This window comes from Alosa pseudoharengus, unplaced genomic scaffold (assembly GCF_046254945.1).
Source record: "Alosa pseudoharengus isolate Yale_2024_CS ecotype anadromous, Long Island Sound unplaced genomic scaffold, YU_APseudo_1.1 YU_APseudo_1.1_scf_15, whole genome shotgun sequence".
Taxonomy (NCBI): Eukaryota; Metazoa; Chordata; class Actinopteri; order Clupeiformes; family Clupeidae; genus Alosa; species Alosa pseudoharengus.
Genome location: NW_027468620.1, coordinates 3,741,111 through 3,812,010, shown reverse-complemented (window position 1 = coordinate 3,812,010; position 70,900 = coordinate 3,741,111). Strand labels below are relative to the sequence as shown.

At 41.0% G+C, this 70,900-nt stretch overlaps 6 protein-coding genes across 7 annotated transcripts in view; 2 read left to right on the top strand and 4 right to left on the bottom strand.

The window, feature by feature from the left end:
- The window catches only part of scdb (stearoyl-CoA desaturase b), a 5,487-nt gene extending 1,526 nt beyond the window's left edge, over window positions 1–3,961 (bottom strand). Inside the window, exons 1-6 of one of the 2 annotated variants that reach the window (XM_076285280.1) lie at window positions 3,861–3,961; window positions 3,324–3,546; window positions 2,025–2,155; window positions 1,659–1,864; window positions 763–995; window positions 1–134 (exon numbers count right to left, since the gene is read on the bottom strand). The exon at window positions 1–134 is cut by the window's left edge and continues 1,526 nt beyond it. In XM_076285280.1, coding sequence (XP_076141395.1) covers window positions 1–134; window positions 763–995; window positions 1,659–1,864; window positions 2,025–2,155; window positions 3,324–3,540 — 921 coding nt within the window. In that variant the 5' untranslated portion in view covers window positions 3,541–3,546; window positions 3,861–3,961. Of the gene's footprint in view, window positions 135–762; window positions 996–1,658; window positions 1,865–2,024; window positions 2,156–3,323; window positions 3,547–3,762 lie in introns of both variants that reach the window. The other variant, XM_076285279.1, reaches the window with a different exon arrangement.
- Window positions 3,962–10,703: 6,742 nt separating this feature from the next.
- trmt2b (tRNA methyltransferase 2B) lies at window positions 10,704–12,499 on the bottom strand. Its single transcript, XM_076285277.1, has one exon. The coding sequence runs from the start codon at window positions 12,406–12,408 to the stop codon at window positions 10,957–10,959; it is 1,452 nt and encodes a 483-aa protein (XP_076141392.1). The 5' UTR covers window positions 12,409–12,499; the 3' UTR covers window positions 10,704–10,956.
- Window positions 12,500–12,540: 41 nt separating this feature from the next.
- Window positions 12,541–21,726, top strand: dnajb12a (DnaJ heat shock protein family (Hsp40) member B12a). The gene is made up of 9 exons (XM_076285278.1): window positions 12,541–12,722; window positions 13,434–13,611; window positions 14,465–14,610; window positions 14,720–14,893; window positions 15,013–15,092; window positions 15,601–15,710; window positions 15,891–16,063; window positions 20,717–20,859; window positions 20,961–21,726. The coding sequence occupies exons 1-8, from the start codon at window positions 12,590–12,592 to the stop codon at window positions 20,836–20,838; spliced, it is 1,116 nt and encodes a 371-aa protein (XP_076141393.1). The 5' UTR covers window positions 12,541–12,589; the 3' UTR covers window positions 20,839–20,859; window positions 20,961–21,726.
- Window positions 21,727–24,084: 2,358 nt separating this feature from the next.
- On the top strand, window positions 24,085–44,382 carry spock2 (SPARC (osteonectin), cwcv and kazal like domains proteoglycan 2). The gene is made up of 11 exons (XM_076285276.1): window positions 24,085–24,396; window positions 32,118–32,126; window positions 32,478–32,523; window positions 35,951–36,065; window positions 36,794–36,896; window positions 38,294–38,411; window positions 39,219–39,338; window positions 39,655–39,873; window positions 41,086–41,148; window positions 42,221–42,358; window positions 42,819–44,382. Exons 1-11 carry the CDS (start codon window positions 24,208–24,210, stop codon window positions 42,971–42,973), a joined length of 1,275 nt encoding a protein of 424 aa, XP_076141391.1. The 5' UTR covers window positions 24,085–24,207; the 3' UTR covers window positions 42,974–44,382.
- A 1,044-nt stretch (window positions 44,383–45,426) lies between these two features.
- tysnd1 (trypsin like peroxisomal matrix peptidase 1) lies at window positions 45,427–48,454 on the bottom strand. The gene is made up of 4 exons (XM_076285274.1): window positions 47,176–48,454; window positions 46,896–47,026; window positions 46,586–46,771; window positions 45,427–46,272 (listed from the first exon to the last, which is right to left on the bottom strand). Exons 1-4 carry the CDS (start codon window positions 48,204–48,206, stop codon window positions 46,070–46,072), a joined length of 1,551 nt encoding a protein of 516 aa, XP_076141389.1. The 5' UTR covers window positions 48,207–48,454; the 3' UTR covers window positions 45,427–46,069.
- Window positions 48,455–50,421: 1,967 nt separating this feature from the next.
- Window positions 50,422–54,770, bottom strand: sar1ab (secretion associated, Ras related GTPase 1Ab). Its single transcript, XM_076286499.1, has 7 exons — window positions 54,640–54,770; window positions 53,475–53,547; window positions 53,221–53,340; window positions 53,067–53,132; window positions 52,053–52,156; window positions 51,747–51,878; window positions 50,422–51,614 (listed from the first exon to the last, which is right to left on the bottom strand). Exons 2-7 carry the CDS (start codon window positions 53,530–53,532, stop codon window positions 51,498–51,500), a joined length of 597 nt encoding a protein of 198 aa, XP_076142614.1. The 5' UTR covers window positions 53,533–53,547; window positions 54,640–54,770; the 3' UTR covers window positions 50,422–51,497.
- Window positions 54,771–70,900: the final 16,130 nt, after the last annotated feature.

Genomic DNA, 70,900 nt, shown 5'->3' with positions numbered 1-70,900 from the left:
CTGCTTGCAGTCACTGGCCAGGCCAAGGGAGCACATGAGGTTAATGAAAGCAGTAGTGAAGTTGAGCTTGCTACCAAACTCACTTGTTGCATAGTCATAAGGAAACGTGTGATGATAGTTGTGAAAACCCTCCCCTGAAAATGAAATGGAAGAAAACAGTTAGAAATCACTATAATTTAGTTTTTCATAAAAATCTGTATGGATATTCTAAAGACACATGACAAATGGATGGATGAAAAAGACACATTTTGACAGTTACATTTAACTGACTTATAATAAGCTGTTTTAATAACCATTCATCTTTAAGGGTGTTTTTGAGCACTCATTTCTCAACACATGGCACTATGTTATGACTTATTCAGGGAGATCATGTCCTCATGTAGTATTCCATTTTCATATTACTATAATGGCAAGAATGCATGAATAGTCAGAAGGCAGAGAAGTATTGTTGCACTCAGATGATAGTTTCTAAGTCCAGGTGTGTTAGAATCAATAATGTGAAAATGAAGCTGCAAGTGGTTCGCACTCTGAAAAAAATGACTAGACATAGTCTTACAAAAAAGGAATGTAATAGAGCAAGAGCAGACGTTTGAGCAATCCGGCTATTCTCAATGCACGCAGTCTGTTGAAACGTCTACCCTTGCTCTATTAAACCTATGCTCCATTTTTGTAAGACATTGTCTTTTTTTTTTCAGAGTGCGAACCACTTGCAGCTTCAAGGATGCATGAACAGTCAGAATACATGAAATGTTAATGTCATACCTATGGCACTGAGGGCCACAAAGCGGTTCTCCCTGGGATTGATGTGATGGTCATAGGGCCTCATCCCCCACATATGGGCTGCACTATTCACCAGCCATGTGGCATTGAGCACAGTGGCGTACCTCAGGAGTCCTGGGACAAAGTAGCCCACCCAAAGAGATTCACCCCAAAGGTACCAAGGCACAAACATGGGAATGGCAAAGCATGCCAGTGCCACTGATACCTTGTAATGCCTTGAAAGGAAGAAAGAAAAGGTCAAGAATTAGTCTGCATTATGGTACTGATTGAGACCATTCACGGTTTCTGCCACTGTGCTTACTAAATAGAGGACATTGGGGAAAACACATTCTGATAACAATCTGAGATTCTTATCAAAAACACGCATCTGTTTAAGGTGTGATGACAATATACCAGGAAGAAGTTCAGTACACAGTCAATATCTAGTAGTTACAGTGGCTAACAAGTTACCATTTGTACTTTCAAATGAATTATGTTTTGATGACTGCTGACATCAGACTTGCTAATCCTCTTCCGAGGGAGGTTTAAACCCAACTCGGGACAGGATCTGACAGCATAGGCAATATGACAATGCACTGCCCCCTGAATGCCTGTGGGCTGATCTCTGCTCTGGCACAGCTGCGATAAGCCTTATCAGTGAATCAGAATGTGAGGTGCATGTTGACCCCGACGACCATTTCCTCTTTAAAGAGATGAAAATAAGTTTTTCCCACAACAGGTTTTACTATCACTTTTCAGATAGTACTAATAATTCAAAGACTTGTACTGCTAGTGTGGACTGATTTAATGACTGGCATTTTAGTGAGGCTCATGGAAGTTCACAGATGCACTGTAACCATTTTAATTCGCATTACATTTCCTACTCACACCATACTCACTCTTTTTGAAACATGACGACTGGGTCTGCTTTGAGATCATGAAGGTCCAGCTTGCGCCCCTTCTCAATCACGTCTGGATGCTTACGGACTAAGAGCCAACCAATATGTGCAAAGAAGAAGCCCCTAACAGCATTATGAGGGTCTGCATCGGTCTCAGAGAACTTGTGGTGCACTCGGTGATCTCTAGCCCATTCAAAGATGTCATTCTGGATGGTCAAGCACATCAGAGATGTAAAAGTTACTCCCTTGTCATAGAATAATGGTGTACTACCAGACTACTTTCGTATTCATAACAGTTTTGTGCACATATTCTTGATTTGTATAGTTATATTTTGATGCTGTGCATGTTTAACTTGTTTATATTACCTGAAAGGCCATAGAATTTCCAAAAGCAAGGAAGATGCGTAAAGGCAGTGAGGCTTTGTATGACTTGTGACTCCACAGCCGATGAGCCCCAGCAGTCACTCCCAGAGCACTGATGAAGAAGCACACAACCGCTGTGGGAGGATGGGGAGAAACATCAATATCTTACACCAGCGGTTCCCAAACTTTTTTTCCCGCGTACCACCACCTACATCCTGACTCGGCTCACGTACCCCTACCACACACATAAAAACGTAACACATTCTATTGATGCATTCCAGGCATCATGTTTAATTAGCCGCCCTACATAACAAATAACAAAATCAAAATGTGCAACTCGTCTATTAGCTCTCACACAAAACAACAGTGTGGAGAACATTATGAAATACAAAGAACATAGGCTTAGGATTTATTTTTTAAATAATTTTTTAACACCTTTCCGACATTGCCATTTTCATCTCGCATACCCCCTATGGAGCTCACATACCACCAGTGGTGCACGTATCACAGTTTGGGAATCCCTGTCTTACACAAATGTTCTCAACATAGCTGTCTCTTGGGTATTTATGTCCATCTCACTGGACTGGGTGGGGGTCTCCTCTTTCACAACTGAATGTCTCTCTATGTACTGAATGTCTTTCTATGTGTGGTCAGACACTGCTTTGAGCTATTAAGGCCTCAGACCAGTGAAGAAGGCCACACTGTTGTGAGCTCGACAAGCCCACAATAGAAAGCCTATTGCAATGGGCAATTGTTCATTGTTCTCAGCCTGAAATATTATGCAGTTTGGCAATGCAAAAATGTATGAAACAGTGGGACACAGTTTTGGCAGGATGATTTCTTAGACATTCGAGTCACATTCTATCTCATGCATTCTTGTGCTCTTTTTAACAGTCTCAAACAGAAAATGTATAGCATAGGCTATGTATTTGTCCACCAAGTTGTTTTACACTCCACCTTGCAAAACATCAACATTTAAATGAATAGCAGCACACTCACAGTTAGGCTATACTACAAGGTAAGGCTAAGAACAGTGAGAAACAAATCAAAACCTGTTGCGTTTCCACAATTGTTTGAAATGTAGCCTACTGATTGATTCAGGGTGATAAACATCACTGCATGTAACAGCCAAAAATGCAGTGCTTCCTCGAACAGTGTGACGTCAGAGCAAAAACCGTTTTCATAATAGCCTATCAGGCCATCTCTTTCTGAACATTACTAGATGTAGGACTGAACACTGGACACCAACACGAGCTAAAGCGTCGAAGTTGGAAAATTGAAAACAGATTGCATGTGACTTACCCCAAAGTAAAGTTAGAATGGAAGCAGATGGTACAATCATCAGTCCATACAGAGCTCCGCTGTGCAACAATATCATTAAAATAACATTTCTCCACACGATTTGCCGTGGGGGTTTTGGACCCTCTTTCTCCCTGTAAGTATCGTCAAATACATCCTCCACTGTCCTGGTTTCAGCCATTGTTTCAGCGTTCTGACTGAACTCTGAATTTCTCGTCATGTTTCACTGTGGATTGTGGAAGCAACAAATGACCACATATTAGGTTATACACGTGAAATACAACAGCTAGACGAGTGATGTCAAGAAACGTAGCCTATGCGAAGTCCACAGAAACGGGTGGGTCTTTCCCCTTCCTGGGGACTACAACACGGATGCAGACTAAATGCTTGCGAAACAACCATTAACGGACATAGTCTGTAAACGCTAAGCAGCTAGGCCTACCTTTGGCTGATGTAGATGCTCGGTGTAACGTTACAACTCAACAACGAAAGCACAGTAACGGAGAACAATATACAGTCCTGTTGACGAATTCCGCTTACCTCCGATTCTCTTCCTCAGACGTCGATTTTAAAGATCGCAATTGGTTGAAGCGTAATGGATGCCACCTTGCCCTGCCAGTTTCATTGGTCGCCTGCTTATCTGATGTTCATGTTGGTCTTTGGCAACAACATCTGTAGGTCGATGGCATGGGCAATTCACGATTTCGTCTGTGTTTAATTTGGACCACCTCCTGTATTTGTTAAGACAAATTGTGTAACTGTACAGAGATAGGAGGTGGCCCAAATTATTTCGCTATATGTACGTTACAGAAATCGCTGATAAGAAAAAAAATAATGCTGTCATGCTGATAAACTGGTTTAACTCTGATTAACTTATAACCACAATATAACGCTTTGCATTGCACGTCTACAACATACAATTAAACTTAATTATACAATTGTAGCCCTACTACACCTATCAGTTATGGATCCATATTTTATTTGAAGCGTTTTCCTAGGCGTTAAGTTCAACCACTGTAATTTCTCGACTTATGTGTTTTTTGTGTTATGAATTATTCCTTCATCAAAACATTGCTTCAAATATCCTAGGCTACTTTATAGGTCATGACTGTCATCAGCATGTAGAATGCAATATGTGAAAATGGTGCATACAGGCAACAATTGTTGTTGTATTAGGCTACCATACATGTGTATGCAGAATTTATGTAAATATGGATATTTGTCAATATTTCATTTCACCACAGAATGTTTGTCTACTTTAAAGAAGGCAGGCTAACATACATGTTGGCCAACTCATTTGGTAAAACTGTGCATTAAATTATTTTCAGAAGGTTTTGAGTTTCAGTGAATGACATTCAAAGTGTTATGTCAGTTCATTTGAAACACTTATGAGGGGAATTTGGCAATAGTGCTGAAACTAGGGCACATGATGCCCAACAGAACCAAACCCTTCCTGCCTACTCTCCCTCTCCCTCTTGGTCTGCTGTTGTTCTATTATTAGCCAACTCTGTACTCAAACACTCCTTGGACTCATCTGTACCAATCACCCCATGGGTGTCCTCCGGTCACTATCTCATCTGATGTATCACATTGTAATACACTGCTCAGAGATATTTCATAACTGAACATGAGATACAATATTATACTACCTTGGTATAAACCAATAAACCACCATATAATTTCACAAGCTTTAGGAAAACCCCTTACAGATCAAAGCTCAGAACAGATTATAATAGGGAACCTGGGCTAAATCTTGGTAGGAATGTTAAGACAATATCTACTCCACATCTAGGCCTATCTTTTTATAGCCTGTGATTGTGAATAGGGACCAATGTAGCATCCAATACTCCACATAGGTGTATCTTTTGATAGCCTGTGATTGTGAATATATACCAATGTAGCATCCAATATCTACTCCACATCTAGGTGTATCTTTTCCCTGTGATTGTGATTGAGACCAGTGTAGTCAGCAAAGAATCTTGCTTTAGGCTTGAAGTCCAGATCCAGTTAAAGGTTATGGTTATGGTTATGGATTTAGCAGATGCCTTTGTCCAAAGCGAAGGAACACTAAAGCACTTTTCCTCTGTGCACACACGCTATTTGTTGCATGATTTTATGAAAGTATGATGTATTGCGACTTTAGAAACAAGTCAAATTTGTAGTTTCTTGGAAACATTATTTTAAGGTATACAAAAAACTCTTTGGTGTTGCTTTAATGTGAAATTCCGTGTCAAATCATATAAGTTGTTGCTGCACCATCTCAGATTTTGTTCAAACCTTGTCTAGGCTATGATCGATAGATAGATAGACAGATAGACAGACAGACAGACAGACAGCCAGAAACTTTATTGATCCCCAAGGGGAAATTCAAGGTCTCAGTAGCATACAGACATCACGCACAACATGCACTTACAGCAGAAAAAGTAATATAAAAACTCCACTGTACAATAGAGACAGTAGAAGATATACATGATACTAAAATACTAAATACTAAATATACTATATAAACTAAATCAAATATCAACATAGTGTGCTTAAGGATGATCAAGCATGACAGGGCAGGGACTGAGCCTGTAATTCAGTGTGCAGCTGAGGATGATCGCTTCCTTGTTGTCCCTGTCAAGGGTTCCATGGTCGTGGACCCCTCAACAGACACAAGCAAGATGCAAATACAGTTGAAAGGGTGGGGATAGTAATATGGACATCTGCTTTACTACTTTTCACTGAGGAAATTCGTAACTCTCTCAATAGAAGACACATTACTGGAGCAATTTTTATCAATTTTCGTAAAGCATTCGACACAGTAGACCACCTAATTTTATTATCCAAACTTCACTCTTTTAACCTATCGCCCTCAGTATTAGACATGATCTCTTCTTATTTAACTGATAGATCACAAGTTGTCAAAATTGACCAATATCTCAGCCCTTGGGATGTGGTATGGGTGTCCCACAGGGGCCTTTACTCTTTCTTCTATATATTAATGATCTCCCAGCTGTGTGTAAATACTCTAAATGCCTAATGTATGCTGATGACACTGTGCTCTTTCTATCTGACCCCAACTCTGATATGATAAACTCCAAACTGTCATCTGACCTTCAATTTTTACATAAGTGGTTGAATGACAATCAATTAACCATCAATGTTAAAAAATATGAAATATATAATAAATATGAAATGAAATGAAATAAGAGAATGATGTATAATGTAGACAAGATAATATAACAAAACTATATCAGTGCAAGAATAGGTTGAGGTAAAAGGGTAACAGCAAGGGCGTAGGTTTGGTCTCAGCTTTGGTGGGGACACATCCCCAACTCCTGCTGTCACGATACCAACATTATTGTTTCAATACCAATATGAAGAATATCGATTGTTTCAATACCAATATGAAGAATATAGCCGCAAGCGGCAATGGCGGGCCCGAGCACCTGCGGGCCGCAACCCGTGACATGTCGGAATCCAACAAAGCACCGACGTGGTGCGTTTGTGAAATGTACATATTTGATGCGTGTGCTATTTGTTTTTGTATTTTATTTTCTGCCACATGTACTTGCTTGGCCAGGTGGGGGCGCAATGCAAGGCAGGCCCATTGGTTGTCATCATAATCATAATATATATTAACCTGAGAAATTTCAGACCATTCATTTTAAGCAAAGAACATTTCTGATACACTTTTTGGATGGCCAGATGGTGGCGCTATGTTAGGCATGGAAATTACACATGTGAATATCATCACAATAATGATATCCAAATTTTTTGTAAACTTTCAGATTAATCACTTAAGGCATTGTCCATTTCTGGCACATTTCCTGCTTGACCAGGTGGTGGCGCTATGCCAGGCAGGCCCATTGGGTGTCTGGATATCATCATAATCATAATATCTATTAACATGAGAAGTTTCAGACCATTTATTCAAGGCATAGAGCATTTCTGGCACATTTCCTGCTTGGCCAGATGGTGGCGGTATGCTAGGCCTGTGAATTACGAATGTGAATATCATCACAATAATGATATCTGATATGTTATAAAGTTTCAGATCAATCACTTAAGGCATTGTCCATTTCTGGCACATTTCCTGCTTGGCCAGGTGGTGGCGCTATGCCAGGCAGGCCCATTTGGTGTCTGGATATCATCATAATCATGATATCTATTAACCTGAAAAGTTTCAGACCATTCATTCAATGCACTGTGATTTATGACATATTTCCTGTTTATGTGGTGAGATATTAAAATCATATCAAATATATTACAACATTCAAAAATCCCTTCACAATTTAACATCAGCGACATCTTGGCATAATGTTTGCCAAATTTCAAATGAATCTGACAAACCGTCTAGGAGGAGTATGTTCAAATTGATCATATGAAATCAGTATAATTGTCATTCTTTCTGTTGCCAGGTGGTGGCGCTATGCCAAACATGCATTATGGGCATGTGAATATTATCATTAACATGGTCTTTAATGACCTGTGAAGTTTAAAACATTTCAAGCCATGCATGGTGAATTATGACACATTTATTGTTCATGTGGAAGGGTATTAAAATTAATAATTTCGCCATTTCGTCAAATTACAGCATATCAAAAAAAGGCTTCACAATTTATAATCAGGAACATCTCGGCGTCATGTATACCAACTTTGACATGAATCGGTTCAACCGTCTAGGAGGAGTATGTTAAAATTGATCATGTGCACAACGCACAAAATCTCAATTACCTCACTTCCTGTGGGCGTGGCTAATGGCATGTTAATGCAAAAGTTGTTTGTTTTTGGGAGTTACATACACCCACCAAATTTGGTGTGTGTATCTAAAATTATATGCCAACCACAAGTCACAGTGACATAAGGGGGCGCTAGCGAGTCTCTGGGCCATACCCGGGGCCAAGCTTTTTTACCTAGCTGCTTTGTGTGACAGCTGATGTGTGTGTCAAATTTCAAGACTTTTCAACCATGTTAACCACCTCAAAATTTATGTCAACCACGAGATCAGTCACCTAAGGGGGCGCTAGCGAGTCCCTGGGCCACGCCCGGGGTCAAGCTCTTGTACGTAACTGCGTTGCATGACACCTGACGTGTGTGCCAAATTTCAAGAGTTTTCGACCATGTTAACCACCTCAAAAACAGGAAAGCAAAAAAGTAGAATAACAATAATAATATAGAAAAATAATAATAATAATAATAATAATAATAATAATAATAAATAATAATCCTTACAAAAACAATAGGGCCTTGCGCCCTTCGGTGCTCGGGCCCTAAATATCGATTTCGAAATCGAAGCGATTTTTTTAATTTTGATTTGGTTTGGGGGCCCCCACCACCTTGACGGCATCAGAAATATTGAATATTGTGTGATCATTCACATCAGTGGCAATCATAGAATTTGATTGACCCACACACAACCCCCCCCCCCACACCACACCACACAGAAAGTGATCGTTGTCATAGGTTTCTATTATTACCATATTTTGGTATTCATATAAACTTTATATACTGTATATTGTTAATTATTTATAGCATTTTATGATCTGCATAATTACTAATAGCTGAACATATTTGGTCATTTGAATACATCATAATGATGAAAATTATTAGTCTACACTTGTCTTCAATATCATCAAACTCTGTGTGTGTCAGATAAACCCCCTTCGGTTTCAGCCAATCAAATGACAGTGCTTCTTTTACTGTCGTCCTTGCCGTTGGAATAGTCCAAATAGCACAAAGGAGTTCGCTAAAATATTGGGACAATTTTGTCATCTCAAAATTTTGATTGGGACTAGTCACTACCGTCCCACCTACGCCCATGGGTAACAGCCATTGGTCAAGTATTGAGTATAAGGTGTTAAGCATCAAGTACGGCCACAGTCCAGGAGGGGAGGGTGGGGTTGTGCAAATGTGCTAATATAGCATGTAAACAGACTATGCAGATAATTCTATCTCCTTGACCCTTAAGTGAAGCGTTGAACAGTTTAATGGCCCTGAGGACAAAACCAAGTCCTGTAAAATAAATCCTATGTCTTTTGTTTTGTAAAAAGTAAATAGTTTTGTAAAAAGAGTTTTACAGCATGAAAAATCACATTATCTGGGAAACTATGTTTGGCCATTATTATTATTCTAAGGCATCCCAAACGTTGTGGAAGACAAACATGTTCTCAGTAGTATGACTGAACCATTCAAATATTGTACAGTTTTAATTTATTTTCTACAAGGTCCTAGATTTGGGGGGGAAGTGCAAAAAGAGTTTTTGCATGCATTTGGTATCAATCATTGTTTTTGTTTTTACATATTTTATTAATATTTGATATTTTGAGCTCTACATATAATGGGCTTGACGATTTTAAGGATTAAAGAAGGGGGAGTAGTGTTTTTCAGTCCTTTTCATAGGATTAAAATGTCATATGGGGTAGCTAGTAGGCATTTATGTGAAAGTAGCTCACTGTGGGCATTTAGTGTGCAAGGTGCCAATGTTGTACCATAGAGAAATAAATGGAGTCATAATCATTGTTTTGCCTCAGGGACAAGAATGAAAACATATTGGTATACAATGTAACCATGTAAGTGTATTTGAATGAAACATGGTACATCATTGGCAATTTATACACAACATTACTATAAACTGAGCTATTTCCACAATGTTTTTTGTGTTCAGTCTGCATTTTGTTCCATATCTAGGGGCTTATATAAAATGAATGGACATGCAGTACAAACGTTTAACAGTCCAACCATACCGAGAACATGTCTGTCTTTCACCTTACAAAATTTGGGCAGGCAATGCCGCGCTGTTTTCGGAAGCTTTGGCCCAGAGTGCCAGCAATCTTGATCATTGTTGACGATTTTTGGAGTTACGATTTTTCTAAGTGATAAACCCACGAAAATGGCCTGGTTTTGACCTGACGTGCATGTGTCATTGATTCAACCCAAAGCGGCAACCATCAAATGCAGAGTTTTAAGATTAATGGTCCAGATAAAATGTCCAGATTGTGCGTTTTCATGAGTTTTCGATTGTCATATATTTCATTTCCATTCATCACAGAGTTCCCAAAATCACATATAAGGTGTGTTAGAGTGTCTAGTGTCTTCATTTTAAAAAAAGCTAAAAACGTAATATTATTATTACGCATTTTGGCACTCAATGAGTTAATGCCCAAACATGGCCTGCAAGATAAAGCATTTATGAGGGTGTAAACATGTAAAAAAAAAATATTTGAAACCATTGGAATTCAACAAAGATATTTTATAGGTCTTAGTTTTGGAACCTAAATATTAGGTAGACAAACTTTGAGCAAAGTCTGAGGGTTCAGCAACCATTTTCCTGGATTCTGTCTGATTTGACACGGAATGACCCAAATACTTAGTTAATAAAGAAATCTTTGTGTTTTTACTTTATTCAAAAACAGTGATTCACAGTTTTAAGATATACACTTTATTATCCACAGCTTATGTAAAAGTAAATCCTGCAATGTGGATGCAGGGTTTTAAATAGTAATTTCTCTACCCTGTTAAAGTGTGATCATTAATATTTTCTGTGAATAAATAAGTATACAGCACAGTTTTACTGTATGTTTAAAAGTGTTACAGTTGCCATGCTAGACTGGAGGTTTCATCCAAGCTAATTCTCAGTGTTGTACGTCCAGTCTTATCTTTCAAAGACAAGAATCAGTTCACAGTGCAGCGTCTGTGGAAACATGTCCACAGGGATGGCTACCTTGGGTACAAATGGCTTTCCAGTGAGTTTCCTCTGTTGCTCAGAGCTGCAGCACAAGTCTCGGAAGTTTCTCATCGCCTCTCCACCCGGTTTGCAAGATATGTATACAAGTCTGTGAATGGTGGGGTGGTTACGGAGGGCTCTGATCACTCGATAATGAAGTCCCGCCCTGGATGGATTAACCACTGCAGTGAGTCCATCCTCAGACCCAAGAGAAGGTAAGAGTTTGGGTACAACTACTTCAGCTTTTCCAACTAAAAACTCACAGTTAGACACTGCATTGAGCAAAGCATTATATTTTGCATCCTCCACTGCCTGTTCGATAATCTCAATGCCAATAACTTTTTGCACCCTGGAGGACATGGATATCCCAATGGCACCTGTTCCACAACAGACATCCAGTAGAGTGTCACTTCTAGTGGTGTGGCTGAGATCCCCTACAGTCTGATAGAGACACTCTGCTGCTGCCCTGTTTACTTGAAAGAATGCATCTGCAGAAATACGAAACGTATAGCCCAACACTTCCTCATGGATATGTGGCTGCCCATGAAGGAGCTGGTATGGAGACTCCTGGTGGCTGCAATGGGTCATAGAGCTCTCCTGAAAGTAAAAGGAGTCCAGATCACAAACAGACCCTGGACCCTTTGTGAAGTACTCCACAAGAGCATCTTTGTGAATACAAATCTCTTCTGTGGTTAGGCATTGAGGGTGAAAATAAACAATGGCCATGGTGTTACCTGCTGCATTAGTCCTCACTGTAATCTCTCGCCAGTACCCTCCATCATGGAATACAATACAAGGCTGCAGAGGTGACTGCCGAATAAAGTCCTCATAGCATCTAGCAACCAACTTGTGTTTTTCGGGCACGTTCAACAGGTGATCTCCATTAACACAGACAATGTTGCCTCTTTTCCCACTGCCAATGTAGAATCTAACAGTCTTTGGGTTTCCATCAACTCCTTTATTAACAGAGAAGGTTGATTTGTTGCGGTAATAATATTTCACTGGAGATGGTATTATAGGTAACAGAGGTATGCTAGGGAGATTAAAGGATACACCTGACATCTCAGATAGCTGCTTTGAAAGTTCAAGCAAGATTGTCTGCTGCTGGTCCTGCTTCACTCGTAGCTGTTCCTCATAACTCAACCTCCACAGAGGGGTCACAGTATCAGCCAGCCGTTCCTCCCATGACAGGCTTTGTGATCCTAAGTGTTCTCTGGACTTGGCACTTTTCTTATTCTTTTGTGAAGACGGTGTGGAACGACTTGCAACCCAACGTACATATCCATGAGACAAATGCTTTCGAAGACACTTAAGGAAAGAACATGTCGCTCGTTTGGGAAAATGACCACATCTGACAGACATCTGAGATATATTTTGCATCTTACCTCGAACAAAAACACTACACTGGTCACTGATTAATTTGAAGTTTCAATGTCATTAAACATTCCTCATAACATGCCTCATCCACATAAAAGTTGTCGCTTATTGATGACGTGCATCGCCGCTAGTGTAACGTCATTCCATGGTGCCCCCCTAACCAGTAAACAGTTTCGCTGTCGCGATGGATTCAAACAAGGACGAAGCTGAACGCTGCATACAAATTTCAATCGAAGCACTGAAGAATGATGATCCAGATAAGGCTCGGAGGTTTCTTGAAAAGGCACAGAGACTGTTTCCTACCAACAAAGCTCAATGTATGTAATGACACCACGGAAATAGAGCTTTAGAAGGGTCATTACTGTTAAATGCGCAGGCGCAGTTGAGATAAAACGTTATCCGACCTTAAGATTTATTTTAAGTTAAGATGACCAAAGTTATAGCTTTTTAACTAAGTCATATATTGGAGGTTGACGATGTTTTATGGCTCTAAATGTTATGTTTAGAAAATGAACGTGTTTGTGTATGTCTTGTGTGTTTGTTGATCATGAATGCTGTGTGGGCATGTGTGATTAACGTTACCAGTCCAGCTATGCTAGCTACAATGTTACAAAATCTACCCAAAGTTAATGTGTTTGGAAACGATAGAAAGATAACGATAAGTAACTCACATTGTGAGTCTCATATTCAATTACAGATAACCAAAGCTACTGGTCATATGGAAAATATTTAAGCCTACGACATCCGTGACAACACGGCTTGGTAATCATGGGCAACACATAACGAGTGTCTGTCCAAAATAATCTAACTCGAAGCTATTCGTCACTTCTTTCAAAGCAAAGGTAGCAGCTAACCTTAGATGGATTCAAATCATGCTGCATATATGTTGAAATGACATGTATTTAGGAAGCTAGATGGTTGTGGTTGTCGCTGCATACTAGCTAGCATGTTAGCTAGCATGAATAGTAGCACACAGATGTAATGTAATAATCTAGGCAGCTGAATAACAGCAAGTCCGTTTGTTACAGCTTTACTTGAAACAATCGAACAGAATGGTAGACCCTCTAGTCAGGAGAACCGCTGTGGGGACAGTGGTGACACGGGTGTGAGACACAGGAGCCATGCAACAGAGGGAAACACTTCAGGGGAAAGTGCCACAGACTCTGCCAAACCATACACTTCAGAACAGCTTGATTCTGTCAAAAGGTTATGTATATCGCACATTCAGTATGCTTTATGTTTTATGTACAAGCGATGGAATGAAACTTAAAATGACAATAGGAAATGTAAAATAATGAGCAGTGGAAAGAAGGGGGGGGGGGGGGGGCGGAATGACAGCCAACTGATCACTTGAAAATAAATGAATGTTCTTTGTACAGTTGGTTAAGATACAGTTGAGGTGTCTGGTTCTGGAAATGAGCATCAGAATGGGTAAATGTAACGTTTGAACTCTGGGCACCACTACCTGGCCTCGACATTACAGCCACATTATTTCCTTTTGACGTAAAGAGTAGTCTATGGGCTGAACTAACCCAACTAAATGGCTGAGTATTTGGTGTAATTTTTAAATGTTGTTGTCCATGCGTTTGTTTACACTGAGTTGCCCCTTGAAACTAGAAGTGGCAATGATGTCGAGAATAGATCAAATAGCTTGTTCACAAGAGCAGTACAGTACGGTATACGCAAAAATTATTTGCGTTTCCATGGGCATACCAGTTTATACTCCGCAAACATTTATCAGACCACCTGTACACAATAAGTCTACAGGCCTAGACCACCTGTAGACAATAAGTTGTCCTGCTACTTGAGTTCAGTTATCTTATTGGGGTCCCCTGTAATGACCTGAGAATTGGGAGTATGTGCTCTCTTCTTAGTTTTTGTCGAAATTCTGGAAGCCAGCCTGAATTGTCTCACCCACAATCTTTAAATTGCAATTGTAAAACCTAAAATTTAATTAGGCTATATGTTTTTAGCATGAAGTGGTATCTCTGTGTGTTCGAATGATCATCTGTTTTCTTTATACTTAACATCTTTTTTCATTGTTATTTGCTTAATGCAGAATAAAGAATTGTAAAAACTACTATGAAATCCTTGGAGTAAGCAAAGATGCATCAGAAGATGATCTGAAGAAAGCATACAGAAAACTTGCCTTGAAATTTCATCCCGACAAAAATCATGCACCAGGTGCCACCGAAGCTTTTAAAGGTGAACACCAATTTCAAGTTCCGCTTGTCAAAGATGTAATGCCTGTTTCCTAGAAATGTTTGATGTGGTATCGGATACCATTGTTATCTATTCTTCCTGTGTGGTATAGCCATTGGGAACGCTTATGGGGTACTCAGTAATACAGAGAAAAGGAAGCAATATGACTTGTATGGAGAGGAGAAAGTACATCCGTCCAGACATGGACATTCACATCGTGGATTTGAAGCAGACATTTCTCCTGAGGACCTTTTCAATATGTTCTTTGGAGGTGGCTTTCCGTCAGGTGAATTTCCAATCAGAAATAATTCCTTTTGGATTTCCATGCCAATTTCTCATTTTAAACATTAAAGGGGTTGTAGGCATTCTTACAATTCTAACATGGCATCTCTGTTTTTATTTTAGGTAATGTTCATGTTTATAGTAATGGCAGGATGCGCTATGGCCATCATCACCGAGCAGACAGAAGGGAGCAGCACAGAGAGGTGGGTTGCAGCAGTTTTCTAAAATGGTCTTGGATTATGAGTGCACAAAGCCATTGTATGGCACTCTGCAAACGTACACCTGCAACAGCAATCCATTAGTGTTACTGCACCAAACAATAATCAGCTGCTGCGTCTTTTCGTTGCTTGGTACCGATGTTCAGAATTTATGAACAAGTCGGAGGCAAAGATCTCCACGATGCAAAGCTCCAAAAAAGTTCAGTAATTCCGTATATCTGGACACCTTCAGGGCTGTTATGCCACATCCATACTTGCGAAGCCTGCTTCCTTGTTTAGCCGTCATTTACTATGGTTGTCAAGTTACCATTTAAAAAAAGCATTGATATGGAATAGTGATCTAAACTTTCTTACCAGATCTACTTCATAGGTGTTGTGATATACAGAATTAATAGACCCCTGTCAGCCAATCAGAAAATATTATATCTTGTCTTCAGGGATAATGTTGAAGACCTACTTTGTTTGCACTAAATACCAATCTGTCACTCGATAGGGAGGCCTGGCCCTGTTTGTTCAGCTGATGCCCATCCTCATCCTCATTATCGTCTCTACTCTCAGTCAAATGATGGTGTCCGATCCACCTTACAGTCTCAATCACCGCCCGTAAGTCTTTGCCTGATGAGTTTCTGCATGTACTTTCTTTGTGTAGAGATAGCTGATGTTTTCAACTTCATTTTTTTTTCCAGTGATGAAATTAAGTAGCAGTTTTTGAGCGGTACCCATGAATATTGGATATACATTTTTGTTTTGTTTTTTCAGACACTAACATAAATCTGTTAACAGGTCCTTGGGGCATATACACAGGAGACAGACTGACACTCTGAAGGTGCCTTACTATGTGACTGACCAGTTTACAGAGGAATACACTGGAAAGGACCGTAAGAATATTGAGAAGAGTATAGAGGAGGATTACATCTCCAACTTAAGGAACAACTGCTGGAAGGAGAAACAACAGAGTAAGTCCTTTTGAGGATGTGATCGTATCAATTATATTCAGAGGAATAGCTATCAGTATCAATGCTGTTTTGGCACATCCTTGTGATATGGAAAGTTCACACTTTTGCACAGATATGATTCCATTACGGTGGTAGTGTAGTGGTTAAGGAGCTGGGCTAGCGTGCAGTAGCCTGAACGTTGTTGGTTCAATTCCCGGCTTCCACCGTTGTGCCCTTGAGCAAGGCACTTAACCCCAAGTTGCTCCAGGGACAATGTGATCCCTTGTAATATAGCTGACATATGTAAGTCACTTTGGTCAAGAAGTGTCTGCTAAATGTAATGTAATGTAATGTAATTTCTAAGATAAATGCTTTATGAGCATGTGTTATGCATAAGTAAAATGTAGCCAGTGCGTACAGAGTTGTGCAGCGAGTCAGCTTCACTCGTAGACAACTTAGAAGACATGCTAGCAATAGACAACAGATCTAGGTTTTAGAATACTTGCTATTGCACCTGCCTCAGAGTTGCAAGTTTGAGTCTTACACAGGGCTGTGCTGTCATATGCTGCAGGTGTTATCCCCCCATGCTGGTTAAACCCATAATGCCGTTGGATTTCCCTATTGGTGACCCTACCACTTCGGGTTAAAATTGTTGTGTGAGCAGTCACTAAGGTTTCAGAGACCCTTTGACAAAAACTATGCAATGTACTCCAGTCATAATGCAACCCATTCCTTCATTTTGACCACATTGTTGAAATGTTTTGTATCACATCCAGTAGCTTAGTGACGTATAGAGTGACGCTCGAGATGCATAAATGAGGACACCCCATTGTAGCGCTTCTGCCATCGTTTTGTTTGGTAAATGGCCTCTGAACTCAATTCATCTATTTGCTAGTGAAATGAGTCGCATCATATTCCCATCAGAAATACATTTGAAATTGTAGAGCAATGGCTCAACAGATAGGTAATATCCCACAAACATTTTGAAATATAATGGAGGTTAAAAAAGTGATTACATTAACTTCCATCAAATGTAAGAAATCACTGATTTTGTGGTTCTTGTGATTTGTTTGTTTGTTTTATCAGTTGTAAGAGTATGTTTGTCAAAACTCATCTAAACAAAACCCCTGGAGTTTAGGCAGCCCTTTGAATTGTATGGCATAGTTTTGAAATATAGCATATTATGTACTACTGGGAACAGTACTCTGATTCTTTTTGCAAAGTTGCATAGGCACCCCTTTGTGTTTTTACCTTATATTATTGTGATGAGGGGCCAAGCAGCTACAAATACACCATTGTGTTTCTACCTTTTTTTTTACTGGGGGCCAATCATTAAGTAGCATATTCTGATTTTTTATCCTGTCTATGGCAGCCCCTTCAACTATATGGCTAAGAATTCTGGCATGCTTACTGGGGACAGTTTCTTAAACCAAGTTTAATGTTTATCTGCTAATTTAGTTGTAGTCAAAGTTGGAGGCTGGCAAGGGCGTAGGTTTGGTCTGAGCTTTGGTGGGGACACTACCCACTACCCCCCCCCGCACCCCCCCCCCCCCCCCCCCCCCCCCCGAATATATAAAATTATTAAAATGTGCTACTGTCCAACTACTATCCATGATTAAAATGTGCTACTGTCCAACTTGATCTAACTACACTGTGTAGCCTACATAATCTGATTTTAATATGTAGGCTACAGATATGTACGCTATATTTAACATTTATTTTCTATTTGGTCTGTTATGAAATCATGCCCATTTAAGCACAGCTGAGTTTTAAGAAACTTAAATACATGCATGCTTAGCATTTTGTGAAAAGAAATCATTAGCTACATTGACAAACATGAGCTGCCTGTATATTCTCTGATTCTAATATTTACAGATATCTAGGCGATGTAAGCACAGCTCAGTTTTAAGAAATGCAGCCGAAAGACCATGTTGAATTTTGCTATAATTTATTTCAAAACCGGATTACTCTGGAACAGCTAACTATACACGGGAATGCATTACACCTTTGTGTTCGGTAAGGTCTGCTGTTTATTCTGATATATGGTTTGTCATGTGTTGCGTGAAGAGTGTGTAGGCCTACGATATTCCACCGAGACGAATGGATGTGGAGATGGGCACAGAGAATAATTATTAAATCTCTTGAAGTTATTTTTCTCGCGAACTGTTTATTACAGCAAACAGTGGCTAGCTAGCACCGTTTAAAAGCTGAGAAAAGGCTCTTTCATGTGACACATGTGTGATGAGTAGCCTACTTCTCGAGGAGTTCAACAGAGAAGAATGGGTGAATTTGGACGCACTTCATGCTTGTAGTGAAGTATAGATGAAGCGCTGCATGCTGCGCAGGAGACTGCGGCTCACTGGTAGTTTTATAGGTAACTTCAAATCAGCGCGATTTACCCTTATAGGCTACTGCACATTACAAGATCTGTACGAGATGATCCGCAGCACTGAAGTGAGAAATTATTTAACTCTTTGTGTAGCGCATGTGAGCGCTTTTCCCCCCATTTCAACCTGAATATTGGTGGGGACATTTCAGTCATAATTTGACATTGGTGGGGACACGTCCTTCGGTCCCCACGCAAATCTACGCCCCTGGAGGCTGGAGTTCAGCACACCCTATACAGGGATTCCCAAACTGTGGTACGCGAGCTGCCACTAGGGGGTACGCGAGATGAAAAGGGCAATGGCGGAAAGGAGTTAAAAATGATTCATTAATTAATACTCTAATTAATGAATAAATAATACACAATTTTGAATTGGGTTATAATGATATGGAAACGTGAAATTAAAGGAAATCATTTGTAAACTCTATAATAGGCTATGTTTTCATTAAAAAAAATAAGCTACACAAAATACACGTGATTTCCTGTGGGCAGCCAGAATATCTGGCGCGTTAGTTTCGTTGAAGTATAGGCTAGGTAGAACGCTGCGTAAACATGGAAAAGTGGGTAAAAACAGGGACACTGTCCAAAAGGTCTAATTAAAGAGATCGAAGAGGAGAAGCGAGAGAAACAGAGCAGGACACAGGTAACGATGGAATGGGGTGGGGGACAGACTAATGTAATGAAGGTGGAGATGGAGCGCAGGGGGATAAAAGAAAGAACGAGACAGAAAGACTGCGCGAAGAAAACAAAAGTATGATGAGGCATATAGCTCTCGGCTTCACATGGATCGGGAGACAGACTGCCCAAAGCCTCAGTGCGTGGTTTGCAGTGAGATGCTATCTAACCATTCTAATGTGGTTCTCCACACTGTTTTTTTTAGCGTGAGAGCTCATAGACCAGTTGCACATTTTGATTTTGTTATAATGTAGGGCGGCTAATTAAATATGATGCCTGGAATGCGTCAATAGAATGTGTTACTTTTTTATGTGTTGGATGGTGGGTACGCGAGCCGAGTCAGGATGTAGAAGGTGGTCCGCGGGGAAAAAAGTTTGGCCCTATGACATACATTTCAACATTATTAGATTTATTGAAAGATAGAAAAACTATCCAGTCTTTACAAATACAAATGAACTTCAGATCAACCTTCGGGCCAATATTTGGTTGGCTTTTTAATTTGTGAAAGTGTATGTTGGTCACAGCCAATTACATATGGCGCCAAAGCCATTAAACACAGTTAATTTATTCCATGAAACTTGCTGTGAGTGATCACAGCCGTGCCTTTGATACAATGAAATCAAGTTCCTATGGTAACTCTGAACTATTAGGTTTGGTCCCTTTTTAAAAGAGTTTTTTCAATATAAGGCAAGTCTGGATGATTTAGAAGAATGGTCTAAAATCCCTTGCTTCTGTAACGGCAGCCAGCTGGTACAGTAGCTGTGCAGTATGTGTTGTAAGTAAACCTCCCTCCCAACCCCTGACGAGACATTCCAGTAAGAGATGCTAGCACCCACCATGGGTTTTAGTTTGCTTGCTAGCCATGGAGAGATGCCATGGGAGATGAGAGTTGTTTTATTGGCAAAGGGAGGCCTTACAAAGTATTAAACACAGGAGGGACAATAATTGTAGCACATGCATTTCTCAGAATAAAGTTTGTGGGAAGTTATTACGTTTGTGGGTGTTATAATGCAGTACATTATGTCCGATTCAGAATTGTACAATAAGGGGGCACTGTGGCGCAACAGGCTAGAGTGCCCATACCATGTATGGGCCCAAGTGCCCATACCATGTATGGGCCCAAGTGCCCATGGGGACTCAGGTTCGAAAACGACCTGCAGTCATGTCCCAATCCCACCCCATCTCACCTTCCCACTGTTGCTCTTCACTTTCCTATCTCAATAAAGGCAAAAAGCCCAAAAATATACTTAAAAAAACAACACAGAGCCTCTTAATGAATAGACTCTGTCATGGTAAAACTCCTTAAATAGGGTGTTCTTAAAAGATCCTAATTAGGCAGAGTGTGTTGAATTGTTGTCTTAGTGTGAGTGGGTGCAGTGCCATTGTGCATGGTTATACAGCTACAAACATCAGCTGCATTCTTCAGGTGTTTGTCATTATAATCTCAGTTGATTGATGTAGCACGTGTACACTGTATTCTGATATGTTATCTTTTAGATGTGGATGATGACCTGAAAAATTAGTACAACGTTTGAGTCGGGCGGAGGAATATTGACCAGACATCACATTGCCCTGACATTCCCTATGAGCCTGACCTGTGGTTTATTTTTCAGAAGAGGGCCTTCTCTACCGGGCACGCTATTTTGGAGATACTGATCTGTACCAAAGAGCCCAGAAAATGGGCACTCCCAGCTGCTCGAAGCTCTCAGACATACAGGTTTTGCTACATGGATAGACATTGCCTACAGAAATAAAGGTATGTATCCCACGGTTTATCAGACCACTGTAGAAGTTCCATATTATGTCCTGAAATAATACAAAATACAAATTTAATTAAATGCCTGTTTTGCCTCACAGATTGATTCTATTTCCCAACATCTGAGTTGACTGAATTAAGGTAACACCTTGGTTGTATTGAAGCCTTCAGCGAGGGGGTTGAAGTGGTTCACAGAAATCATTTACTTCAAGTGATGCTCACGAGTAAGCATTGTCAACCCTTGCTTTAATCAGAGAGAGTATGGGAGAGGATATCAGTCTAATTCAGAAATGGACAAACTGGTCTCTGCTGAGGATATCTACAGTAGAAGAATGCATAATGGGCATCAGTCATCTGAAATGGTAAATAAGCCTGCTAAAATAAAGCTTTTTGATATTACCATTCCTCACTTGAAAATGTAGTAGATTTTCTTCAAACCACAATGCCTTCTGGGACAATGGAGCCAATAGAAATGGTATGATTTGTATGACCTCTGTGTACACAGTGTTTGGACTCTGCAGGGACGCAACTGAGATTAAATTATTAAACGTATGTCATTTCTTGTTTAATTGTTCCCCTATGGACATGGTTGTAGCTAGCAAAATTTTGAAATAATTGCTAAATCGGAAATTTATATTTATTAACACTGAATCTTCATTTTGTTTTCAATTCAGTCTATTTTGAGTTTCATGAGTATACTCATGTGATGCCAATCCATGAGGAGTTCTGCACAAAATTTGCTTGAAAAGTACATTTTATAAAATACATTTTTGTATTAATGGAATTGATGAATCATTACTTTTACATGTATGGTTTTAGCATAGCCAGCTTTTGGCAAATAAAGAGAACATGTTTGGGATGTCCAGATCTTTGCAGTCCAGTCCTGTTATTTGTTTGGAGAACAGTGTGAATACCAAAACAAGTGTTTGTGTGAATCATGAAGTGGTCAAATTTCCCTAGGTTATCATTTGTTCTTTACATTTTACTCCAAATCTCCTCTCTTGCGCTCTCTCTCTCTGAATGTGTGTGTGTGTGTGTGTGTAAGAATGACAACTAGACACTAGAGGGCATCAGTGAGCCACTGATATGATGGTGAATGATCCCTGAATTGCCTTAAATGTTTAAGTGTTTGATTTGCTTTATCCACGGAGATGTAACGCTGACAAATAGTGACTGCTTGGGTCATCAGGGAAGATATTAATTGTGTTTATTCTCTCTAACTCTATTAACCTCTGTATTTTATAACCACATCATCTTTCAACATATATTTGCAGAAAAATGTTGATCTGCAAATGTCATGAACAAGAGTCAGAAAATGGCTAATTCAAAAGAAATGTATCTGGACAATGAACAATAGCATGACTGGATGCAAGAAAAGCTTGGTGCTTGTTTAATGATTATGCACCTTAGATAATTTTTGAACGCCCTCTAGTTTTAGTTTCTGCAGATGAATCACCCGTATTCCTTGACCAGTAATGTTTTGAAGTTGGTGCAGGTGTGTCTAAATGACCGGTCAGAGAGGTGTTTTGAAATGACAAGCTGGGCTATTAATGGGCCTCGCCGTGAGAGGAGGTGGCACTGGAGTCCCAGGGCTGCTTTCAGCTGTAACCATAGAAACCACATGCTTCCATAAGAAATGACCTCTTCTAGTTATTCTGTAGCTGCAGCTGCCATTGAATCCAAACAGTGTCCCTCTAACTCCGCTGATAAGATGTCAGCAACAGCAAGGTCATGGGTTGGATTTCAAGCACTCTAAAGTTTATCTGCATGCATGCTGTGTGAAAAAGAACTGTGATTACTGATAGCCCACCAAGCATTTTAGGTTACAGTACACAGTTCCACCAGCTTATCACCCTGAGAAACTGATTAGCAGAGTTGGTGTTTGGAAGCATCCATGGTGTTGTTATTTTATTGTGTGTGTCTGGGTAGATGCCTCAGTTCTTATTTGTTAACTAAAACATTGCACAATGCATTTAGGGCCTGATTTATTGCTGGAGAAGGCAAAAACAGGTCCCTGCTCCCAGAGGTGGAGCCAAAGCTGTGATGTTGGATAAATCTTGCTGAGACATGTTACTCTGGAACTAAGCTCAATATTTTGCTGAATATCTGTGGATTTAAAGTTACAATAATAAAATAAGCCTGCATGTAATATGACTAGCGAAATCATCCATGAGATAAATATATAATAAGCAATGGATAAGAAACTCACCAATACTCATTTTAAACCTGTAAAAACACACTCTCACTTGGTTTCATCCCCACAATAAAAAAGACCAGGAACATCATGACATTATAAGGACAGTTCTTTGTTGTAGCCTACACCTATATGGTTTAAATTAGTTGTTATTATATCATAACACATTTCAATTACTTTTTTGCATGAAAATGAAGGTGAAAGGGTAGATGATATTTATTTTGCATCATACTTTTTTTGTTCAGCTTTGTAACAACCGAAAATATGCATGATGAATCCAGAAAACTTTGCTTAATTGCTACTAAATAGATAGACAGAGGATCCATGGATGGCACCTTCATGGCTTCAAGACTACTCTGCCCACCCCCAGTGAGCAATCCCAAACCTCTTCAAATGCCTCATTTATTCAAATTTGATAAAGGTGCACTGTACTCCCCTGTAAACTGAAAAATGCTCTCTTTGGATGAAATGTGCCTGCATGGCATCAGTCCTGGAATCCGTTAATAGGTCTACATCATGCTAATCAAACCTACATCATGGTAATCAAACATTTCTCCACAGTTGTTGTAGGCTATGTGATATGAATATTTGTATAGGCTGTTTCATTCTTATTCAGCTGCTGGAATCATTTCAAGAAACATGAGCTCAATGGAGGAACATTAACCTAATGTGTGCATTTCTTAACAATATCCAGACTTAACAACATAGCTATGGATCAATTCAAGACAAACCTATGCTGACATCAACTGGCATTTCATAGCATACACATCATCTCACAGACAGTACCGCGCAGTGCAGTGGCACAACATATGAGTGAGATGGCTATATGTCTATTCTGATCGTGACCAAATAGCTACATCATTAAATTAGTCAATGCGCATTCTGACCCACAGGCTATATATGATTCTGATCAACGCAGCCTATAGCATATTAAGACGCATGTTGTTTGGGGTTTTCAAGAACTTGACATCACATGGGTCTCTCTCTCTCTCTCTCTCTCTCTCTCTCTCTCTCTCTCGTACACAGCAGCCTACGAGAGAGCATCCCGTAATCAGGTCACATTTCACTGTGGACTCAGTATCCATCTCCTTCATCTAAAACAACACCTTTAACAACGTTCGTTTGTTGACCAAGCTATCATCAAGCACCGAACGATGGTGGAGGTCATCAATTTAAGGTGTCTTCTGGTCGCGGTTGTAATGATAAAAGCCTTTTCCGCGCAAGGAGAAGTGAAGACAGCGAAAGAAACCGGGAAAAAGGGGAATTTAATGGAAGATGAGCAGTGGCTATCCACCATTTCCCAACACAGTCGGAAGATCAAACATTGGAATCGCTTCAGAGATGTAAGTTTGCGTCGTGCAAGAGAGACAATTGACTGTGAATTGTCCGAATATCCATTAGCATTGCTGTCAGAAGGGCAGCATCCCCTCACGGCAAGTGTAGCGTTCATCTCCACAAGTTCATTAGCGCTTCCAAACGGAAACGGTGCGAATTGTGGTCAAACACAACACCTTGTGCCTATTTTGTAGAATAAATTATTGTAGGAGACTGAGCATGTTGCTTTTGACAATGTTGTCTATTAACCTTCATATTTAAACCATAAATTAACCTCTGTTTTGAAAAGTTTTGACACGCTGTTCATAATTCAAGATATTCAAGTATCTTGTCTGCTCTGAATAGCATTCTGTGATTTGGGGGGTTTTGGTGTAGGTTTGGTTCAGTTGTGTCAATGTGCAGTGGTCACCCCCTCTAAATTAAGCATACAGATTTGGAGAGATTTACAGATTAAATGTAGGCTAAGGTGTAAGGTGAACAGAGTTCTACCATTCTCATTGAGAGTTGTTCAGGAAAACAGTCGATTTGCAGGCTTTGTAGGAATAGTATATGCCCCTAATTTATTACAAAAAGGCTGTCCTTGGAAAAAGGGTAGGACTATTAATCTTTGAGCGTAAAAAGATGAGTAGGACATGATTTTGATTATGAATAGGAACAAGATGGATCGTTGACTTGTTGTCTTAACAAAGGCATCTTTGAGCTCTGTTGTTTTCTGTGGCTGTGGGGATGCTGCTGACTTCCTGGAAAAAGTGATGACAGATACCGTCCTAGATATGGTATCCCACTGAATGACACATATTTACTCTGTTTTTCATTTGGTAGCCATGGCACAGGTGAGGGGGTTATCTTGTTGGATATGTATTTGTTCCTTTGATGAAGCTCTGAGGGCTCTGTCATATCCAGACTGGTCTGTGTTTGTGAAAGCAGAGAGGATTTCCAGAGAAGAATCATGCCATCTCTGTACATTTCCTCCAGAGACTGCTTCGATCTTAGAGGTTCATTTTAGAGAAGACTAGGTGGCATCTCTGTTGTAGCCCCAAAGGCCAGGAAATAATGTAATGTAACTTTGGTTAATGATGATCACTTACAAGAAAGGTGCCTCATGTGTCTGAAAGCACATTATTCATCGGTCAAACTTTTGATAAACTTATTCATGAGTCAATCCCAGTCCTTTGGGGATTGCATGATTCATTTTTGTTTGTTTGTTTGTTTGAAATAATGTTGTGCTTTCTCCCCGGAAATCTTTCATCCCATCTCTATCATCATGTAGTGAAGCATCAAAACCTCTATGAAATCCCTGGATATATTAAATGTTGCATGTTTTTGCATCTTTGAAATACTAGCAAAGCAACAAGAGCCTAAAATAGAGACATGCATACATCATCCTGCCTTGGGAATTCTTTTCCAGTATGAATACTTAATGTCTGTCCTTATATTGTCTGCTGCTGGATTTATTTACCATGACATCACTAGGTCAGTTTAGGGTATACATTATGTTTGCTGGCAGACAAACAATTTTGTGTGGCACATCAAAAGCCTCCTGTCTTACAAACGAATGTAAGCGAATGTATACTTAAAAATGCTATGGTGTTTTCATTCAGATAATGTTGCAAATATATGTTTATTAATATTTTTTTAAATTAATATTTCTAGATAATCTCAGTGTTTTACCTAAAGAATCAGTGTCAGTCCAGCAACTATAGTAAAAGATTCGTCATATTCTGCCCGACGATATCCTTTTCGCTTTGGGTAGCATATTATATTCCCCAGATGATATAATGCAGCCATATGAAGGAAGGGAACTTGGGCCAGGAGTAGTTATATATTCACTTAATTTAAAAACAGAAATAAAAGTCAAGGCTATTGCATTCACATTGTTGTTACCATGGTCATTGTGGCAAAATACTGTATCTTTTATACATTCTTATGAAACTGATCTGATATTTGCCATTTTCTTTTTCATGATGCTTTCGCAGAATTTTAAATATCATAGTGAGGATCACTCAAAAAGAACCAGTTATTTTTTAACAGAAATAAATATTTATTGTACCATTCTATAAGGTGAGCACAAATGAGCATCTCATACTCATAATGTAAAAGCATTGTAGCAGTTCAGATAGAAGAACTTTATCCAATTCAACTCCCTCTACCGTTAACCCCTCCGTGACATGGTATAAAGATTTTTTCTGAGAAAACTATGACTGAATCTGTCATCTGTTCGACTGAAAACAAACAACCAACAGAGCCAGCCAACCAACTCTCTCTCACTCTCTCTCTCTCTTTCTCTCTCTCTCTCTCTCTCTTGCAGTGTCTGTTGTGCAGAAGGAGCTCATTTAAAAAGCTGTGCTTCTCTTCAGCCAAAGAGAGGTTGTGTCGGCTTGCACCTGTTATTCCACCACTACATTTTTAATGAACCAAAAATGTTTCATGAGTATGCTCAAACGGTCTCTCGGTTCCCCAGTCATTATCATCTGATTAAAAATTCAGCATGGAAGAGATTAGGGTGGGGGGTTGGTATTGTTGCTCAAGGCGAAGACTTTTTTCTTTGCTTGGATTTCTTCATTAAGAGTGGGGAGGTTTTTTTCCCAAGATGTCAGAATAGTGTGACAGTCTTTCTCAAATGTCTTTGTTGCTGTAGCAGCGTATCAGCTCGCTACAGTTGAGTCATGGCATGCGGACATGAACCATTACAAGAAGAAGGGAAAAGCTCATCTAAGCAGCTAGGCTGGAGGCCAGAGCATTCATTTAGGACCTTCTCCTCACCCTCTGCATGGGATGGGGGAGTTCTGAATGTCAAACGCTTGGTGAGCAAAGCTGCTGACAGGGCTGACCACGTGCACTCGCTGCAGCTCCTGTCCTGTGTGTTAGACAGCGGAGCTCTGTGAGGTGTGGGCTGTGTGTCAGTGGAGGTGGCTCTGTCCCTGTAGCACCTGCGCAGCAGCCAGGAGATAATTAGCCATAATGCAATTTAAGACCAGGCAGCCAAGTTTGCTATTAAAGCCGTGGTGTAGTCGTGTATTATTCACGGTCCTGCTCGCCAGAGCTAAATGGAACATAAAGGAAAGCTGTTGTCATTGACTACAACTACTGATGTCCCATAATACCAGTGTTGTATGTGTGTGGTGCAGCTGTTTTTAAAGCCAGTGCTAAGGATGTGACCTCCTTGATGAAGTGAAAAGTGTGGCCAACCCGCCTGAGGAGGCTTGATGTGGAGTACAGATGAAGCCTGTTCAGATGACATCTGACAAAGTCAAGGAAAGCCATTGCTGCAGGACATCTAGGCCAGTGGTTCTTAAACTTTTTCTCTGACGACCCCCCAAAAAACATGGGCCAAGTCTCGCGACCCCCTTCTCTCTAACCGGCTGAATTTGGTTTTGAAATGTTGTGAGATGGGCGTTGGAAGCAAAGGCAGAAAATGTCTTCTCTCATAGGTATAGGCTATGTCAACATCAAAGGCATTATGTCAATGGTAGCCTTTGACTAAAAGCCTTTACAAAAATGTCTAATCCAGACTGCAAATCATTTCGCGACCCCTCCAATATTTTTGCCAACCCACCTTGAGAACCACTGATCTAGGCTAACCACCAAAAGTGTAGGTGGACTCTAATTGAGTAGAGAGAGAATAGAGAGAAAAAAACAGCCTTTTATCGTCCACTCCAGGGGTACAGCCACTTCCTGTCCAATGGGAGGCTTTATCTTTGCGATGCAGGTGGAGAGAGTGGTGGGCCAGGCTTCTTTTGAGACTGCTGCAATGACACGGCTCATTGCTCATTCTGCCATACTCTTGGAATATCAAAGTAGAAAAGATTTCTGAAGTAAAAAAAAAAATATCTATCCAAGAGTTATACTGCTGTCCTTTGAAAGAAGAAGAACAGATAATTCCACCTAAACAGACTAACCTAAACTACTAAAAGACTATACTTCTAAAATAGTGGTGCAGTGGGGGTATGCAATACTAAATGCATTAAATAAATCATTTTAAACAGCACAGCAGTGGCACTTTAATTTTGATTTTAGTGAGTAATTCACTCTTACTGAGCAAAGTTGTGTTCTGCATGTCATTTCGATTCCTTTTCTCCCAGTGTATACATTACAGGATGACATGTCACGATAGAGGTATTAGCGTTTGTCAGTAATTATTAGTGATTAATCAATTTGGTGTTCTTGGCAAAACAGTCCATTAATTTGGAACTAATCTGAAGCAGCATGCCTTACATTTTGCTTAGGAGTAAGACTTAAGTATTAGCAGGAATTATTGAATATTTGCCTCGAAATGCAACAGATTCTGTGTGTTTTCGTCAGTTCTTAAGGCCTTGACTACATCTGTATCTGTATCTGTGTTTATTGATGCATTGTACAGGAACATACATCCTTCAAGATCCATCATGGATCATGGGGCAGACGTGGCCTACTGGTTAGCACTTCGGACTTGTAACTAGAGGGTTGCTGGTTCGAACCCCGACCAGTAAGAACGGCTGAAGTGCCCTTGAGCAGGGCACCTATCCCCGAGCGCCGCTGTTGTAGCAGGGCCGGGATTAGTGTGTGCTTCACCTCACTGTGTGTTCACTGTGTGCTGAGTGTGTTTCACTAATTCACGGATTGGGATAAATGCAGAGACCAAATTTCCCTCACGGGATCAAAAGAGTATATATACTTATATATATATATATACTTGGTATACCTCTCTTATAATTGTAATGGCATGCTGGGATGTAAGACTGCAACATGCACTCTGAGCTCTGTGTCTTTGGCTCCATGCCCCTCCACTAGTCTCCCAAGCCCCTCCACAGTCAGCCTCTGGCCCCTCACCATGGCTCTTTGGCCTGCACCATGAATGAACCATCTCTCTGTCCTTGTGGCTGACATGACCTTGTATAACAAAATTGGCATTCCCCTGGGCCAGCGCTTCAGCCTGATGCCAGGTATGGGCCATAAAGTCCAGGATGGGGGTTGGTGATCACAAGTGCATTGGAGTAATGGTGTGGTTTTCATATGGTTTCCACCATTCACAAAGCCACTTTAGACTTGATGAGATAGTGAGAGTGTAGTTGTAAACATGGTTTTTCAATTGGCAATTAAAAATGAGCCGCACACATTGCAGATGACACTGCAGCTATATGACCAACACGTTTCCACATACCTCATAATGCATTCAAATTAGTACTAAAAAATATGCTCATTTGAGAAAACACATAAAGCTCACATAGAAATAAAAATCATTCACAGTTATTCAGTTTAAATTTCTCATTTATATGGAAACAACATGTGCTCAGTATCCAAGAAGAAAATGTGTGTGTGCTGATGACTGTCCTGAACAGCTGAGTGAGTATGAGATGGCGTGAGGGCGAGCCCCAGCAGGTGGCTTGAGGGCGCTTTTCTGAAATAGAAATGACTCATCTGTTTCAGGGCACAAGAGACCTTGCCAAACTTTAGTCATGATGAAGACCACTAAATAGAAAACATCTTCCCAGTTCTCGCAGGGTGATAAGCAAGTTGTTGTGGGATAATACAGAATGCTCTTTGGGATGAATGTTGAAAGGCAATTCCTGCAGGGTGAATAAGGATTCTACCATTTATTGTTTGAATATCTCATTTACAGTTCATATACTGGCAACTTTATACCTCTCATTTATCTGGCAATGATTTATGGAAATAATGTTTTATACATTATTAGCTTTTGTACAACAGCATGCAATGGCTCTGATTTTAATATTCTCTCCATTATATCCTACTATCCTGTACATAACCACATTACAGATATTCTGCAGAGCTATAATCACTCATGTAAACTCTATTGACACACACTTTCAGCTGTGAGCCAAAGAGTTGGGTGAAAATGACAAATGCCATGCACTCTCCACACAGCAGGCCACACTGACCAGACCTCTGAAGCCCAGTCCAGTTTGTGGAGCGCCTGTTTGACACACTCAGTTTCATTATGGGGATCTGGAGGATTATCAAACCATCAATCAGCTTTCTCTGGCCGGGAAAGGGGGTAACAGTCTGCTATGTCAGATGCTGAGAGGGATTGGTCTACAGGAGGCTATGCAGATCTTGCTAAGGAGTCTGTAGATGCTGTCAGCTCCTCTGTGCAGCATAGTCTTTGAATGTGTCATTAGTCCACCTGTCTCTAGCTCAACCATGTGGAACAACACTACAGTTACCTACATTCCTTACAAATACACATAAACCAGATCTGTAGGAGATTTCACAGCAAACTGATTGAACAATATATCTGTGTGCTTTATTTTGCTCTTGCTGATCTAACAAATGAGCAGCGGGCTCTCTGCTGGCACACTGAGAATGCAGTTGCCTTCTGCAGGCATGACTGCCTTGCTCCCCAGAAGCGCATGCAGCCCTCCGTGGCTTCCTCTGAGCTGGGCTGGAGTCCAGAGCTGAGCCTGTCAGGGCCTGGGGTGGCTCTGCAGAACGCCACTGCATCTGCTGTCTGTGGATATCATGATGATGCTCCATCCATGCACTGCACTGCATTCTACGTAAGCCACAGAGCAGCTGGGGGAGGGAGGGGGAGGGGGGGGGGGGGCTTGAGAGAGCACTCCAGCAATCCTCTGAGGCCGATGTCTTTATTTTGCTTTGTAGGCATACAGCAGGTAGAGTCTTGAAACAGAATGGACATTTTTATTCATCCAAATATTGCTAGGTTGGTGTACAGTTAGTAGCATTGGTTTCATCGATAAATCTTCACTTCAATCACCAAACTGCACTGATCCCAGTTGTGAGACTATGTCATTTCTTATTGTATAGCACTTTGGTCAACTGGTGTTATTTTTAAAGTGCTTTATAAATAAACATGACTTGACTTGACGACTTTCTTGGGCTTTGGAGTCAAAAGCCATACTCATGTTGAGCATCAGTTTGAACTTTCTGAATGAGCTGCATGGCACAGTCTCAGCATTTTGGGAATGTTATGTTCAGACGAGTGTTTTACACGGCATTTGAAGCTGTAATCCTCCCCATCAAATAGGATATTCTTATCTTTCTTGTCTGAGACACAGAGTGGTTATTTTGTGCTCCTGTCTCAAGAAGGCATAATCCGATCCCGTTAGGGCATGCAAGGATACTTGCAAATGGACAGCTTGATTTTGTGCCAATCAAGGAAATGATTACCTTAGTGAAGGAGGCTTTATATTAAGATGCTAGAACGTGGCTCTTTTTTATGAGCAAGCCTTATTGCAGGTGTCATGTTTTATGGATTCCTCTGAGATCTTTTCAGTGATGTATTTCATGTGATGTTAACAACATGGATATCATTAAAGTTCTCAATTTTAAACTTTATATTTATTGTGGGGTAACTAACATAAGCCAAGTAAACAGTTTATTCATCTTGTTTACACAGTATTTTTTTTATCCATTTCTAATAGATATGGAAGGAGCTCTAACTTGCAATTGCAATGGTTGAAAACCCTATTTTGTGTAAAGAGCAGCCTTTCTGTAAAGCACATTGTCTGAACAAGCAGAATAATTTGCAGAAAGAGCCATCATCAGATACTGGAAAAATAGCACAAAGAGTGCCAAGCACTATGAACAGTGTGAATAGTGTGAACAGTCAGAATGATGATACCTCTATTGAGGCACTGTTTTTAGAGAATAACAGAAAATACAAGGGAATTATTGGGAAGAATGGACTTGTATGTCTGAGTACGGCTAATACATGACTCATCTCTCTCTTCTCTCCTCTCTTCCTTTCATGTGCCTCACCATTCTTCAGGAAGTGGAGGTCAGTAAATATATATTTTCTAAATATGCTCAATCACTTCATTATTCTATGATAGCCTATTTAATAATACGAGTTTGGAAGACTTTTTTTCTCATTTGTACAATAGCTAAACACAAAATGGCACTGAAGCTAGTATTATGTCAGATCTTTGACAGCGCTTTACTGTTAAACTCCAGCACCTCATAAGAATGACATATATTAACATTCGTTCAGCACTCTAAAATGACATTAAACTATGGAACTCCAATTAGAAGAACATGCTTAGCTGCAGGCACAGATTTGCTTCTTCCTGTTCCTCCCATTGTGTTCAATACTGTCTGAATGTCAGCGTTTCCTTCTCTCCTCCCCCAGGACGACTACACTCGCTCATGGGATGCAGGTCAGGTTTCAACTGAAAGTAAGTCCTTTGTATGGAGCCAATTCTGTTTTCTGTGTTTACCGTCATATGTGTTCTGCCTGCTCAGAATCTGTCCTCGTATTCATCCTGTTTTGCCTAAGGATTTAGAATGCAAACAATGGAAAGCTTCTATGCCTCTAATCATGGGAGAGAGAGAGAGAGAGAGATAGATGTGGATAGCATATGCTGAGTGAGGTGTGTTCCAGAGAAAACCAGGACCTAACGATGTCTAATAACACAGTGCACATCAGAGGACTATGGTATGCTTTCACATAGATGAGGCAATTTGACACTGGTAATTGCAGCAGTAATCAACACCCACCACCAGCAATCTCACACATTCAATTGTATCGGTACCTCAGTGAATACACAATAATGGGTGGAGCTATAGTGGTATAGTATGCTGTGTATGTTGATACAACAATCAAAAGGTCTCCATATCTATAGCAACAGTACTACTGCTAAGGACTAATAGAAAATATATTTCTTTATATTTCTTTGAATAAAACATGTATTTCTCCATATGTCTGTCACCGTATTTCTTGCAAATCACACCTTGTTTGCAGTTTTAAGGGGTGAGGGTTAGGCCTGAAGAAACATGCCAAAATAGATGTCTAATTGTTCCCCTTATACATTACCAAAATACAATTGTTACAGGTCCAGCAAGAGTTGATATTTTAAAACAAAATGTGTGAATTATGATAGAGAGATATAAGTTATACAAGTTGTATCTCCATGTTAACTCCTTTTTACCAACCTCAAATCAGAATCCTCTGTCCTTGATGTACACTGAACATGAAGTCCTCAGAAGAGAGGAAGTCCATTAGCAAAGATCTTCAGATGTAATCAGTGGGTAATTGCCAGCTCTACCGAGGTCCTGCTAAGAGCCCTGAGGGCATGATTTAGAACTGACACTGGCATTCTTCCTGTGAAACAGAAATCCACTTACATGAGAGATTGTGAGTGTGACTCTCCCAAAAGCTCTCAGAATTATGCTCATCTTAAGCACATCATAAAGTTTTTTGAATAAATTCTAGGCTTTGCAATGGGTTTTGATTTTAAAACAGCTCAAAATGAATCACTCAGTAATAAAGATGTGTTGCTTCTTTTCTGAGAATTCATATTAGGAAAAAAACAAGGCAACTGTATCCTTCTAATATTTCTGCAGTCATAATATTAGCTAACTTTGCTTGGCCGCTTATAGCAGAGTTTCCCTACACTCTGCCTCAAGTCATTTGCCCTCGCAGGGATGGCTGGGTAGGAGCCGTTGGGATGCAGCATTTTAATAACATTGATCCCCTCAGCACTCAACACAAGGAGACTCATTCACCTCAGCCCATTGATCTGCCCTCTTCTCCATGACAGAGTTAATGAGGCAGCAGAGGAGGGCAGCTGAAAGATTTGTCACATTCAGACATGACTAAATGAGTGTGATGTCTGCCCACCAACATCAGTGGCCCCCAGGTCTTGTTAGCACATCTGAAGAGGGAGGGCCGGACCTGTGTGTGCAGTGGTATATGACTCAGTGGTCCTTCTGTTCTCCAAAGCGACATTGCCGTTCTTGTACAACCATGAGGTTAGATGCAGTGATATTTTGTTTTTGTTTTCATGTTCATGCTGTTGTGGTGAATTTCCCCTGTCTTCAGAGAATCTCATGGCCCCATATTACTGGTATTGACATGCTCTCGCTTCCAGAGTAATCATCCCCACAGTCCCACATTGCTTGTGCATTTTGGGGAACCAGATGTGTGAGGCATCCACTGTATGACCTCATCTATGGATGCTTACAATGTTGCTTGTCCTACATACACAAAGCTTTAACAGATCCTCATGAAAGCTCATTATGCTGGTTTAAGGATGTTTATCAGGCTGATGCAATTGCATGCCCATTCTCTGGTCATGCAATAAAGCTCAGGCTTGTATGGGAGAGAACATAGCATATCTAATGAGCTGTCAGTGAGCTAAAGTTACACAGCGCAATAAAACAGCTGGAGACCATTTTACAGTAGCCCCATCATGTAGGCTTTCCAGGCAGCTTCACCTTCCTCCGCATGAGAGGTAATTCTCCCTTTGACAACGCAACGCACCACTGACGATCGCATGTAAACAGCGGATGAAGGAGGTGGTGTGGGCCGGAGTGGAATTGGTGGTCGACACGGAATCTGTTGGGATTTCCAACTCCCATAAGCTAGATTTGGCACGAGCGCAGTGTGCAGGGAGCCTAATTACGTGTTTCATGAGAGGCAGTGCTGCGTGTGCGCTCAGGAGACAGAGAGCAGCAGAGGGAGAGTGGTGAGAGGGCTTCTCTATTTTCAAAAGACATGATGGAGCACACAAATCACCCCGCAGAAATAGTCTCTCAGCGCCTGGAGATAGTGGTGGTGGTGGTGCCATGCCTGTTGCTATGGTAACGGCATCATACTGTTTTACTCTAATCCTCTTGAGACTGTTATGTTAATATGAGGCTCGTGCTTTTACACAATGACACTGTATTCATCCATCAAATCAGAGATGTTTATAGAAAAGAAGAAGAGGTTAATTCACAACGCTTTTCATCTAGGAGAGATGATGTAATTGTCAGGTTGGCATCTGAGTTTGTTTACTGTACACGCTGGATGGTCACAAGGCATAGGCCTCTTGTGTGTTCCTTCACTGGCAAACACTATCAGAAGAGATCAAAACAGAAATGTATCACAGGGGATAAATCAGGGCCTTTCCAATCGTATTATGCAAGAGTTTGAAATGAAAAAAGCTCTAATATTTGTGCTGTATACAACATTTTTCCACCAGGATTTACATCCCAAATCAGATTTTCACTTTTGAAGGTTTGCCATTTTGGATAATCCCGTCATTATTTCAGTATTACTGAATTGTTTTGTGTGATTCAAATGATTGATGTCAGTATACTACTGTCCGTATGGTTAATGGATTTCAAGGATTCTAGTAGCTGTTTATGTCAGACACATATTATATTGTTTGTTGGGTGTACTTTGCCCATTTACTTCTTGAGTATTTGAAGGTGGGGAGATTGTTAATGATTAGATGTGGTGCATACATGTAGTGGCCTCCTCTGCTGTGAAGCTCCACCTATAGAATCCACTTCCTCTACCGAGCTGACTGAACCCCCCTCCCTCAGTGGTGTAAAGATTTGCACATATGAGTCAAGTTATCTCACAAGCACACGCCGTCAGGGTAACATATTGACCATCCTCGCTCAGGAGTGAGAAGAGAGGAGTGGGAGGAAGCATGCAGCCTCACTGCCACTGGAGCTCCCAGCAGGCATCCCTGACATATTACACACGCTCCCATTCTGAAGGAGGGAGGGAGGGGGGGGGGAGGATGAGTCTTCCTGGTCCCTGATGGATGAAGGGAGAATGGATTGCTTTTCTTAAGCTGAATCTCTCTCTCTTTCTCTACCGATCCCTAGATGTGGACACCACAAAGGACCCCTGTCAGAAAGTAAAGTGTAGCCAGCACAAGGTTTGTGTGGTTCAAGGATTCCAGCGTGCTGTGTGTGTGAATCGCAAGAAGCTGGAGCACAGGTGAGTGCCATCCACAGGTCAGAATTAACATGCAGACTGTACACTGCTGTCTACACTCATCAGTCCAAAGTAAATTAGAGCTCGCTGGCGATTTGCTTTCTTGTAAGATAGCTACTGCTGAATCCGTAACTAGCACTCACCCATCAAGTGCCGAGAGAGGAACATAAAAAGCAGAAGGGAGGGAAGGCAGAGCTCATTACCAGGCACAATCATTTTCACTGATATCTAAACCTGGTGCTGATTTTCGCCAGTGGCGGCTCCTCCTCAGTTAAAGCCTCTTTTCCTACACTCAGCCCTGAGGTCTTTAATATCCCACAACGCACCTCTTTTAGAATACCTTTGAGGCTTGCCCATGGGATCCTTCATTATTTGCTCATTCTTAATTACACAGTCAATATTCAGAGAACAGAACTCATTTACATAACATCCCTGCTCAATAATGGTTCTATCATGAGATATAATTGTGAGTAATTATGGGACGGTTTTGCCCAAAGTCAAAATACCCCTTCTCAAGGGACATAGGAAGATTGTGTCCAGAGCTAAAGCTTTGATAAAAAAAAATCAGTGATAGTAGTGAAAGCACCCAGTGGTATAGTGGGCTAAGATTATTTATAGGTCCAAGCTGTTCGCTAATTTGATTTCTTGCTACTCTGTGGGCTGTGTTAATAGTTGTACTGATGAGCTGCTGTTTTGTGTTTGCTTGTTTCCCATTCCCTGGTGTCCCACAGAAGTAAAGTTCCACTGGTGAAGTCTGAGCGCAGCTGTAGCACATGCCCTGTGTCCACGTGGGGCCCTGTGTGTGGCTCTGATGGCCATAACTATGCCTCCCAGGTAAAGCACTGCTGTTGTACCTTCCGTTTTCTATACACTCCCCTTTCTCTCTTTGACCATCATGCAGTCCATCCCCACACTCAACCACACCTTTCTCATCTTGCTTATATGGACAAACCCTTTATTTTCATTGCTGGGCTAATATTATATTATACAGTAAGTGTGTGATACGTTATTGTATGCCATTCATATAACTGTAAGGGCCCATAATATTACAGGTACCTTGCACATTGCCTTGTCTTAGCCATGCCATTTGCCATCTTTTTTCCTCACTTTTCTTTCTCTCGCCCTTTTCCTCTGTTTGTCTACAATATCCAGTGAGTCAGCATGTTCTCCCAACAATATAAGAAACTGGGACCCTTGTGAACCTTGTATAGATCTTTAATGGTTGTGAGCTCACCATAGACTGTCTCTACAGCTCTGTGAAAACAAAATGTATAAGGACTTGGTTCAATGAGAGCTCATTTAATTGAAAAGTATAAAGCACAGACACTAGAGGCACACATAGTAATAGCTTTGCACAGTAGGCCTACAAAAACTCCCCTCATAATGACCTAGCCCTTTTAATAGAAACGAGTTCTATAGCTTCCAGTTACAAACCCATCTACAGACTGTTACAAACATTGCTTAAAAAACTGATGATAGCATATTATGCTCTTCACAGTACCCAAGAATTACTGGTGGGAAAGCCCACTGTAGACACAACACTGGCCACCTCACAGTACAATAGTATTGCTTTGGGGTTGTCCTTGCCCACATCTCCTACTAAAGCCCTGTGCTGGCCCAGCCGTGGAGGGCTTGTTGTGGACCACACATACTGAAGGCCAGCTCTCAAAAGGCTCATTTGGTATTTGTATAGGCTTTCTCTTGTCTATATTGCCCACAAACCAAATCCACCGTGTGGACAGGTTTGGCAGCGGTTACAATGGGGATTCAGAGGCGCAGAGTTTTTTCTTGTGCAGATGGCGTGCAGTCCTGTGTTGAATTTGTGAGTCAGACTGGACTGCAGCAGAAGAGAATGCACAAAGAGCGGTCATCGGTTTATGTTTCATGTCTTCTACTGCTGACCTTGTTGAAAACGTGAAGTGGTGAGGGGAAATTATGTTTCATCACCGGTCATCAGCCAACCATGGTGTGTCGTCTAAGTGAGCTGTTCTCCCCTGCAGTCACCTCTATAAATATTTGAGCTGCTATTATAGCTCTAAGTCACTGTGCTGCATTCAGGAGGATTAATGGCACTTGGTATTATGCTCGTGGTCAGGTGTCACGGCTGGAGCACACCTCTGCATGGGGTCGCTTCTTTTCACATGTTGTATGTTTTGACAGTGTGATCTTTTGTGTGTGTGTGTGTGTGTGTGTGTGTGTGTGTGTGTGTGTGTGTGTGTGTTTGCTTGCAGTGTAAACTGGAACAGCAGGCTTGCCTCACGGGGAAGGAGCTGAGCGTGAAGTGTTCTGGTTCCTGTCCCTGTGCCACACCTGCCCCTCCCACTGATATGAGCGACAGCAGCAAACACGGCAAGTCCACGACACCAGCGGCCTGCTGGAGGAAGATATGTGCTTATCGCTCTCAGCCATTGTGCTACCTTTGTGTTGTGACCTCATACACATATCTCTCCTGCAGCCTAGGAACAGATTGTACAGATCACAACCTAGTGCAGACTTCTCAAATATGTGCTCATTTTAGTCCAAATAAAACATGTAAATACTCTGCATATGCAGGTCTGCTTAACTTATTGAAATATAGACAAACACATTGTATATATATATATATATATATGTACACTAGTATAGTGTGTTGTAATACTCTATGGCACTCTGTGCTGTGAGGCAAAACAAACATCTCCCTCCTCTTCTCTATTCAGTCTCTAACACACATCTACTCTTCCCCTCTGTCTCTTGTCTAAAGAGATATCTGTGATCACTCTGGCTGATATATTAGATGAACTGTAAATGCCACAATGTCCAATTTCATGGGACAAGATGAACCCTGACAATGGGAGATTGAAATTACACACAATCACAGCTTAATGGCTAAGCAGATTTTGTACGATATTAAATTCCTGGCTGGTATTTTGTGATGAGGAGTGGTAGAGCCTTGTGTCAGATGGAGGTTACAGCAGGACATGCTCCTCTTGTGTTCTCCTCCAAAGTCCTCCTACATCCCAGATCCCACTTGAGCTCGGAATAGAGTGGACAACACTGTTGCACTCACTCTTTCTGTCTCCTTTGGTTTTGCAGACAAGGTTGCACGTTCTGTGTTTTTTTTGTTTTATCTCGATTCTCTCTCTCTCTCTGTCCCTGTCTCCCCACTCCACCCATCAGAGAGCTGTACAGGGCAGGACCTGGCTGATTTGGGCGATCGGCTGCGGGACTGGTTCCAGCTGCTCCAGGGCAATGCCAAACAGAACTGGACAGGCAGCCCAGCAGCCAGCTCTGGCTCCGGTGAGAAGGCCACACATTGCACACAGTCCATGCCAGTAGCCCTCTCCCTCCTCCTCTCTCCTGCTCCGTCTCTTTCCTCTCCTCTCACTCCATCATTGAATCTAGCCATAGCCTGCAGTTTACCCCACCATTGTAATCCATTTGAATGTGTTCTACAGACATACATTCATACTAAACTAAACTAACTAGCTAAACTAAGCTAAACTATGATCATAGAAATGTCGAAGTTGGAATGAACCATAAAGCAGTCTGTAGCTGTCACAAACTGTAATAGGGTTCATTTTACAGTGACAAACAGCAGTGCTATTGTTTCCAGTCATAGACAGGAGCCTGGTAGCCACCTGCAAGGACTCCATCGGTTGGATGTTCTCCAAGCTGGACACTAGCGGGGACCTCTACCTGGACCAGGCTGAGCTGGCTGCCATCAACTTGGACAAGTATGAGATCTGCATCCGACCTTTCTTCAACTCATGCGACTCTTACCACGACGGCAGAGTGTCCCTGGCTGAGTGGTGCCTGTGCTTCTGGAGAGAGAGTGAGTCCATGTCCAAGGCCAACAATCATGTCACTTTCAGAACTGATTGAACCCCCACACTCTACTGTCAACACAGAACATGAGTTCAGAGGTTAGCTATGGCTAGAAGGGATGGATTAGTTGGAGTACTTTTATTTCCCTCACCTGAAATGAGTAATAGATGCCAACTCTGGAAGACTGGAAGACTTTTCAGGAGACTACATGTATCCCCCACATCAGCAGAATTTATTTAGCCTCCAGTGTATTTATCTTAATTGGTTTTCTAAATATACTCAAACAGTGAGTGAGAAGTTGAACCATATGTGATATGTTTGGATTACAGTAATCCAGTGCTTTCATCTCCTTCTGCCTCACACAAACCCCCTCCAGACAGAGAATGGGAAAGGGGTGGGACATGTGCCACAATTTGATTTACTTTTGACTGTTCATCTCTTATTGTGAGTGATTCTGAAAAAACTCTCCATGCAATTGAAAAAAGATAAGCACTTCTACCAAGAGATCTGCTTTAGCGGCTAAAGTGTTATTGCTGTGTGCACAAATATGTGTGTGCATGCATGCTTGCCTCGTTCAACTTAAGACACGGATGTGTTTGTGTTTCTGTAAGTGTGTGTGTGTGAGTTTGTATGTGTGCCCACGTCTCCCAGCGTGATGTGAGTCTCTGACATATGCCCCACTCCTGCTCTCCATGGAGTGGAGTTAACATGTCTGTGTGACCGCGGCCAGTATCCTGGGTCGTGTTTGATGTGATTCTGTGTCCAGTCAACCCCTCTGTCCCCTCCCTCCATGACCCAATGATGGACACTGCTCCTCAGGCTCGTGTCATGTACCGTATTCCCTGTGTACTTCTGTTGCTTAGCGACATCACCGGTGCTGAGCAGAAACAACGTGCCTGTATGTTGTTGACAGCCTGCCCGCCTCTGCTCACTGGGGGACTGTACTAGGCACTAGAGCAGAAATTCTGGCCATGTTTCTGATCTGACTTTACCAGCAGGGCTAAGACTGCGTAAAGCATGGAGCTTTTTTAAACTTGTGTCTGCGGATGTTTACTAGTTAGTTTATTATTAACGATTTCATTCATGTTGAATGGCTGCCCTTACCCATCTTACCTGTCTTCTAGACCTAACAAAGTGTTCTAACTGAAATCCTATAGGGTGATATGTGAAGTGCGCTGATTCCCTGCTCTGAACACTGGGATTGTTTTGCCATCCACAGAGCCTCCCTGTCTGGCTGAGCTGCAGAGGATCCAAGTGCAAGAGGGTGCCAAGAGAAAGCTGGGTAAGTAGGAGTCCACAAAGGGAGAACCATGATGGAGCAGAAACCAATCACAAGTATCTAGGGCACTAGAAACACACCTGTGTATTTGTAAGGTGGCGTCTGTGTATATCTGTGTCTGTGTGTGTCTGGGTGATATGGGGGAGGGAGGCCAAGACAGAAATGGAAGTTGGAAGGAAGATAGCGTGGAGGTGAACAGAATAGAGGAGGGAATACAGCTAGAGGACAAGCCACTGGGCCTCAGAGGGAGAGGAAGAAAAAGGCATGGATACATTAGACAGAGAAACCGGAAACTGAGATAAGCAGCATACATGGAGAAGAGGAGAAAGAGAGAGAGAGAGAGAGAGAGAGAGAGATAGAAAATGCCAAACGAAGAGATGGAGAGCCGGCGCCTCTGGCAGGAGTCAGTGGCGGAGGAGTTTCATTAAACAGATGACAAGCACGCGGCTGGGATTATGGCCTAATCAGGCCTAGGGATTAGAGTGCGCGGCTGGCAGCAGCCTCGGCGCTTCATATTTGGCTCGGCTGCACGCCGGACTCTCCAAGGACATGCCACAGATGCGCCGCCTCGCCAGCATCCATGCCCAGCGCCGACCACACCAAACGGAGATGCTCTCTGATACTTCATAAAGAACCTCGACAAGACCAATAATCTTCCCCTGACGGATAGCTTTGGTTTTGAGTGAGGATAACCCTGGCTGGTAATGGCTTGTCATGTTCCAGCACATCTGCTTGTGTGAGTGTAGAGTCACCTCATTCCTGTCCCTCAAGGCTCCTCAAGGTTACACGTGCCCATCATCAGCGTCAGGGAGCTGCCCCATGATTAACCACTACCACTACACAAAGCCATCTGCAGTCTCCACTGGATTTATATTATGCATATTTATTCATAGACTGGGAGACAGCCGGTGTAACATCTCAATGTATTATGTATATTTAACTTGTATGTATGATCTTTCACAGATCCATGTGTATTCATGTGTGTGTGTGTGTGTGTGTGTGTTTCTGTGTGTCTGCGTATGCTGCCGTAAATAACAAGTATGTGTTATGCTTGTGTGGGGTGCTTTTTGATCAGGAACCTACATCCCCAGCTGTGATGAGGATGGCTACTACCGTAAGCTGCAGTGTGACCAGAGCCGAGGCCAGTGCTGGTGCGTGGACCAGCACGGAGGGGAGCTAATGGGCTCCCGCATCCATGGCAACCCGGACTGTGGTAAGACAGGCAGGACACTGGGCAGCCTCCCACAGACCCATTACAACAACCCCTTTTTTCTCTGGACAGGGCGGCTATCCACCAAAATATCGCTCTGCAGTCAAACACAGGACCAAGTGCCACATTCAGTTTAGCCAGCTTCATTTGCATGCTAAAAGACTGGTTGTCTCTCTGATAAAGAGCTTCTTTCAAGATTAATTACAACTGGCTGCACTGGACCTGCAGGTGATGAGAATGAAAGCCCCTGGCTAGGTTTAAAGCTGAGACTGAAAACCACGAAATCAAAGGCATGCCTCTTGTTTGCTGTTGGCCCCTGGCTAATTCATGGTGTGTTAGGTATAGAGTAAAGACCTTATTGCAATTTCTATTGCTATTATATATTTTTGCTGCAATAGCAACAATCCTGTTTACCCACATCCTCCTCCTCTCTCCTTCTCTCTCGCTCTCTCTCTCTCTCAAGATGAAGTGGTGGCGTACTCTGGAGATTTTGGCAGTGGGGTGGGTTGGGAGGACGAAGAGGAAAAACAAGAAGCAGAAGAGAACGCTGAAGAAGCTGAGGAGGAAGAGGAGGAGGAGGAGGTGGGAGAGGTAGACGATGGAGGATACATCTGGTAGAAATTCCAAATGGCTGCTTGACATAACCCAGCTCTCTGTTAGTGAGCGATACAGGGACAGCTCTCAATCTCTTGACACAAAATGATGGTTGGGAAGTGATTGTCTGGACATCTTTCTACAACACTCAAGAGCAGCACGGGTGGGTCTGGGGTCGGGACATAGGATAGTTACACTGGAAATAGGATACAGGAGAAAGAACTTCAATATGTTTGTCTTAAATTCTTGTGAAACTTCATGACTTTAAAGGAATTATCCGGAGTAAAATGCACTTTAGATCGATTTACGGATGATTGGGGGTACATACGTTGAGTTGACATCAAAATCATGTCATTCGGATGTGTTTTGAGAAAGTTCGATTGTACCGTTTTCAGTCACAACTCGTAGCCTGGAAGTGAGCGGGGCATTTCAATTGCGCCGCTACAAAACGCTATTTTTATACCTCTTCTACAGTTCCAAACAACATAACACTTACATGGTAGTGAGTAGATGGTCCCTTAAGCCAAACCGAAGTATCCCGAGGTCTTTATGTGGTCGAATAGAGAGTCCAGAATGAATTTCATCAAGCCAGTACCTTTCCGGAAATGTTGCCATCTTGTACAATCGAACTTTCTCAAAACACATCCGAATGACATGATTTTGATGTCAACTCAAGGTATGCACCCCCAATCATCCGTAAATCGATCTAAAGTGCATTTTACTCCGGATAATTCCTTTAAATTGTATTTTATGTGCAAGATGTTTTTTCCTCTTGCAACTGTCTTTAGAAGCCTCTACCACTGAATCAGACCCTTACACTTGGTATTTTACATTCCTAAAGGAGCTATGTGGAACTCTGTAGGATTCAAATAGTCTTGACTGCAACCACACAACACTCTTTCATTGACTTGCATTGTTTTTAATACAGCACCACACATGGTACAAAGTGGTATTACACGAGAGCAGGCCTGACACTCACTACTCTCTTCACATTCTGTTGCTATCTCTAGGTCATTTTGAATGTCTGAAACAAAAAACTCCACATAGCACCTTTAAAGAATTTTGTTTTTGTAGATTGCAGTACGCTTATTGATTGATTGGAGACTATTAGAGTTCTGTACATTTAAATGATATTTCTGTGATGGCTAACATTTTCAGAGTGTATGTGGATTAGATAATTATGACACCAAAGTGTAAGTACCGGTCTTATGACAGGAGGGCTCCACTGTCTGAACAGTTCTTATTTACAACCCCAACACACAGCATACCCTTTACATATGCCCTGTTAATGATACTTAAATATCACAGATACATGTTGGTTTTCAAACCTTCATAACTGTTTTCATGAAAGACATCCATCACATTTGTATTATGACGTCTAGTGTACCAAAAGTGAATTGTCATTATGCTCTACAATAAAGAGCCAAACATCAGTGTGGACCTCTATCTTGCTGTCAATTTTCAAATCCAGATATGCTTTTGAAGTCCAACAGTGCAGGTTGGCTTCCTCAACGATAATCTAGTGACACAGGTGTATGGAATTTGGGTTTGGGCACCCCCAAGAAAAATCTTGAAATTGTGTAACCTAGAATGCCAGAATTATGTTTATTTAGTTTTTATGTTCATAAATAAGAGTAACATTACAATTTGAAGAAAGCATCCTTGTTTGACGTTTTGTCACTGAGGGGATTCTATTTACTTTTTTTACCTCAGCAATCAACTCAAATCTGGCATTTTCTCTCCAAACTTTTGCATGCATGTAAGTCTCATGGAGGCTATTCTCTCTAAATGATTTGACATGGTGTGCCAGATATAGAATATCTGCTAAATCAGTGTCAAGACATTTGATCAATATCCTACTGTAACTAAATGAATCATAACTTTTAAGTCAGCCTCGGTTATCTACTTCAGTCCAGGCCATTATTTGCTTTCAGATAGAAAGCAGGCTATTCACACATCTCAGTTTCACTCTGATAACAGCATGTTGTAATGCAGCTTTGCATTGAAACAGAATACCTACATTAGAGTCTGAATATTTGAGATAAAGCTTCATATTTACATATTTAATCTTTCAAACCAAAAAGGGACCAATTCTTCCTATTTGACAGATGACTGTGTTTGTTTACACCTACAACAAAAATGGCATCTGTGTTTAAGATACTGGTGACACAAAACAATTCTAAGTCATTTAATTGCTTTGTAGCTTTGTAACTGGCTGACCATGAATGAAAGTGAACCCAAACAGAGTGTCTCTGGAAGAGGCCGTGTTGGTTCCGGTGTTGGCCTGTATGAATATAAAACATACTATATTTTTCACAAACCTTTGGGGTGAAATGACCCTCACTTCTTCAGATTGGTTAAATTGACAATTTACATTCATGTTTACTGGATTAGAAAAAAGAGAATTGTAAAATGGTCTAGCATGTTAAGGCTTTATGGAAATTTCCTCACACAATCTCCTCCAAAAACGTGTTATTAATGTATTCCTATGCATGAATTATTGCAACTCTTAGATAAAACTATTATTTTTTGTTCTTCCAGAACTGTAAGTTCTTTGACCATATTGCATGTTATCTATGGAGAGGTCTGAAACTCAGAGATCAGTGGATAAAGACAGCATGTCATTGTTTACGGTGTAATTATGCACATAATGTTTTTTTAGGTTGTCTAGTATTCCTTGTAGATACTCACTCCCTGCCCATGTTGGTTCCATTGGCTCTATAAATGACTGAAAACTTTGAAATTCAATGTAACCATGTAATATTCAAAGTCTAATGCATTTGATAATAAAAAAGTAGTGGAACCATGGCTTGACATGTCATTGTACAATTCTGTATCATTGAATATTCACATAAGGTAGACTGACTGTTTACATTATATTAAAATATTTTATATTATCAATAATGCATGGAGAGGATGATAAATCAACTATGTGCTGTTTGTATTTCATTTGTTGTGGTCCTTTGTAGGCCACTGATTACACAAACACTGCTGTAAAGGTATGGTGAACCTCACTGGTACACTACAAAGACATTTAAGAATGCCTTACATATCATATCTCCAAATAGTTGTCAGTCCTCCGTATTAAGGCACATGGGATTGAGGAAGGCATTGTCAACGTCATAGTTTGCTCTGTGTATTTTGCAGTCTCCAGATAGTCCTTACTCCTTTGTCAATTCTGTTGAGGTCCTCAAACACTTCTGCATCACCCGTTACAGCAAAGCCCTTCAGCAGGGGTTCTAGCACGGTAACTGGAATGCTAAAATTCAAGTGTGGATATGTCACTTCAGCTGTAAAATCACGTGTGTTGCTGGACACAAGACCTGGAAGAAGATGAAGATAATAATTCCCACTCATTCTCAAGTCCCCCATCAAAATGCAAGTCACATTAGTGTAATGCATTAAAGCGTCAGGCAAAGAGTTAATGTGTCAATGAACGCTAAACACTAACAAATTTCATCATATCTAAGTAGAGTAAATGCATGTGGACCAGAGAATGTGTTACCACAGTGCCATCTGCTGTTCACACATGGAACTGGGATGGAACTACCAAACAAGCGAGTAAATACACAAGGAAAAAGGCCAGGCTGAAACATAGGTGGACCACTCTATATTGTGGGCTATGATGTGCCTCACCAAGGAGCTCTCCTGTGTCTGCACGCACTACGGCTCCACCGCTGGCTCCTGCCTGCACTGCACATGTAGTCTGGAGCATCACAGGCCGGGACTTATGGGTCACCACCCTGGAAAGGATCCCTGAGGTCATGGATGGCCCACAGATCCCACCGAAAACACCATAAGCAATGGCGATGACATCTTCACCTATGACATGCAAGGGTAAGAAAAGGGAAAACTTTACAGTTTACTTTATAAGTGTAGAACTGCACGACAACTAGTTCAGTGCAGTTTTAGAAACTAAGAGGATCAGATAGAAATTGAAGATTACCTGGTTGGAAAAAAGAGGCAAACTGTGGAACAAATTCATATGGGGGGTCAGTTTTGAGCTGAACCACAGCAATATCGTAGGGAGAGGATGCTTCAGTGGAGAACACCACATCGCCCATCATAGTGTGAAATCTGGTGGGGGGGGGGGATCCAGAATCTTTATCAGTGGGTTATTATAAACACCTTGTTATTAGTTAGTAGGCTATTTTTGTTGGTAGTAATAGTTGTCGTGTAGTAATAGTGGTAAAGTGCAGTTCTTGCTTTCCACAAAGAACACTCACCTTCCATCCACATAGAATTTCACTTTAACCACAGATTTCCCATCCACCACATGCCTGCATGTCAAAATCAAACGATGTTTGTAGAGTATCCCTGATCCCCAAAACTGGCCACTCTGCACCAGTGCCACTGTTGGATTTTTGACTAGACTTTCAGAAGGCAGTAGGCCTAGTTGATGCTCATTATTGGAAATATTTCCAACACATTGCTGGATCGCCTGGTTTCCCATGGCCGACTGTTGTATGTTTCTGAGTATGGCATGAAGAGAGCATACAAGAGTCAACCCAATCCAGTCGCTGGACTTCCAGCATAAAGGAGCCACAATAAGGCCAACGAGGTAAACATGTCCAAACATTCCATCTTCTACAAAAAGTCCGCCACCTTCGGTTCCAGGTAAACAGCGCGCATCAGTGAGGATGACTACGTTGTCCTCTCCGTAAAGGTTGCTCACAATGCCTTTGCTCAGGGTGCTCATAAAGAGGTCGGGGCATTGAGAGCCAAACGGAGAACCACAGGCTATGACCGTGCACCCTTTCTTCAAAGAACCACTTCTGACATGAGGAATGATGTTGCTGCGATTCCAGTAGGGCACGGTTAATACCGCAAACCAAGACAAAACGTCAAAGTTTCTGACTTCAGAATCCTCGCTCTCTATTAAACTCCACTTGTCGGTTTCTCTAAACACACTTCGGAATGCTGAGCGAAACTCTGGACAATTGACTAAAATTAAAAGTTCAGCATTATGGCTCGATACGGGCCTCTCTCTGACACAAGACACAGCTGAACATTCATTCATTCCAACATTTGGTTCATGATATCCCACGCGTATGTCAAGATTACGACTACTGCTGCCTGGCAAAATAAAGCTTTTGTTAGAAGAAAACCAATTTTCCTTCTCCAGGAACCTAAACAGAACCCCACTACAGAGCACTATCCCTGTACGACTTATAATAGTACCGCTGCAACTCAAACGCTTTCCTGTATCTAAACTATGCACTGAGATAATACAGCACGCATTCTCAACAGATTGCATGACCTTCAGTGTTCTAGTGTAACACTAATGTTACAGTGTCATTAATGTTGTTACAGTTGCTAGTCTGTTGCTATCAGTTTCCCGTCGCAAACCAAAGACGCCACATAGAAGCAAATTTTCAACAAACACGTTGTAAGGCCACAATGGTCCTGTAGGTTACTTTGAAATAAAGCACATCAAAAGCTTCCTTCCTAATTCTTCCTAATATTTCTAAGCATCAGCGTCTCTACTTTTCCACAGCCTGCACCGACGAGTGGTTTCTTCCGGTATCACATTGGACACGTGATGTGAGTGAAGGTGTCCTATTGGCTTGTTTTCAAGGCTGTCCCAAGTTTAATTTGGGGCATGTTCAAAACCAAAACGATTTTCTATGTTTTGCTAAGATTTCCGGTTTGAATTAAATGTTTGGCAGCAACGGTGTGCAATGTGCAACATGCGTTTGAGGTAGTTTTCTCTTTGTTATTGTAGGAATGGGCGAGTGCCTAGCCTGACGTAGCCATACTCAATTCTAGTCCGAATTTAGTCTAGTTTATACTTCCCCAAGTATCCGACCTCAAATCTTGTGGGCGGGGCTAAATTCGTCTGGCTTCCAGGCTAGTGCATGCCACTAAAAATCTGCAATCATTGGCCAGTCAGTGTTGGTGGCCCAAATAACACTGTCAAAATATAAGCCTCTCTACAAAGTTGCCAATAGGTTAGGCCTACAGTAGATCTTGTAAGGCTGAAATAGTGTGCCAGTAGCTGTATACATTTAGCCCCCACTTTGCTCCTATTGCGTTTGTTTTGGGTTTATTGGTTTTGTGTTCCCTGTCAAAAATGGCTGCTGCATTATTATGCTATAAATATCCATAATCATACTTTAGTCTAATGTTGTAAAAGACCTTTGCATCCTCTTAAATACTTTTGAATATTACAAGTTTTGAACTTCAATTTGCTATTCATGGTCTGCAGGCCTCATTGACCTGAGCTCATGTCAGAGGGGGAAAGATTCTATTGGGGAAAGGTTTCCGCTGGGGGCTGGCGTAGAAGCAAAAAGGGGGAATGTGGGTGTGTGTGAATGTAGGCAACAAGCACACATACAGTCCGTCTAATCAATAGACTCAATTTTATACACTGACCATGGTCTCACCCATTCATTTCTAATAGTCGATCATTTTTGACCGGGAATTCACATGGGTGTTCAACAGTTAAATAAAACACCCAAATTGTTATGAAAATGATCAACATTTGTTTTGTGTGTTCAGATGTCCTGTGTGAACAGTCATGGAGCGTCTTGATAGTCAGAGTAAATAACAATATTTTTGTGAGAAAAAAGTAAACTGGTGAAATGTAACCATAACACAACAGGAGGGTTAAGATAGACAATGTTGACACATTTAGAATTCCTCAGGTTTGTTAAAAACTTTAAAATGCTGTTTACACTGCTAATCTATGCAATGTCAGCTGCCAGCAATGCCACCATCAACTTCAAGGCAGCACTGCCATACCTAACCCTAACCCTTGCCTAACCCTAGTGTCTTCCAAGCAGCGCTGCCTTGAAGTCGACGGCGTGAGCCCAAAAGACCATATATCGTCAACTTCAGCAATTTCTTTGAACGTCATGCTCATAAGCCTATGTTGAATATTGAACCCGAAATGTTCAGTTACCGCTCTAGATGCAAATCACATTTTGTAGACCTACAAGCCAAGGAATTCCAAGGTGATTAAAGCCTATTTCATGTTGTTTTACCCTGTGAACTTCCTAAACTTTCATATTTTCATAGCCCACTGTCTTTGATGTGACTGTCACACACCATAGACTAGGCTATATTTCTTTCTTTCATGTGGTCTTTCATTATTTCATACTGTCTTTATTGTGATAAGCTTACATAGGGTATTTCATGGGGTTCAACGACTTCTATTACTTCCATAGTCTTGTTTAACAGTAGGCTACAGTATAGTTGGCAACCACATAATGTCCACAGGGAACACTCAGGGATCTCCCTCAGCTGACATTTAGGAACTTGTATTGTTTTTTAAGCATTGCGCCCCTCCATTGTTAGTGAAAATGCTCTGAATGTGTATTTCATTGTGATCCACCTCACCTCACCGTGAGCACAACATTCATACTTTACTCAGTCTCTTTTTTTACCACTACACCTCTGAAAGTTACCACACAGCTGCAGCTGCATCAAATCAGGCAATTATGAAAGAAAAAGTAAGCCTCAGCTTATTTAGTCAAGGGTTAAACATTTATTGTTTGTGTACTCTCATATCTGAACTGCATACAAAAAGCAGTTGATAGTCAAAAAGTACTCAATAAATTAACATCATCATCATTTTGCCTATGGAAGTTCAGACATGGTTTTATAGTGTACAGTAACCATTTTTTACCCAAAATGATATTTAAATATATATATAAAAAGAAATCTTGCATCATAAACAAATAAATAGAATACGTTACTCAAATACTAATGAGAACTGCTTGGCATTTACAGCACCTGGAACCAGGTAACACTTAACTGTTTGTCCTGAGTCCTTTCTAGATCACTAGAATAAAATGAGGTCGCATTTTAGCATTGCCAGACACAGCATATATGTCAGCATATTAAGTTTAGGCCTCATCTCTATATTCTTGTCACTGACCGGTTGTATTTTTAGAAGCGTGTGGCTTTCAGTGGCCTTATTGAATGAAGTCTTATTTACATAATGAGTAAATAAAATCTTACTAAGCCTATATTGTTCCATGTCATAACAATAAATAGAAATAAATATTACATTAATGTGTAATATATTACACCTAATACACTGTGATGCTATTTCAAACAATTAATTCGAGCTAATGATAGTACAAGTATATATCAAGATATTTCAAGCACTTTGTAAAATACATATTTTGAAGGCACGGTAATTGTCTTTGGCAGGGTGAGTGATGTGCAGGCAGTCATAATAGGCACAAAGGAAAATAAACTACACAGAATGTGAGAGACATGTCTCCCTGTAACTCTATATGAATACCTAAAAATAACTCCAGCCATGTAAACTGCCTTGATGTGATTATTTGTTTTACCCTGTAAATAGACAATGACATTGATGGCTGCATACTCCATTAACTCTTAGAGTTGTGGTTCTGAACTGCATGTTGGTTATACTGCTCAGAAACTGCCATAGGCTATATACATCCATTGTTAAAACTTTTGCGTACATTAATAAATTTGAAACTGTTTTAGGTAGGGGCTTCTCCATAGTCAGAAAAATAATAAATTACAGATGCTACAACAGATGCTACAAACTAAATTAGATCAGGTAACATCAATCAATGTACTGAGAAAGCCATCTGAAGCCTTCACCATAACCCTGTCTCTTCAGCACACTGCACATAAACACCTCCATTGGCCTCAAGTTCAGTTCTTTCAAGTTCACCTTTCCCTGTAGAGACACAGACCATCAGTAATGTGAACACAGTTTCCTTTATATAATATGTAATACTCACATTTATTCAGATACAATAGCATGTGGGCATCTAGAAAGCACTGTCGTAAATCATGAATGACTTCTTACCTTTCCAGTTGTGTGGCCATAAAGGCCAAACATTCCTATTAATGCATCTTCACTTATAGCCTCTGGGCGATCGATTTTATTCCCCAAAATGAGTATTGGGACAGTTGAGATGGTCTCGTCAGTTAAAAGGGCCTGCCAATGTAGTGATGAGATCATTTACATTTAATTACAGAATCCACATCATTCTACCACACACAGAGTAACAAGATGATCATTCTTGTTAAGAACTACTATTGTATAAGCAAAGAATGTGTAATGATTACAGAATACTGTTATTAGAAATAATAGTAAAATGAATAACCTTACATCAAGTTCAATTTTAGCTTCAACTAGGCGCTCATGGTCAGCACAGTCCACAAGATAGACAATTCCATTAATGGCTGGTAGGTAATTCTTCCACACTCGTCTTGCTGGGGGACATAAATATAGATTTTAAAAGAATCATATCCTAGAGTAAAAGAAAGTAAAAGAATGCTACCATTTCACAGTTTTGTAAGTCCATTACAACATAATCCCCCCATGAACCTATCCAATGTTCCTATCCAATACATACTACTTAACATTAACATTATCCTGCTCTGTGTTACCGATTTCAACCAGTATTCCGAAATGTACATTTCATGCTCACAACAGCAATAATTTGCTCGTTAATTACGGTCGCCTGGAAGAAGAAAGATGTTATTGATGTGTGTGTCTGTCCATCTGTGTGTGTGTGTGTCCGCTCACATAATTTAAAAAGTACTGGTCCGATTTACTGGTCACCATATCTCAGTCGTCCTCTATGATTATATGGAAGCATGATGGCATATAATCACATTATAATCAATCTCATATCAAATGCATCTCAGATGAAAAAGTTACCACATATTCATGAACTGGTAGTGTGTTTAAAAAAGACGCGAGTTAGCAAAAGTTAGGAAAGGTTTAAAAGATTGCCATTATGCAACAGTGATAGTGTCAACTCTGAATGTGAAACAAATGTGAAGATGTTACCCAATATGGGGCGAATTGAGCCCCTATTTGGATGGATGATGATACATATCCTGAACTTGTGTTGCATGCATTTGTTTTATTCTTTCAGATATACACATGAGAGATTTTAAATTCCTAGCGTTATATAGGAGATTTCCCACAGCGGCAAATGAACAACCAAGCCGATTTACCATTAAATACCATATTTAAAAACATAATCACCAACAAAGCAACCTTTGTGGGAGAAAACACCAACAGAACAGCCTTTGAGAGTATTTCACTGTGTGTGCACTTCCACTGAAATAACATCAAGTCACAGAAACATACACAGAGATCAACCATATTTACCTTGTGCATGGCCACCCAGATCAAATGTTGTGAATGTCATCCCAGCAATAGTCAACTCTTCTGAGGCTATGACAACAGTACAATTAAGATCAAATATATTGATGTCATTTAAGTTGTCTTTTTACTATGTTGGCTTAGTGCAGAGACCACTTACTCGGATGTAGAGTTGGGACATGCTGGCCAAGTCGATCATCCTTAAGCATGTGCAATAATGTTGTTTTCCCTGCATTATCCAAACCAAGGAATACAAGCTTCCCAGTCTTTTTGTAGAGACCTAAATAATATGAAATATGAAGTTACTGTCAATTTGTCTACATAACACATAACAACCCCTAATGTTATTATAGGTAATGCAGACTTCAGAGAAGAGGACAAACATTTATAACAGACATTAATGTACAGGTTTACCAAGTAACTGTAGAACATTGCTGAATCCTCTATAGAGCCAATCAAGTATAAAAGACATTTCTGTTGCTGGTACCTGGAAAGAACAGACACATGTTTACGCACCACTTACTTACAGCGATTCAATACTTCAGATAAAAACTAGATTGTGAAATGAGGGATGGAGTCCATAGTCCTTTGGCTAATGTAACAAATGTACCATGTATTTTTGTCATAGATACTTGGCCTATGAATAGTCAGATGCCCAAGGACAGAAACTAATGGCATTTTCCAAAAAATCTTTTTATGAAAAATTACTAACACCTTGTGTCAATTTATTTACAGCAAGAGATATGTCGCAATACAGAATGAACCAAAGGCTCAGGTTTAAAACGTTTTGCATGACTTGGCCCACGGATTATGCTCTGAGTAGGCCTTTGCTTCTCCTTTGCAACACACCACTGGTGTGTTGCCCTAGTGCTTGTCAAATGCAAATGAGAAATATAATTTATAACGCAGAGAGCGATTGACTTTCTTTGTGAATGATTATGCATGCCGGTGAACAGTCTCGTTGGTCTCGCAACTGACTATTTTTATAGACAAGTTGTGGTTGCTTGACATTGGACACCGAGGGGATATATAGCCTACACAGACACAACTGTCACTCAATAGCCAGAGGCTCCCTTGCTTTGGAAGAAGTCAATGTCACAAATACAGAAATGTTTTCTCCTCTTTAATTTATCCAACTTAACAGTAGGCCTAACTGTTGAGCACTTCATTGCGACCTTGAGTTGCCTGGTAGCATACACAAAGCAAGAAAGTCATAATAATTAAACTAGGCTACAAGAAACTCACTAAAGTTAAAGTGTGTAGGCTATGCTTGACGGCAGCTCATTGCAGTTCGTTACAAATTATGTTATCAAAGACAGCATAGTGCAGCTCGTTTAGCAACTAGTTCTGAAAACAAGGGGTTGTCCGTGCTGTTATATCTGTCTGTCACTACTGGAAACGGTGGAAATAGAATTGAATAATTGAAAATGACAAAATCCCTGCATAAGGTCATTTGAGCGACTGAAATAAGTTAGACTGTTCGCATGGGCATTCGTATACTAAAATCCTAAATATAACGGGCTGTCTGTCTGGTCTACAACATTTATCAAAGAAAATAAGCTTCGTTTCCGTAGCCTACCTGGGTCTACCGGACTAGCCAGAAAACACCGTCCGAAATTCAGTCAGCCTCTTCGGTCAAGTCCGAATTTGACGTTCAACCGGAATTGCGTAACAGGGAGGTCCAGACTGAGCCAAGTTGACGCGAGCCTGCACAAAAAGTTGCTAGTGGTTTAAGTGTTAATGAGCTTACAGACTTAATTTATTTATATTTAAATTGTGAAAATACTCAGCGTTGTTACGGTGTTGCAGAAGCTGTATCCCAATGCATATGAGGGGTGGATGAGAGACGGTCAATATTTCTGGCAGTCAGACGCAGCAATAGAATGATGTAGAATACTGGAGCCACGGGTTTTGTAAACAGTTTTGTGCGCGCTTAACTAGAATTCTCCAACAACGTCACATCTGTCAAAAGAATTCAATAAGTTGCCTACACATTTGAAATACAAATAACTTAAAACTTTCAGTGAAACCTACTGTACTTCCGTGATTATTATAAGTAGCCTAATTGGGGGAGGGAAAAAAACGTTGCAAGGAACATGCCTGATAGGCATATAAAACACTCTAAGCCTCTTGAATTGAACTTTACTGTATTTATTCAGATATAGTTGTGCTCATAAGTTGACGTAGCTGGCAGAATTTGTGAAATAGCCGATTAACCGTGATTTGGAAAATACGACTGATCTTGTAGAAGACCTTTCTTTATAAGATTAGATTCAACTTCATTGTCATTGTACAGAGTACAAGTAAGACAACGAAATGCAGTTTGCGTCTAACCAGAAATGCAAAAAAGCAGAAAAGTGCAATGTATACAAAGTATAGACAGGTGGTACATAGACAGGTCAATAAATATAGTGCAGTGTAGACAGTAGTGTACAGTTGGTTTACAGAAGGTGGTTTAGAGTAATATAAACTAGATGTACCGCATAGCGGTACAAAATATGACCGCCGCTCAGTCCTGTACATCCGTTCCGCGAAAATAAATCACACTTCAATTTGTCTCCATATTTTACTCCATCCCCCACTCTTGAAACTTTTGTGTATGCTTGTTTGGCATGCCTGAGTGTGTGTGTGCGGCTGGACAGAAAGTAGCCTACTGGTGCTGAAAAGGTGAATAGATTGTAGAATAGCCAAAGAAGATGTAGCATTGTTATAAAACCTTTAAAATCTCTAAACAATCACAAGTAGGGCAGTTCATCACAGTTCATCCATTGCAACTGGATTGATTAAAGGTCACTTACACCTGTAGGCTACATTCTATTTGGGAAAAGCAAAAGGTATCAGCATAATTTTATTTATTTATTTATTTATTTATTTATAAATAAACAAAAACATCTCTGTCAGTTCCATGCCGTTTTCAACAGCTATCAAAAACAAAGGTCATTTTTGGATGGATGGATTTTTTGTGAATGTTTCTTCTTCTAGGCTACATACGATTTTAGTCATCTTTAGTTCATGTAATACTTTATTGTCAATGCACAAATTAAGTAACAGTAGTCTGAAACGTTATTGTTAATGCACAAATTAAGTAACAGTAGTCTGAAACGAAATGCTGTTTTACATCTAACCAGTGGTGCAAATAACGGACATGTCCAAATGGGCCTTGATGAAATGCGTCGCTAGACTGTTCATACACATTTTAACGGGCCAAAGTTGAAGAGCTGTTGTCCGTTATTGTTCGTGCAAATATAGGCTGATTCATGTTCCCTTGCATTGTGTAACTGATGTCCATGGCTAGTCTGGCCTTCACCAGACCAAGCTCAATCTTTTAAGAAATCAAAAAATAAATAGCGGGCTGATCAGGCTGGGTTCACCCAGCCTAATCCATAGGCACCCGATATTGTTTAATTTTCCGATTGAGATATCCACGCTCTGGCTATTCTAAATGCAAAAATGCATCATGGAGTTATGACAAAACTGTAACTAACAAACTAGATCCTAATAGAAAGCTGTTAGCTTCCCTAAGCTACAGGTAGGCTTATACGGTCTCCTTACGCCTTACAGTATCAAGCGGACTTAAACTGCCATAATCATGGCGAAAAGTTGTAATAAAATTCACGCAGCTCCATGAGTCAAGGAAAGCGCGAATAAAGTAGCCACTTCTAAAAGGGACCCACTACACAGTAGCTTAAGGTGTGTTGCTAAAGCAGCCATAATGAAATGAAGGTGTTTGGATACTTCACACACACGTGCTTTTTAATTTCACAGACTACAACTACCAAGCTGGAATCAAAGCACATCGATTCCCCTCTCACACCCCGCACGCACTTAAAACAAAATAAACAGGCGTCTCAGTGTGATAGGGTCAGCCCACGTAGACGTTCGCTGGCTGACACCTACAGGTGCATGAGATGAGGATTAATGAGTCTGTAACATCCGTTTTGATAAACCAGGAAATGCTCCCGGGAATTGCACATCCGCCTAGGTAAAAGCTGACGGTGCCCTGGCCCTATGTTATTAGTTAGCCATACTATACTATATGTGTAATGTAATCATACTGTCTTACTAATGCCCCCATAGTTAACGTGGGTCCTCTTCCATTCCAATTTCCTTCTGGAAACGGTGGTATTGTACGGCGGTCACAGCCAAGGTAGGCAGTTCACTGCTGTACTAATCCTTATTGTGTTCATGTGGTCAATGGGCTACTGTCCTATTTTAACTAGCTAATGCTTATTCTGTAGTTGTTATTCTCAATGTTGTATTTTTGTGAGCATTAAAGGAATGATGTATTTATAATGTATCTGGGAAAATGTGCAATACTTGTTAATGGGGATAGTCTTAATGATTTAAAGGGGTAAGGTATTTATAGTATATTAGGGAAAATGTGCAATACATGCTAATGTGAACAGTCTTACTGGTTTAAAGGAATGATGTATTTATAGTATATCTGGGAAAATGTGCAATATCTGCTAATGTGAACAATCTCTGTTGTAGATCTACAACAATCATCATTTGTAGTCTGACCACTGTTTTCCTCTGTTTATTTCTTTTGGTTGTTTTTTTTTGGTTTATATACCAAGGTAGCTGAAGCCACGTGTCTCGTGGTGTTTGTTTATGTCTGTTCTCCTGTGTTGGCTCCTTGTTGGGCCTATCCCCTTGTCCTTGTCTTGTGGGCCTAACCCAGGGATAGCTCTATTCCATAATCACATATGGCTGAAGATTTGTCAGTTGTATCTTAGCAGTACGACTAATTACTTGGGTTGGTCCTCTGGGCCTATGTTAGGTGTTTTGTTTTCTTGTCCCTTGTCATGATGTACTGAATGTCGATAAATCTATATCTTGTTACCCCTGCCAAATACAAGCAAAAAGCAAAGAGATTAAATAAACTATTGACTGTTTGTAACTGCCTCTGGTTCTATCCATTTATTTGGTAACCTGTAATACAAAAAAATACATGGTAGTTATAGAAGCTAGCACACGGTCACATCAGTCTCACGCATGTATAGGCAAAACTGTATCAGACCGGTGTAACGTTGGTAAATCTTCCATTGCACAGAATGATTTTTGTAGCACGTGCAACAAATTAGTCGTAAGATACAATTACAGTGCTGCTATTAGTTTTCTACAAATGCAATCAATCAAATTGGCCTCCATCACTCAACCAACGCTAACGGTAACATTACCTAGGTCCTTATTGATATTAAGATTAACGTACCTGCAGTAAAAACCAAGCATGTCCGATAAACATCCTCAGATTTATTTCGGCTTCAAGAAGAAATGGGAATTACATTTCATGTGAACATTGTCCTATCCTTATTAGACGTTCTCTGCGGTAGTCCTTGTAGGAAGTCATTGTTTTTCAACCCAAGTCAACCCACTTTTAACTTCCAACAAAATTACGTCTCACTGCAACGATCTAGTGGACAAACGACTACTTATCGCCAATACTGGAAATGCAGCCATGATGAATATTTATTTATTTTGGCTTTCTTTTAATCCTACTGAATTTGTAATTATGTATCGGCCGTTCTAATACCGATAGTATGTGGGTGCCTGTGTGTGTGTGCATGTGTATATGTGCACCGCCATCTACAGGCCAATGAGTGTACAGTCACTAAATGTACACAACCTAATTTTTTTAGGACCCCCCCATGGATGAAAAAAACTGACAATCCCTATATGACCGCTTCGCTAGCGGCGGTCATAATAATGTGCAGTGTATTAGCAGTTACCTTATAAAAGCAAAATAAATATGGCTCTCATATAAACAATGTATGAACAACATTTCCAGATATGTGCAATGTAGTAGTAGTAGTAACATTATAATAGTAGTAAGAATAATATAGATATGTGTGTCACCAGATTAGTATAGTAGTCGTAAGGCTGCCTGTGACCAGACAGCAATATAGGTTTTAACCGGAGTAGGCTACTTAAGATCAATGGCAGTAGGCAGTGTAACTAATCAGTGAGGCAAAGGGGCTCAAAATCTTATTACAAATTTAAAAACCCCAACCAGTAGGCCACGGCTGAAGTGCCCTTGAGCAAGGCACCTAACCCCTCACTGCTCCCCGAGCGCCGCTGTTGGTGCAGGCAGCTCACTGCGCCGGGATTAGTGTGTGCTTCACCTCACGGTGTGCAGTGTTTCACTAATTCACGGATTGGGATAAATGCAGAGACCAAATTTCCCTCACGGGATCAAAAGAGTATATATACACTTATTTATTAAATATAGACATGTCAAGTCAATCACAATTCACAGTTAAAATATACAACAAACACTGTAATAAAACAAGGAGAAACCACAGCCAGCCACCAGCAGCGCCAGATGCCTCACAGCAGTTCCCACAGTCGGCACAGCAGTAGACAAGCAAGCAAGCAAGCAAGCAGACGAGTAAGTAGCTTCCGTGTTCACCCGGCCTAGCCTAGCCAAGCAGTCACCCGCACGGCAATCTACAAGTGTTCCTAGAGCTCGATACCGTCCCGTAAATCTTCCACAGATCGTAGGCTACTCAGCTCTCCACCCCAATCACCAGCAGCGATGCCATCGCTCCGCTGAAATGAACGAGACTTTGGACAGTACGGAGCAGACTACCAAGATACTAATACACATTATGTTGCTTGAGGCAAAAAGGAGGTACTCACATTGCTGACCAAATCTGCCACCCGGAGTATAGCTTGTGCGTTGGGAACTGCTCTGCTGTGTGTCCGGCTGGGTAGGCCACCTCTGTGCCTTGTGCAGTTCTTCGCCTGACTTGTTCCTCCTATACCCTCCGCCTGTTGACCCTGCAAATATAGGGAGACAAACATTCCCACACACCTGTTCCCCCTCATTAAATTAAGCAGCCTCCTTCCTATAGGTTTGATTGTTGAGTTCGTTAATTGTCAGTTCATGATTTGGAACAGCTGTGACGGGAGTATCAAAGTCCACACGTGAAAGCAAAACAAAACACAGCACACAAGACACAAATAAGTGCATTAAACACTACAAACGTGAATACATGATATTTTGCACTGTGACATATGCAGTGCATTAACAGAAAGAAGGCAAGGAGGCATCGGGCAGGAGCAGGGTATGGGGGTGGGTTGGGTTGGGGGCTTAGTTGGTTGGCTGTCACCGGGATGCAGAACTCAAGTTCAGTAAGCTTCCTCTAAACCTACTAGTAGAGCGGCTACAGGAAAAATCGTGCAAATTATGATACAAGCGTGGAATTCGGCAGGTATGTGCTCAAGACCAATACAATCAAATCTACCTGATTGGCCACTTGAAATGGCAGCCATTTTCCAAGATGGCCGCCAAAAAAGACCCCAAAAATGTATTTATTGCTCAGAATTGACCAAAGATGTTATGATACAAGCATGAAATTAGGCATGTATGTGCTCAAGACCAATACAATAAAATCTGCCTGATTTGCCATTTTTAATGGCGGCCATTTTCCAGCATCAGGACTGACAGAGCTGTGCACCAACTTGCCTATCTAAAATACGACTGTATAACCAGAGCAGGCGATAACAGAGCATGTTTTCTTTTGTTTTGTTTTTTTTTGGTAACTTTAACAAGGCAAAGAACTCGGATGCCAAGAAGAACAATATGGCAGTAAGTATCTCAGCATGGAAAAATAACAGCAATTTTTCAATTGTGTTTTTAAGAAAACACCATCAACATTTCACCCTTTGGAATTAATTGAGTCACTGTAACAGTGCTCTACATCTACTATTCACATGTGCAAGTTCAACCACATAGTGCTGTGCACAAAAGCCCCAAACGGAAGCACTTGCATCTATGGGTGCAACCTTTTTTCACGTCCGGTTTCTGCTGCCCAGAAAGCCTCTGCACACTCAGGGGACCAGTCCTGAGGGCAGAGCCTCCTCCTCTGCACAGGTCTACTCACACCTTTACCCCTGCGTGGTCGCTTAGACCCACCTGTAAGTGCAAAAAGTGGCCTCGCAATCACAGAACAGTTTTCAATGAAATGCTGGTAGTAAACCACCATGCCTAAAAAGGAGCGGATCTTGGTTGCAGATGGCGTGACGCCATCAGCCTCCATCAAATCTGACTTGAAACATTCACAATAGCCTCAACCTTATCTGGATCACTAGCCACGCCATCCTGAGAAATGATATGCCCTAAAAACTTCACAGATCTCCTAAGAAAATTGCACTTCGCAGGCGACGTTCAAACACCACGCGTAAGCGCTGCAAACTTTCCCCTTCAGACCTGCCAAATACAAGGACATCGTCCAAATAGCACAGGAGACTTAAGAAATTTTGATCGCCAAAGATAGAGAGCATCATCCTCATAAATGTAGCTGGGCTATTGCAAAGGCCCTGAGGGAGCCGGTTATATTCATGCAACCCTAATGGCGATGAAAAGGCTGTATATTTCTTGTCATCCTCATGTAACGGCACATTGTAATAACCCGACGTGAGATCCATGGTGGAGAAAAACACATTGCCACCTAAAGTTGCAAGGACATCAGCCTGGTGGGGGAGTGGGTTGGCGTCTTTCACAGTGCGCGCATTAAGCCACCTAAAGTCAGTGCATATCCACAGGTCTCTGTTTTTCTTCCACACCAGCACCAGTGGAGAAGCGTACTCACTACCACTTTCTAATAATTTCCTTCTCCTCCATCTCATCCAAAGTCTCTTTTAACCTCTGGTAGTGGGCCGGGGACAATCTGCGATATGGCAATCTGAATGGACGGTCATCAGTCAACCTAATCCTGTGGCAGAACCCATGCGCCTCACCACAGTCAAGATGGTGACGAGAAAAGACAGACTCATATTATTTTATTAGGTCAACTAACAGGAGACCTGACAACTGTCAATGGGTATAGCACCCAGTCCAAGACCCTGCAGCGAAGAGTCACCATTAGCAACACTGCTGCCAAGATCACTCTTGACAGATAAGCTGCCATGAGAGCCACCTGCACTCACTTTAGCTGCATGCTGCGAAACAAAGTCCTGATCAAAATCCTCCAGTGCAACGCATGGATATACATCAGCTACCTTCGCATTTTTGCGTAAGGTTACTGCAGCTGACTGCAACCGTGGGCTCCACAGCAACCGTCACGTCCAGAGCGAAAAAAGCGAATTCATGACAAAGCTTCTTCAACAACCTTGGCTACTTGGTAGCTGAGGTTGTTTCTGGTGTACACGCATCTTTTGTTTAACAGCAACATCGAGAAAACCATGAATTGCCGTTATTAGCATATTAGTGTCATTGTATTATTAGCATGTCATAACCATTTTATTTGTTTTTGATGGGGTGGGGGGTGGCATCACGCAACATTAAGAACTGGCATTATTAGCATGTTATCACCATGCTATTTGTGTGTCATAAGTGGCTTATTTGTCATTGTGGAACATTTTTAATATCTGTATCACTTCATCATCTATGGAAACATATTTAAGGAGAGTGAACAATTTTTTACACCACATTCACAAGTGGATTTGATTGTATTGGTCTTGATCACATCCATGCCAAATTTCATGCGTCCATCATAATTTGCTTTGACAATTCTGTGCAATAAATCAATTTCTAGGGTCTTTTTTGGCAGCCATCTTGGAAAATGGCCACCATTTCAAGTGGCCAATCAGGGAGATTTGATTGTATTGCTCTTGAGCACATACAAGCACGAAACTCAACATGTATCATAATTTGCTAGGTCAATTCTATGCAATAAATCAATTTCTGGGGTCTTTTTTGGCGGCCATCTTGGAAAATGGCCGCCATTTCAAGTGGCCAATCAGGTAGATTTGATTGTATTGGTCTTAAGCACATACATGTCGAATTTCATGCTTGTATCATAATTTGCTAGGTCAATTCTATGCAATAAATCAATTTCTGGGGTCTTTTTTGGCGGCCATCTTGGAAAATGGCCGCCATTTCAAGTGGCCAATCAGGTAGATTTGATTGTATTGGTCTTAAGACATACATGTCGAATTTCATGCTTGTATCATAATTTGCACGATTCTTGCCAAATTGGCCTTGTAGCCGCTCTACTATACTGGTTCGTGTGCGGAGAGACCTGTAATGCCTCCCGGGTGGGGTGAACAGTCTGTGGTTGGGGTGAGAACAGTCTTTGATGATGCTGCGCGCCTTACGGAAGCATCGCTTGCCCTGATGGCCTCGATGGAGGGGAATGAGGAACCGGTGATGCGTTGGTAAATTTTCACCACCCTCTGCAGTGTTTTTCGGTCGTAGCCAGAGCAGTTGCCACACCAAACTGTGACACAATTGGTGAGGATGCCCTCAATGGTGCAGGTGGACCTTCTTTAGTCTCCTCAGAAAGAAGAGACACTGGTGAGCCTTCTTGATCAGGGTAGAGGTGTTGAGGGTCCAAGAGCGGTCCTCAGAGATGTGGACACCCAGAAACTTGAACCTGGTGACACGCTCCACCTCAGTCCTGATGAGAATGGGTTTGTGTGTGCTAGCTTTAGACTTCCTGAACTCCACAATGAGCTCTTTGGCCTTCTTGGTGTTGAGAGCCAGGTTGTGGTCAGTGCACCACGATGTTAGGTGCTGGACCTCCTCCCTGTAGGCCGTCTCATTGTTGTTGATGATGAGACTAATCACTGCAAACTTGACAATGGTGCTAGAGCCATGTACAGGTGTGCAGTCGTAGGTGAAGAGGGAGTAGAGGAGAGGGCTCAGCACACATCCCTGTGGTACGCCGGTGTTCAGGATGATGGTTGAGGAGGTGTGATTATCTAACCTAACAGACTGAGGTCTGTTAGTTAGGAAGTCCAGAATCCAGTTACAGAGGGAGGTATTGATGCCCAGTTCACTGAGTTTGGTGATCAGTTTGGAGGGGATGATGGTGTTGAATGCTGAACTAAAATCAATGAACAGCATACAGTTGCTATTGTCAAGGTGGGACAGGGCAGAGTGAAATGGCGTAGAGATGCCATCCTCCGTGCTCCTGTTTTGACGGTAGGCGAATTGGAAGGGATCCAGTGAGGGTGGTAAACAGGTCTTAATAACTTTCAGTGTCCCGCTGGCGGGACGGTTACCCCCCTCCCCCCACCTATGAAGCATAGTAATGTTATACACCATTTCAAAGCTTTGAATCTTGGGAATCCAAAAATGACAACTTTTTTCATGTACAATCTGTATAGTATACTATACAATTTTATTATGATCCAAAATGCCCCCCTCCCCCTCCTCCGCTTTTGGTGATACCCTGACTTCTGGCTGCAGTGTAGCTGCAGCACAATAAGTAGATGCCTCATATTGGGTACTGAAATATTCACAAGAATCCATAGAAATGGAATCTTCATGTTGTATTATCCAATATTATTTGTACAGATGTATAGTCTATCTTATACACACTCATTGAACCAACAAAGTAAATGCAAAAATAGAGACTTTTTTGTAATTATTCCATATTTTGTGTAGTCAGTCTATATCAGAACACCTGGCATACAATCTAAATAGTCCACAAGAAACCTCAAAGTGTTACCTTTCATTTGAGACCAGGATTATGCTTCATGTGCAGTAAGCATTTGATTGTCAGTATGCATTTTGGATAACAAAAAGTCCTAAGGGGAGTATCCATAGGCATTTTACAAAACGCATGGGCATACCTTGGCAAATAATAGTCTAAAGCACTCATATTTTCATTCTATATTGATCAACTTTTGCACACAGCTTCACAAGACCTGGTGCTAGGGCTCAGTTGTGTTTCTAAGGGATATTAAGTGACCTAGAGGGCAGAAATGTGGTCAGTTCAGAGATGCTTGTAATCCGGCAGAAAGAAAAAACTATATTCTAGCCTCTGTAGCTCTTTGTCAGTACATCACACAGTTATCTTGACTGCTTCCTACGAAAGCTACAGGTTCTCAGCTTTCTATAGAGGTCCAGCACTTGATGGTTGACCCCAAAAGAGGTGGGAAGAATGCCCTTGTAAATAGGCACAGTGCAATTTCAGGCAAAAACTTGACATTTTTACTGAGAACTATGTAGTTAAGATGGGCCAGGACCAGCCTCTTGAAGCACTTCATGATGATGGGGAGTGAGTGCAACTGGATGGAAGTCATTAAGGCTTGTTGAAGTGAAGTGTTTTGGCACCAGAACGATGGAGGTGGTTTTAAAGCACACGGGGACAGCTGCCTGGGCTAGTGACAGATTAGAAGTTTTGTAATCTGTGATGGCCTGGATGCCTTGTCACATGTGTCAGGGGTCAGAGTTGTTCTTGAAGTGATCCTCGATCCTTAGCTTGTGGTTGTGCTTGGCCCCTTTGATGGCCCTTTTTAGGTTAGCCTTGGATGAGCTATAGGCCTGAGCATCACCTGATTTGAATGCGACGTCTCGTGCCTTCAGCAGGAGTCTGACCTCACTGTTCATCCATGGCTTCTGATTAGGGAAAGAGGTAATCCGTTTGAAGGTGATGGTCAGGTGGAGCTATTTTATCACATAATTAAATGTGCTTGCAAAGCAGCACACTTATTGTTCTTCTTAAGTTTTATTAAGTGTGCTTGCAAAGCAGCACACTTATTGTTCTTCTTAAGTGTGCTTGCTGAAAGCAGCACACTTATTGTTCTTCTTAAGTTTTATTATTCCCGTCTCCCTAATTTTTTGTCAGCTCTAGCACCTAGGCTCTTTGAGACAGAGACACCGTTCCAACTTTAAAACGTCCGGTCAGTACCGGTGTAAGTTGCTCGCGAAGATGACGTCAGGTGGGCGTGTGATTCGTCCGCCATATTGGATTGAACAGAAAGCGAAACTAAATTTTCACAGGTCACAAATTTGGTCCGAACGCCACGAAACTTGACGTACATTATCCTTGGACCAAGCCTTACAAAAGATACTAGAAGGATTTTTGATTTTTGGAAGCGTTTGCCCGTCGCAGCCAAACAAAATCGGCGGCGAAGCTCCGAAACCGGAAGTCGTCCATATATCAGGAACACTGTTACATATCGATACCAAATTTTGTATATGAACTCGGGACTCCAATGTGAGGGTGCATAAGCTAAAAAAAAAGAAATATTCCAAAAGTTTCCAGCATTTGGCAAACCACCCACAGGTATTTGGTAACTATCACCTTTCATCTTTGCAGTTGCACTTCTATCACAATGCCTTCCAAGTATGCACAATGTCTCTGGGCAGCCACAATGTCTCTGGGCAGCCTTGCTCAATCATGAAATCCTTGCTCAGCCATGGGATAGTATGGACTTACGAACTGAAATGGCAAGGAGAACATTAGCTATTTATTGCTAACGTAGTACAGTTATTTTCACATTGACGGTATTGAAATTAAATTTTTCATTATTGTTAAATATCATGATGGGAGAGTATTATTAAAAATGTTACAAGTATGCAAATTCATATGTTTACGGGCATTTAGGTTTTACTGTGTTGTTTTGTTGTAAAGACATGCAAGGCATTCTGGGCCATGTAATGAACAGTGGTTGGCAGCACTCCATACGTATTAATATGAATAGGTGTTTCTGTAAACCTAGGGACAATAAACATCTATCTCTGTTACAAAAACGAGCTGGTAATCGCTCATTGAAGAGGGAACTATGATAAAAAGATTGTTTTCCTAAAAGCATGGAGTTGACGAAAGAATAAGCAGGAAATGTCACGTTAATGTTAAATACATCTGAATGCTAGGTGGCAAGGTTGTATTACATTTCACTAAATACGGTGTGAGTTTCACAAGTAAGGAAGGTGCAAATATTATGTAATTTATCATGGGAAATTATTGGAAATGTTATTTCTTGTTTATTCTAATTGCAAACCACACACATCCATTCGTAATCACACGTACACTTTTAATACCTTGAAAAGACTCTCATTTCGTTTATTTGATGTTGCCTAGCAACACAGCCCAGTGTTGCCAATTTAGCGACTTTGTTGCTAGATTTAGCGACTTTTGGCCGTCTCTGGCGACTGAAAAGTATATCTAGCGACTGACAACAAATCTGGCGACTTTTTCGTGTGTCTGGCGACTTTTGTTTTCTCTATGCGTTATCCTTCGGTTTGCCCAGGCTGACTGCAGCAGCAGCTTAAAGCGTGAGAAAAATCTTCTCGCAAAGATGCCAAACTCTGTTTCGTTGTTGAAACGTCAGAAAATCTCCCCTCTCATGCCTGTTTCGTGTTTAGTGAATTACATCGCAAATTTGCCCAAAGCATTGCCCCATGATTATAAAAGGAATGACTGGCCTATATAGTATCAGCCCATTTTATTACAAGGAAGTATATTCTATAGATATAAGCTCAGACAACGCTCATTGGAAGGTGCAGCAACTTCGGCTGAAATTACAACAAGAGAGTCAACGAGACGAGAGCAAAGACATGATGACAGGGAAACAGGGACACGCTTGCCAGCATCGTTTAACAATTGAACAAAGGAAGTAGGCTAGCCTACAACTTCATTCACAAGCAAAGCAGTGAATGTTAGAAAAAACCTATAGCATTCGTTTAGGCTATGTAGGCCTAGCTTCAATGTTGTCAATGCAAGTTGATGCAGGACTGTCGGCTGATTTATCATGGGAAATTATTGGAAATTTTATTTCTTGTTTATTCTAATTGCAAACCACACACATCCATTCGTAATCACACATGCACTTTTAATACCTTGAAAACTGTAATACAGACAACATTTTGGTTAATCCATTACATGTATCGGATCATCACTTTATCAGATTCTCTGTGCGTCTCCTGGATAACCCAGCAGCTCCTCCTCCAACAATTTTGTTCCGGCGTAATCTCAGAAGCCTCTCAAGCGACCATTTTGCAACATTAGTAACATCTGCTTTACCTACTCCTAGCTCATTCTTGGCACTTGAGGTTAATGAAGCTACAGAGACTCTCTGCTCTACACTGGCATCTTGTCTGAATGCAGCAAGTCCTCTTTCCTCAAGACCTACTCGTTCTAAACCTCGTCATCCATGGCTGACGAACAGTATAGTAAGGAACTCAGTACGAAAGGAACTTAGAGCTGCTGAGGCGTGAAATGGCGTAAATCCAGAGATGGAAATGATCTTAGTAACTACCAGTCTTTGCTGTCATCCTTTTCATCCACTGTTATACTTGCAAAAAAGGCATTCTATCAAAGCAAGATTGAGAGCGTCACTGACAGAAACTTTTTTCTACTTTCAACAGGGTGTCCGCGCGGTAGTAAAAGGTAGTAAAAGGTAGTAAATAGAATCTACCAAAATTAAGGCCCTTGAAAGGTAGTAAAAGGTAATAAATGCAATTTGACTTGGTAGTAAATTTTTCATCACCACCTCAATATATGAGTTTACATTTTGCTTAATATTTGTGTCTACATGTTTTAACTTCATCTTGCCTAATTAAAAAATATATACGTGCTAACAGGACCTGAGTGAGTCGGAGTCGATAGCAATGACGTAGAAGTAAACTGTGTAGAGTTCCGTGGTTGACAGCCAACAAACAACATTTTCGCCTTTTTGCTTCAGTTGATATTACAGGGATACAAACAACACGCTTTTCGGTGTCTCCTTCACGTTGCTTTGGGCGACTTATATGAATCGTGCAGATCCGAAGAGTTTTTTAGGGGCCAGGGATGCAGGGATGCTTTTCGGCGACTCGCGTTTTTCACGTCATCTAGGCCCTACAGCAGGCTACCAGAGCTGCGTTTATCATATGGGCCTGCTGGTCTGGTGTCCGGTGCTTCTGTCACTCATCTAATAATATTTGTTCATGTAGCAAAGGAGCGGTAGATGTAGGCCTAGGCTAGCCTATCACTCGGATAGCAGCTAAAAAATATATAGGCTACACTCACTCCGTTAGGAGGCAACTCTCTCAGTTTACACTAGGCTACTTCAGCTGGAAGTTTTAACAACTGTGGACTTGACTAGTGTAGGCCTAAGCTTTCGTTCAGCTGACGGTAGCGCTGCCATCTGACTGTGATCATCCAGAACCATGCAATAAAATTCCACCTATCCCATCAGTAACAAAGTTCGAACTAGTCACTGTAACCGACAACATTTTTTTAACGTAACCTAGACCTAACCTTAACGTAACCTAGACCTAGTATCTAATGTAACGGAATTGCAAGAAAACGAGTGAAAACAATTCCTTACTTTTAACCACGCAAGTGCGCGTGTCATTTATTAAAACGGTAGAAAACTGAATCAAAGACGGAACTGTCCATCAACAAAAACAGCATGCAGTTTAAAAGTCCCGTTATTTAAAGTCCCAGACATTTAAAGGGACAGCGGTCACTCAAGACAGACCTACACCACAACTGAGTGATGAACGTGAAATTCTTTGAATAGCCTAAAACACTGCATTTAGATGACAACTGCGTGAAGAACCACGCGAATCTAGTTAATGGCGAATTAAGTTTATGGCATTCACATTTAAATCATTCAATAGCCTATGAAAACTTGATCAGTTAAATTGTTCTCATAAAAGGAACAGCAAATTATACAAAATATTCAAAACAGGCTAGTTTTATTGCAGTGACAGAAAACTGCAACATATGAGTTTAAAACCATGTTAAATTTGAAAGCATCTAGCTAGTGACAGGAGGTTTTAGGGGGGGAAAGAAACTCTGTAACCTACTTGATTCCACAGTCAATGTTCAGTATTTGGCTTATAATTTAGCCTATAATATTGGCATTTGAATCCATGAAAACTAACCAAAATCTATCATTTCCTATCGACAACAGACCAGTAACGCATCGAATCGCATTGCTACACATTTTGAAGTATTGAAAATAATCAAATCATTGGCTTAAAGAATCTATATTTTATCAAATTGTGATTAAACTTGATTTACACTCCTAAATGGCATCCTTACCTACCTACCTAACTGTTGTTTTGGGAAGTATTTATCATGCAAGCATCGTGCATCCATGCTGAGTAATGCAATGAAATCATAGTTTTAAATTTTGCATTAAAGCAGTCCACTGATGTGCATGTTTTCACGGACTGCTTTGTGTCAAATGTGCAACAACAATACCATACCAATAATAATGGCTTTATATATCCATATAAATAGATTTCTGGGCCTATCCTTAGACTAGAGTTGTTTCGGTGGTGTTTGTTCTTCATTTTTCACCACACATGTTTGGTGTTTTAGCGTCATTTGTGCCAAGGTTATCATTCACCTTATTAGGGCTAAGGGCTGGTTAGGATAACTCAAGAGCTAGGGTTAAGGTAAGGACAACTGAAACTGAACTCCTCGACACTACAAAAATACATTGTCATTGACAATGACCATACTTAATGATCACAATTAGAAATTATTAGTGTACCTAATATTTATGATTTATACCTTATAGCAAGTAGTAAGTGGTGCTTTGTATACCCCCCCCCCCCCCCCACACACAAAAAAAAGGGCTGCTGCTTGATGTCGTGTTGGTAGTAAAAAATATTGTGGAGGTAGTAAAAAAGGTAGTAAAAAGTAGTAAATTCAACTCTATGATTCCTGCATATACCCTGTTCAAATCTCTTCTCAATCCTCCAACACCACCATCAACTACTTCACTGTCAGCAGATGACTTTGCAACATTTTTCACTGAAGAAGTTGCTAAAATAAGTGCTCAGTTTGATGCTCCTATTAGGAGGGCTTTGCCTTGTGTTAGTATGACCGCATCATTGGACTCTTTCTCTCCTCTTGATGAGGAAGCAGTCTCTCAATTGCTTCAGCGAAGTCGTCCAACAACATGCCCATTAGATCCTGTCCCGTCCACTCTTCTACAGTCTATCTCACCCGCTGTTCTACCAGCAATCACACATGTATTTAATGCTTCACTCAGTTCTGGAATAGTTCCTTATTCTTTTAAACAGGCTAGGGTTACACCTCTGCTAAAGAAAAGTACTAGTGAAGAACTACAGGCCTGTCTCCCTTCTTCCTTTCTTGTCA

Coding starts and splice junctions, on each gene's coding strand:
- trmt2b (XM_076285277.1), bottom strand. CDS start 12,408: ATGCAAAATATATCTCAGATGTCTGTCAGATGTGGTCATTTTCCCAAA.
- dnajb12a (XM_076285278.1), top strand. CDS start 12,590: ATGGATTCAAACAAGGACGAAGCTGAACGCTGCATACAAATTTCAATC. Junction 12,723..13,433: donor TCCTACCAACAAAGCTCAAT/GTATGTAATGAC, acceptor CGTTTGTTACAG/CTTTACTTGAAACAATCGAA. Junction 15,711..15,890: donor TACAGTCTCAATCACCGCCC/GTAAGTCTTTGC, acceptor ATCTGTTAACAG/GTCCTTGGGGCATATACACA.
- spock2 (XM_076285276.1), top strand. CDS start 24,208: ATGGTGGAGGTCATCAATTTAAGGTGTCTTCTGGTCGCGGTTGTAATG. Junction 32,524..35,950: donor AGGTCAGGTTTCAACTGAAA/GTAAGTCCTTTG, acceptor ACCGATCCCTAG/ATGTGGACACCACAAAGGAC. Junction 39,874..41,085: donor CCTGTGCTTCTGGAGAGAGA/GTGAGTCCATGT, acceptor TGCCATCCACAG/AGCCTCCCTGTCTGGCTGAG.
- tysnd1 (XM_076285274.1), bottom strand. CDS start 48,206: ATGCAATCTGTTGAGAATGCGTGCTGTATTATCTCAGTGCATAGTTTA. Junction 47,027..47,175: donor AAATTCTATGTGGATGGAAG/GTGAGTGTTCTT, acceptor CCCCCCCACCAG/ATTTCACACTATGATGGGCG. Junction 46,273..46,585: donor AGACACAGGAGAGCTCCTTG/GTGAGGCACATC, acceptor ATCTTCTTCCAG/GTCTTGTGTCCAGCAACACA.
- sar1ab (XM_076286499.1), bottom strand. CDS start 53,532: ATGTCTTTTATACTTGATTGGCTCTATAGAGGATTCAGCAATGTTCTA. Junction 53,341..53,474: donor CAATGTTCTACAGTTACTTG/GTAAACCTGTAC, acceptor CATATTATTTAG/GTCTCTACAAAAAGACTGGG. Junction 51,879..52,052: donor AAGCTAAAATTGAACTTGAT/GTAAGGTTATTC, acceptor CTACATTGGCAG/GCCCTTTTAACTGACGAGAC.